Source organism: Tasmannia lanceolata, unplaced genomic scaffold (genome assembly GCF_043159265.1).
Source record: "Tasmannia lanceolata isolate RefF3 unplaced genomic scaffold, GAP_Taslan_0.1 ptg000002l, whole genome shotgun sequence".
NCBI classification, from domain to species: domain Eukaryota; kingdom Viridiplantae; phylum Streptophyta; class Magnoliopsida; order Canellales; family Winteraceae; genus Tasmannia; species Tasmannia lanceolata.
The window spans coordinates 29285604-29348912 of NW_027518679.1; the positions used below are offsets into that span (position 1 = coordinate 29285604).

Consider the following 63309-nt stretch of genomic DNA (forward strand, 5'->3'; position numbering starts at 1 on the left):
ATAAAATCGATGAATCCAAACGGCCCGTAGGTGTTGTTGGATTCTTGGTTAAGTTCTGAAATTTGTAGATTTGTTTAAATGCAATGAAGAGATCTGTATGTCAACAATGAAAATTTGATTCTTTCTTCTATGAAATTTAGAATGCTTATTTTATCATTAGGTTGATGAATTCAGACCCGGAGGGGGGGAGTATCCAGAGCGCGAAGGCCAACCTGTTTGTCAGGTACTATTTTGTTGGGACTTTATGACTAAGGGACAAGTATTGAATGCCAACTGGATGCTTTATTAATCGATCTTGGACAATTTAGACCCATGGTCCTCGACTTAATTTGTTTTCTTAGGTTCACCAAAAAAAATTATTTGGTTTTATTTCACCGACACTATGAATTCAGGACAGAGAAGTTTCAATTGATTGTAAGCTGAGTTTACAGGAACCAGTTTTGATTTCCCCCGCCTTTAATTTGCAGTATTTTTTGAAGACTGGGACTTGCAGATTCGGTGCTTCATGCAAGTACCACCATCCTAGACATGGAGGTGGATTAGTGGGCCCGTTGTCATTAAATCATTACGGATATCCATTACGGCCGGTTAGAATTCTTGTGTACCTGCCCATATCTTTATGTTTTCTTTTTCTAAATAAGCGTAAAATTCTTTTAGTAGTATGCAGTGGCACATACAACCAGTGGGCTTTGTTTTGAGTTTTCTAATGTTTTATAACAAGGCATAATGGTTCACTTGCCTTAAAATTTTAGGAAATAGTCCCGCCCTAAAATTTGGGGTGGGGATACCCTATGTCATAAAAAATAAAAAATAAAAATCACTTGCATCTTACTGGAGAAACTTTGATCAGCATATGATATCATTTAAAATGATGATTTTCTTGCACAGGGGGAGAAAGAGTGCTCCTATTATGTGAAAACGGGGCTGTGCAAGTTTGGTGTAAACTGTAAATTCCATCATCCAAACCCAGCTGGCATCTCGATGCCAGCACCTTCACCTGCTTTTTATCCGACGGTGCAGTCTCATTCAGTTTCATCTCATCAATACGGAGGAGTGGCCAGCTGGCAACTTGCACAGCCACCACCGCTAGTACCTAGTTCATATTTGCAAGGACCTTATGCTCCTGTGCTGATTTCTCCAGGGGGGATGGTTCCATTTCCGAGTTGGAGCCCTTATCCGGTTGGTGAACTCTTCACTGAAAAACTTTATTTGCTTTTGTAGTATGAATGTGTTCAGATCATATCATTTATTGTTCTCTTATTATTATTCCATGTGAAAACAGCCATCCGTAAGCCCCGTGGTTTCCCCTGGTGCACAAAATATTGTTGGAACGGCCCCCCCATATGGGCCCGCATACCCTGGACCTTCTTTGCCCTTTTCTTCTCCTGCTGGACTTTCAAGCAGTAGTCAGAGAGAGAATACGTTTCCAGAAAGACCCAACCAGCCTGAATGTCAATTCTATATGAAAACGGGGGATTGTAAATTCGGCTCCTCATGTAGATACCATCATCCGCCAGAATGGGTTGTGCAGAAAGAAAATTATGCCCTTAACTCCATGGGTCTTCCTTCGCGTCCGGTATGCATCTCACTTCTTATTTTGGCTTCTTCCATTCTCTGAAATAGCTGTTTACATTTTGCTCTTTGTTGATTGGTGAAAATCAAAGGAAACTAGAACTTTATATTTTACAACCATTATATTAGATTGATGGGCATTACCTTATTTTTTCTCTAGTTAATTGAGTTAAACTTGGGGATGATTACCCAAAACCTTCTTTTTTTTCTTACAAAGTTAACAAGAATTTATTTAAAAAGAAAAATAGAACAACTACAAGGGAACATCATTGGGCAACCTGGCCCAAAATACATAATGGATCTAGAGACTGCCGCTTTAGCCAATCTATCAGCCAGATCATTTTTCACCCAAGGAGTATCAGAAAGAAAATGCCCACGCTCTAAATCACAATTGAATCAATGAATCCCGCGAGTCTCCATGGTCCAGTGTCCTTTCCATGGGCCCAAGAGATTTCATTAGCCAAATCGCCTTCAATTTCTAGTGTTCCCTCAAAAGGCTAAAGAAGGCCACATCCCAAAATGAAGAGCTCTCAGCTCAGCCATAGAAGAATTCACATGCCCAATTGGACCCGAAAAGGAAAGCAAGATTTGCCCGTCGCTATCCTACAAGCACCACCTATCACCACCGGGCTGGGGTTTCCATGGGAGTGATCATAACATTCAATTTCATAAAAGTAGGCGGCAGAGGGTGCCATTTGGCTACTGTTTTTCTTTTAGTCCCTCTACCATTCAAGGTATCATGCCAATTCTCTAGGATTTAGCCAATTGAATATCACCAGCACTCTTTTTCTGAGATGCCCAATTGGCCATCAAGAGCTTTTTTTTTCCAGACAATTGATACCACAAAAGAAAAATTTTCATCAAAAGTCTGAGCAGTTCTTCTCCCCTAAATACTCCACATCACAACAAAAGGAATGGTCTCCCAAAGGATCACACTGAGAGAGCCATGCCTCCCGATGCTCTTATGCTCCAAAAGGCCTGTGACTGTACCCAAAGAAAACCCACCCAACCCCAAGCCAATCATATAAATGGGACTAAATCACAGCCACTTCTTTGTAATGAACAAACAGGTGATCCACCGACTCTTCATCATTAAGGAACATATACATTTAGCCATCTGAAACTTCCGTCTCTTCAACTTTTCCACTGTATTGATTATCTTGAGCATCTCTGTCCAACAAAAAGCTTGGATCTTAGTTAGAACTGAAGCCAACCAATCCTTCTTCCAAGGAAAATGAACGGCCCTTGAAGAGGATAGCAACTTGAAAAAGAGCCATCTGAAACTTCCACCTCTTCAACTTTTTCACCGTATTGATTATCTTGAGCATCATTGTCCAACAAAAAGCTTTGATCTTAGTTAGAACTGAAGCCAACCAAACCATCTTCCAAGGATAATGAACGGTGCCTGGAGTGGATAGCAACTTCAAAAAAGAGCCGGCGAAGAATATGGCCCTAGGATCCGAGGCCCAAACTCTGCGATCTTCCATTATCTGAGAAATGAGAAATAAAAGAGTCCTCAAGAATATAAAATAAGGCTAACCAAACAATCAAATTCAAGATCCTTAATGTTTCTATATAAAGCCCATGCTTAAATTGCCCTCTCCCACGCTCGTATTGCAATAAAAAATGCTCACATTCTAAACTCTCACGATCCTAAGGATTCTTGGACAATCTTGGGATAAAGGACTCTCCTCTTCACGAATCATGCCAATAACTTGCCATTTCCCCATTGCTTACCCTTAACCTAACCCATTTGTGGAACTATTAAAAGATAGGAGACACTGATCTCCAAGCTTTCAAGCCTCCACCTCTAACCTAACCTACCAATATCCCACCCATCCGTCCTTTCCATATATTTTCCTCTGATGATTCTCCTCCAAAAAGCCTCCCTCTCCTCCTCAAACTTCCATAACTATTTTTCCAAGAAGAGCCTTGTTTCTAACCACGAGATTATCTAGGCCCAAACCACCATTTTTCTTTGGTAAACAAGACACATCTCAATCCACAAGGTGCTTTCAGTTTTCCTTTTTAGCTTCCCAAAGAAAATTATACTACAACTTTTCTATTCTATCCAGATTGCTACTCCCACAAGAATTTTGAACAAGGACATTTTTTTTTGAGATGGTAACAAAAAATATTAAGAGGAAAAGACATTAGAAAGGAAGGGCAGATGTTGCCCTCACATAAAAACTCTCAATGTTCTAGGGTGGATCGATTTTTATTGCCATTAGGTTGGGCAGATCATGTCCCAAATCTTGCTCAAATTGTGCTTCCCTGGCTAATCTCGGAGCTATCGCCTATTTGGTTGGTTCAAAAAGCAAACTCATCCTTTCAGATTTGATAATGTATGGCTAAAGGTTCTTGGTCCGAAAGAGCTTTTAAAAAGCTGGTAGAAGGAACCAGAAGTACATGAGTGGAATGGTTTCGAGTTCTCGATGCACCTTAAATTTTTCAAAAGTAAAATTAGAAGATTGGAGGAAAGCATTTTTTGGGTTGCTGAATCTTTAAATAGAGGAAAGCAAAGGCGGGTTGAAGGCTTTGGATAAGGAGACGGCTGTGTTTACTCGCATATCGGGACAGTTTTTCATTGCTGTATGAAGTGTTGATGTTTGTTGGACCTTATTGGCAGACAACTAGGGTTTGGTTCTCCTATTTCCAGTTGTCTAGGTGTATAAAGTCAAACTGGAATTGTATAAGCACTCCATTGGGGTCCCTCTGAAATCATAATACTTGATATATGACAAGGTCATGCTTCCAAATTTTACTGTCCAATAGTTATGTATGTGATTAGGTTTGGAACTTTACACCAAATATTGCTCTTCGAAGAGTTGCTTCATTGCTAATAACTCTGCTACGTTTCACAATGTCTTTCTGTGTTGTCATTTGTTGTCCTGCTTGTCTTTTACATCCTAATACTTCACTCATGCCTTTTCTTCACTCTTCATTAAAAAAAAGACTTTTCAGCTAGGGTTTTGGGTAGATTTCTTATGCAGGTGCTGCTTGTCTTTTGCTACTCCTGTTGCAGATTATTCTGTTTCCTATGAACCGGTTTACTTTTCCACTGCCTTTTGTGTTTGGCTTCTGATCTTTTCCTTGTCTTTGTATGTTTTCCTTTACTTATTTTACTGCCCAATATCACATGAAATACAATGATAATAGCATTTTCTGACTCGCCTTATGTGCTCTTGTGCACCTTTGAAGTCAACATGTTTTCTTTGCATCTCAATCCTTTTTTATGACATGGGGTATCCCCACCCCAATTTTAGGGTGGGACTATTCCCTACGGATGTGCGCAATCACCCTCAAACTCGCATCAATGGGGAGCATACCCATAACTTTAAGCCAAAGAGCGACACCTGTATGGGTTGCATCTCCAATCTTATATCTAACTTATAAGGTCTATGATTCCTTTGGAAGATTCTTACATGTATATTTACCAATTGACCGAGGTTAGTTACTTCTATGGGGATCCATAAAATTTATTCAGGTTAGCAGGCAGGTTTATCTCCATTGAATGCTTTTGAATGGCTTTGAGGTTTACACTAACAGTGTTCAAACTGGACTTTCAAAGGGACTTTCAAAATGAAACAAAGTGAGTAGTACCATATCAAAGTATAGTAGTGTGGGTATCACTCCCCTTAATATCTTAATTTCATTTTTATATTAAGGATTTGCTAGTGTCCGTCGCAAAAGGCATTTCACGGATGGGCTGTTGCATGTGAGAGCAGCCACAGAGGCTCACTTTTCCAGCAGATTTTGTCTTCATTCACAAGGTGGCTGCTCTCACATGCAACAGCCCATTTGCGAAATGACTTCTGCGACGGACGCTAGCAAATCCCATGTGTGTGTGTGTGTGTGTGTCCGCGCCTCTCCTATAAACTCGTGTTAGTTTCAAGTTGTAACTGTTCACACAACTTGATTGAAGTAGTTTTCTGAAAATTGTTTTTTTTTATATATGGTGGTATGGTGGTTGTAACTTCATTTTTTTTTCACCATTGTCAACTCAAATCCAGATCTTTTTTTTTGCTCGATGCTTGTGTGAACATTTTGAATGCTTTGTTTGAAGTCCTTTTTGTATTTGATCTTATGGCATTATTAACAGGGTGCTCCACCTTGCACTTTTTACGCGCAACATGGTGTGTGCAAGTTCGGTCTGACATGCAAATTTGATCATCCGATGGGAACACTGAGTTACAGTCTGTCTGCGTCTTCTCTTGCTGACATGCCAATTGATCCCTACCCCGTTGGATCATCGCTCACTACCTTGGCCACATCCTCATCCTCGGAAATGCGTCATGACTTTGTTGCTGGGTCTCACAAGGATTCTTTCACAACCAGAGCACCATGATCCGAGACAAGAATACCATCAACTGAAAACACTTCTAGTATCTCAGTTGGTTCAATTTTTTCCAAGGGTTGTTGGCTGCCTTCTCAGTCTCATGTCCAACCCTCCAGTAATAGTTCTGCTCCTTCGAGTGTTAGCGGTAGTGCATGTCATGGCGGTGGAGAGTCCTAGTTCAAGCTGATCAAACTCACACCCCATTCTTCATATTTCATCTTTGAGGGAATGTAAATATTTTTGTGTTTTACATTCTCAGTAAGAACTTTATTCCCCTTCTTCCAGGTCCAGGTCTCTTCGACCCTGCATTCATATAAACTGTGTCCAACATTGCCATCTCAAATAAGCTAGCCGTCTTCAAAAGGTATAGCAAGCCTGTACTCATCCACCTCTCTTGCCTATTAACCGTCACAGAAAAGTCTTCCTTTAAGGCTCTGTTTCTTTTGACGTAAAATGGGTGTAAAACAATTTTTACGCTCATTTTTCTACTTAAAAATGAGCATAAAATTTTGCTTTGCGTCCATTTTACGTCAAAAGAAACAGAGCTTAAAGGTAAAAAAACTGCAGCTCTCTCTCCCTCTCTCCATCTTTGGTGTCTGTTTTTTTTTTTTTTTTTTTTAATGCCCTGATCGTTATGAAATGAAAGGATCAGGTATGTTCTAGGCAGTCCCACATTTTTCCTGTGTCTTTTCTGCTTTCTTTGCTAGGCTTCCAAGATTCATATTCTAAGCTTATTTCCTCTACTTAAGAAGTAGGGATTGGATGGTTTATTGTGATGAGACTTGAATTGCTTGATAGCCTCTATTTAAATAAAAGCAGCAGCACTCTGACTTGTATTAAATTTGCTCTTCTTCTTTTTTCCTCTGATCTCTACATCTAAACTTGCTTTTCTTTATATGCTTGATTGTTAAGATTCATGCACCTATTAGATTCAAATTGTCTTACTGTTACTCTTAAGTTGGTGATCAAATCCTATTGTAAAGTTATGTGCATTTGAATTTGTTAGCTTATTCGTCTTCCAAATATTGGGAGATGATAAATTTAGTACTGAGTTCTGTTAACCGATGATCTTGTTGAAGTATGGTGAGGCACACCCACTACAGCTTTGGGTCCCACCTTTGAATGATCTGAACCATCCATTTGATAGAACTTGTTTTGGATCTCCTATAGCCCAAAAATCATGTGCCTCACGTGCATTTTTTGTCGAATGTGAAATGTTGCCTAGATGTAGTTTTTGGCCGTCCATGTTTAATGAGGAAATGTACAGATTATTGGATGTTAGGAAGGGTGATTGGGGTGAGTCTTTTGCCATAGGAGATCCAAAGCAAGACATGGGGAATGGATGGTTCAGATCATTCAAGAGTGGGACCCATATTTCTCTCTCTCTCTCTCTCCCTCTCTCTCTCTCTCTCTCTCTCTCTCTCTCTCTCTCTCTCTCTCACACACACACACACACACACACAGTTGGGTCTCTATCTTCAGGAAAAACATCTCGTGTAAAATTTTTCCTAGGAATTTGTTTTTGCTTCTACAATTTACAGGGAAATAATATGGTTATGGCTTATTTAGAGGGTTATCATTATAAATTCAAGGTACCTCAAGTTACATTTTTATGTGTAATCAAACAGTGGAAAAGCAGGAAATTCTGAAAATATATATATATATATATATATATATATATATATATATTTTCCAAACTTTTTCAGAAAATTCCCACCATCCAAACAGGTGGATGTTTGGATCTAGGAAAATAAATCATGTGATTTTTTCCATGGCAAAAAATTAAGGTGGTAGTAGGTTTGCAATTTTCCTTGAGAAAATGTAAAATTTCAAATTAATAAAAAATTTCCATACATCTGAACAGGCCCTTATAGGGTTCTTTGGATGGACTTTAAGTAGACGGTAAAATGACATCATTTTTTCAAGTAAAAACAAAGTAGAAATTGTTAAGAGTGTGAGTTATTTTTGTCTTTTCACCTTATTAGGTTAGCTGTAAACATCCTAAGTTCCTAACTTATTTTTGTAAATTCTAATACAGAAATCTCTTTCTCCTTTCTCTCAATCAGAAACATCTCTGCCTCTCTCTTTTTCTCTAAGGCAACATGCTATTAGAGCCCTAGGGATCTTGATCCTGATCATGATCTTTTTCGTCTTCCCTTCTCTTTTGTGTATTTTCTTGAGATCCACAATACATATATACAGGGGAGAGGGAGATGCTCTTCTCTACACCGACGTTGGCCCTCCAACTGTTGTCATCCTACTGATTCTCGCTTTGGGCGATTGACGACATCTTTGGGCGCACATTGGCATTGTGGTGGTGTTTTCATCAAGGGTTTGAGTACTTGAAGCCATCTTTAATGTCTCATTCTCTAATTTATGTGATTTATTTTCGGTGAGATTCGATTCTTTCCTTTTCGTGCATATGGTACAATTTGATTGTGTTTATGTAGAAGTTATGACTATTGTGGTATGATAACTTTGTTTCTGTGTGGTTGGTGATGCATAAAGCCATCTATTGGGATCGACGACCATGTTTTGATTGTGTTAAGGGCCATTGTGGGGTGCCTTTTTGGAGTAATATTATACAAGGGATGATATATGACTGAATATATTGAGAATCAAGTGATCCAAATTGTGACTGTTAGTAACGATGGAGTGATATTATACAAGGGATGATATATGATTGAATCTATTGAGAATCAATTGATCCAAATCGTGACCGTTACTAACGATGGAGTTAGTCTATAGGGTACTTCAATTAAACTTATGAGAAAAATTACTAGTTGTAGAAACAAGCTATGAAAGTGTTTCTTGGTGCAAAAGGGAAGTTGAAATATATTTTAGCGGAACCTCCTCTTGAAACGGATCCGGACTATATTGCTTGGGCACACAAAAATTATGTGGGTATGCCGTTGTTGTGGAATAGTATGGAAGCACATATTAGTGCTAATTGATGTTTATGGAGACTGCAAAGGGTGTTTGGGAAAGAGTACAAAGTTGGTACTCTAATGATAAAAATACTTCTACTGCTGCATTTGTCGCCTCAGGTACCACTACCTTTCTTGTCTATCAGCAATCTAGTCCATGGGTCATTGACTCGAGCATCTAGGCATATGGCATGTCAGTTTTTGTTGTTTTCCTCACTTTATCCATCTAATTCTATGTCTTTTATTACTTTTGTTTATGGTAATACTCGTTCCATTGCCATGATACAGTATCTCCTTCATCATCTCTTACCCTTTCTTATGTTTATTATGTTCCTCAATTTCCTTTGAGTTTGTTGCCAGTTAGTCAATTACCTAAAACCTTGCAATGCTCATTCACTTTTTTTCTGCATTGTGTGTGTTTCAGGACCTCAAGACAAATGGGACGATGGGTGGGGGATACGAGCGTGGTAGAGTTTACTATCGGAAGTGTGATCCATATACGACTGTCATGCCTTGTCAATCCATCGTTTCTTCACTTCAGTGAGCACTGCTGTCTTAGACATCTTCCTCTGCCTATATTGGAGTCTCCGGTTCCTCTTCCCATTCTATTTCTAGTTTAGAGTGATGCTTGCAGTTAGACAAGCACTATCGTTACTCTTTTCCTTCTCGTTTGAATAATCGTGCATTACAGCCATTCGGTGTTATTCATTAGGGCTCGACAAGGGTTAAAAGTATCTTAGGTTTTATGTATTTTGTGACTTTTGTAGATGACCATTCCCGTTTGACTTGATCATATTTTCAATTATCTAATTCTTTTCGTCAGTTTGCCTTATCATTGTTTATTGCATCTGTTCCTAAGAGTTTGCAACAGGCACTTCATCTATTGAGTGCAAGAAGGCTATGGATGAAGAGATATTTGCTCTTCATCTAAATCATACTTGGAATTTATGTGATTTACCTCCTTAGAAACATGCTTTTGGTTGTCGCTAGGTGTATACCATCAAGTATCATTCTGATAGATCTATTGACAGCTTGAAGGCTAGTTTGGTGGCCAAAGGGTTTACTCAGGTTTTTGTGGGATGACTTTGAAAGCTTTTCGCTAGTTGCTCATCTTAATTCCATTCGAGTTATTCTCTCAGTTGCAGTTTCTGTATATTGGCCGTTCTCTCAGATTGATGTGTAGAATACATTTGTCCATGGAGATCTGCAAGAGGATGTCCATAGAGCTATCCTAGGTTTTGTTGCTCGAGGGGGAGTTGTACAATAAGGTACGTCAATTAAAGAAGGCAATCTATGGACTCAAACAGAGTATAGTTTGACAGATTTAATATGGTTGTAGCACTGTATGGGATGAAAAGGACATTGTTGAATTATTCTATATTTGTGAGGTGTCAGCTCAATGATATAATAGTATCAGTGGTGTATGTGGACGACGTTATTATTACTGGTAATAAAAGTTTGGGGATTTTTGAGCTAAAGCAGCATCTTAGTAGACACTTAAAGAGTTAAAGATCTCAATCCGTTGCGATATTTTCTGGGCATTAAAGTGGCAAGGTCAAAGTGATAATTGTATCTCTCAAAAGAAGTACGTGATAGACTTAGGTATGCGAAGTAGCTTTCCAATCAATAAAGCTGGCGCAGGAAGAAGTAGGACTGGACTTTTTGGAGTTAGGGAGAAGAAAAGGCAGGGCTAGAGAAAACGAGGATGCTAGGGACTAAACCAGTGGAGGTTCCTATAGATCTAACGTGAAACTTGATAAGGAGTAAGGTAAATTACTGGATGACCTAGGGAGATATAGAAGATTGTTAGGAAAGCCGATATACTTAACTATTACAATACCTGACTGTACATTTGTTGTTGGCATGGTTAGTCAGTTCACGCATGCTTCGAGACAACCTTATATGGATGTCATGTACCGGATACTCAGACACTTGAAGAGCTCGCCTATAAAAGGTGTTAAAGTATAAAATATTTAATAACACCTTCTCCAACAGCTTAAGCTTTTGGAGCAAATGGTCGTTTAACATGGTATCACAGCAAATGCCTGGGTTCAAACCTCCTTGATAGCAAAATCCACATGCAATGGCAAAACCCAAAAGAGGGGCCACATGTGCCTGTGTAGGCCAACCCTAAAAGGAGGAGCCACACTTGAGGGGGGGTGTTAAAGTATAAAAGATTTAATAACACCTTCTCCGGTAGCTTAAGCTTTTGGAGAAACTGGTTGTTTCACAAAAGGTATTATGTTTATACCTTCTAAGAATTTAAACACCGTAGGATACTCTGGTGTAGATTAGGCTAGAAACAAGTCAGATAGAAGATCAACCTCAGGTGTTCCTACTTTTTTTGGAGGTAATCAGTCACTTGGAGGAGCAAGAAACAAAATGTGCTGGCCAGATCGAGCGTTGAGGCTTGGTATAGAGCTATGGCTCACACTGCATGTGAATCTATTTCATGAGTACAAAATGAGTACAAAACACATTGAAGTTGACTGACACTTTGTGAGGGAGTTGGTTATGACCAAGAAGATTTTAATGCTACATGTGGGATCAGATGAACAATTGGGTGATGTATTCACTAAAGTTGTGAGCGTAGGCCTTTTTCAGTCTATATGTAACAAGTTGGGCAAGATTAATATCTATGCCCCAGCTTGAGGGGGGTGTTATAAGAGTAAGGGTTATTTTTGTCTTTCCAACCTATTAGGTTAGATGTAACAAGCTGGGCATGATTAATATCCATGCTCCAGCTTGAGGGTGAGTATTAAGAGTATGGGTCATTTTTGTCTTTTCACCTTATTAGGTTAGCTATGTATATATACTAACTTCTCTTTGTAAACTCTAATACAGAAAACTCTTTCTTCCTTCTCTTAATCGTACGCATCTCTCTTCCTGTTCACTTTTCATTTTTGAAGGCAACAGAAGTAAAATTCCTGTTCACTTTTCATTTTCTATTGATTTGGGAGGATACTCAGAAGGCTATTCTTTGGAAAATTCCTTGCAGACAAGCAAAGTAGAATGCACAGTGCATGGCAATAAACGGATGGTTGTTAGGAACATCCTTGACATCGATGTGTCTTCCTATGAGCTTTCTTGCAATATAGTTGATCTTGTTAACTTACCAACTTCTCCAAAAGCTTAAGCTGTTGGAGAAAGGCGTTATTTATCTTTTATACTTTAACACTCCCCCGCACGTGTGGCCCACTCGGCAAACACGTGGCACATGTGGTCCCACTTTGGGCCGACCATCACATGTGGATATTTGCTATCCGGGAGGTTTGAACTCGAGACCTTTGGCTCTGATACCATGTTAACTTACCAACTTCTCCAAAAGCTTGACTTTTGGAGAAGTTAGTAAGTCAAGCTTTTGGAGAAGTTGGTAAGTTAACAAATCTTACATACTTATTTGGTCTCAAATTTGCAGTCTAAATGTCGAATGCTTTTTTATGGGGGAAAAAAAACAAATGGTGTTCGCTCCCTCTTGTTCTTATGATTAGGGGTGTAACTCGGGTTGGGTTCAACATGAAAAAAGGTTCGGTCGGGTTCAGGTTGAGTTTTCCCAACCCGGGTTGAGTTCGGGTTCGGGTTGAGGGCTTGGGCAACCCGACTCGAGTGAAACCCGGCATTTTTTATCATTGTTTTTAGTAAGCTTAAAAATTTTGGTTGGATCAGGTTGACGAGTCAGGTTCGGGTTGGAAAAAAGGGTTCCTCAGGTTGGGTCGGGTTGGAACTCGGGTCGAGTTCCGGTTGAGTAAATGGTTCCTCAGGCCGGGTCGGATTCAACCCGACCCGAATTGCACCCCTAGTAGATTTCATAGAGAAAGAGAGGAGTGGAGAGTCTCTTCTTGTGTGTTTTCTCTTGGATTTATTCTTGATATTATTCTTGGGTTATCTCTCAGGTTACTCTCGTGTACAAACTTGGTTGAGAAGTAAGGAAAGGGTTGCATGTTTATAGGTTTTGGGTTAAATCCATTGTAATCTTTGTAATTTTATTTTCTCACAGTAGAAGATCATATTCTCGTCCGTTGATGTCGGCTTCTTGGCTGAACCACGTAAAATAGCAGTGTTCATCTTGTGGCTTATTTTTAATCTGTACTTTTTCGTTTATTTGTGTACGATTGGATCGGATTTTGCCGACAGATTTTCATTAGATAAGTTATATCTTTGGATCTTATTCATTTGTCCATCAAAGATCAAAGCAAACATTGGTCGGATAGCCATGGATATAAAAGATCAAAACATCTTATTCAACCAACCACATTTAAGTAAAGTCAATGGATATAAAAGTCTGGCGTCAGGGATTTTGTTTTCAAAAGGCTCCCACTCACCTCGTTCTCTCGTGTCTCTCCTCTCTCACAAGTCACACGAAGAACACTCGCTTGCACAGCCACGATTTAGATTATGATTCGGTTCTTCGTTGCTCACCCAAATAGGAAACAAAAAGTGAGATAAAAACAGCTATGACAGAATCTTTTTAGGCAATTTCAAGTAAATTTTGATGTGAAATACATCCCCACTTATCATATACTGCTCTACAAACATAAACGATAGAGACTGTACGAGAGAATGACAATTTTCAATTAACCATAAGCAACTATTAATGGAGAAATCTCATAACAGTTGTTTTGGTAGAAAATGAAAATTTTTCATTAGCAACTATTATGAGAGAAGAAGGCGAGCCTTGGCGCAACGGTAAGATTCTTCCGTTGTGAACTGGTGGTCACGGGTTCGAGTCACAAAAACAGCCTCTCTGCAAAGCAGGGGTAAGATTGCGTACATCTAGCCCTCCTGACACCCTGCAATGGCGGGAGCCTCGTGCATTGGGCTGCCCTCTTCTTTTTTTTATCTATTATGGGAGAAATATAAGTATGCACATTCTTCTAAATTCTATATTGTTCGTCAATGTTTCATCTCTCTCTCTCTCTCTCTCTCTCTCTCTCTCTCTCTCTCTAACTCGTGCTCTTTCGCAAACTCCGGTGGAGACCGCCATAGTCGAAGTTGACGCTACTCCATTCAGGCAATGAAGAAGAATGATCCTAGCCCTAAGACGAAGTGTGGACAAAGGTACTTTGAAATTTTGAAAAAATAAATAGTCGATGTTGCTCTTTATTGAGCAATTGAAATTATTTTAGTATATCTTTTGCTATGAATACAGCGAAATAATGATCTTATTTATTTAGTCTTTATGATTGTCTTTTTTGGGGATAAATGATTTAGTTTAAATGTTTTTTTTAATTTTATTTTAATTAAAGGCCATTTGAATTGAAATTTGTGTTTATTTTTTATTTTTTTTATTTTATAAAAAATTATTGAGTATCATATATTAACCATTCTTTGCCTCCCTCGGAGCAAATTCTTGGCTCCATCCATGTGTACGGCCAGCCCAAAAAAGAGGGGCCGCACGTCAGGGAGTGTTGAAGTATAAGTGATTAAATAACAAGAACTCTAATAGCTTAAGCTTTTGGAGTAATTGGTTGTTTCACAATCTGACTTGCCCTATTAAATCGAATACGACACACTATGTGGTGGGCCGGTGGGGGTATGTTATATATGGACAATTGAACGCCCATATCATAGGTTTTTCGGTATGTTTCTTTTCCATTTTGTCACGTCGTTTTCTTTCTCTTTTTCTTTCCTTTCCTTTCCTTTCCCCAGAAAATACCTTTCTCTTTCCACGGATGGTTTGACCCTTGCTCTGTCAAATTGAGCATACTACTTTATTGGTTAAGGCAGTGATATCCAACCCGTCTCCCCTTTGACAGAATCCTTAGGATATACAAAGGGGTGGAGGAGCCACCGTTAACTCCAAGAGGCTTAAAAGTTAACGATTTCTGTTAAAAGGGGGGGAAATATCCATTAGGTGGGGGGATATCACTGCCCTATTGGTTAACATTTACTAAGCTGGGCGGCTTGGCCTATGACTTTGCTAGTTGGCATTTACTTAGTTTATTTTAATGGGGGGAGGGGTATTTTTGTCTTTTTCACCATCATCCTTTCTACAACAACAGAGATCTATAGAGTTTCCTATATAAATAAAACTTAAGGAGTAATGCTAGGGAAACCGGTTTTACAACCGAGCACGGAACCGAACAAATCACTTACTACCACCACATCACAAATGACGTAATTGTGTTTAGGAAACTAAAAAAACAGTGAATTTTTGTACACATGGCGTACTTTGATTGTTGGTCTCTCCCACCAGTCTTACTCTTGGTTACCATATCATTTCCCAAAATTAAAAAGAATCTTACCTTGAGGATGATCATTGTTAGGAGAATTTATATGGTGCCCGACCGTCAAAAAACAAGGGTGGAGAGAGAACCCCTCCACCCTTGATTTTTGATCCAGCAAAAGCTCCCTTTTTTGACTTTTTTCTGGATCGGAAATCAAGGGTGGGGAGTTTTCTCTCTCTCCGCCCTTGTTTCTTAATGGCCGGGCATCATATAATTTCTCCATTGTTAGTATCCTACCTACTTAAATTGTGTCTCGCACATGTGTGTGTGTGTGTGTGTATATATATATATATATATATATATATATATATATATATATATAGAGAGAGAGAGAGAGAGAGAGAGAGAGAGGGGAAAATGATTGTGAGCTTGAAGCTCATATAGCTTATATGAGCTTGAGGGCCCAAACACATGGGTCCCACATTGTTTGTGGTGATCCAAACCATTTATTTGCAAAGCCCCATCATAGATAGGGTGTGTACCAAAAATCGGCTCCATTGGATCATCTTAACCCCTCCAAAAGTCGAGGGCAAAAATGGGCAGATTTGTGGCAAACGGTGTCTGTCCATTTTGCCCTCCACTTTTGGATGGGTTAGGATGATCCTATGGAGCCGATTTTTTGTACACACCCTATCTATGTAAGGGCCTTTCAAATGAATGGTTTGGATCATCCTAACAATGTGGGCCCACATGTGTTTGGGCCCTCAAGCTCATATAAGCTATATGAGCTTCAAGCTCACAATCATTTTCCTTATATATATATATATATATATATATGTGTGTGTGTGTGTGTGTGTGTGTGTGTGTGTGTGAGAGAGAGAGAGAGAGAGAGATATCCAAATGCTGGGATTTTTTTTTTTATACTACCTTACGAGCTAGTGAAATTTTCTCATTTTCACTTTGCAGGAATTTTCAGGAAAAGTTTGGAAAGGAAAAATATTTCTAAAATTTCCTACTTTTTTCCACGCCAAAAAAGATTACTTGAGCCTACATAATTTTCTACTATTTTAAGGTTCCCATCAATAGGAGCAAGCATACAAGTATACTACTATACAAGTGAGCAGAGCATCTCTTCAACAGCATATTCCAAATCTACTAACCAAATCTCTCAAAGATAAACCTTCCTTTTCTTGTCTGCCTTGTCTTGGACCCAACTCTTTTTCTTGTTTGATAAAGACAGGCCACAAAATAGAATGCAGATCAGACTAGATATGTTGTTAGGACAACACAATCAGCAAAAGAGCTAACCCACTTACAGGTCTCAACCTCACATCTTACTCACAATTTCTAATCAACCTAGCTTGAAATGAAAAGGAATTTTTTCCTTTTTCCCAAGAATGACCTAATGTAAGTCACAAACAGTGAGTTATGGTATATATGAAACTTAATAAGTGTCAATCTTGATTAGAAGGTTGTGAAATGTAGGGATCAAAATCTGCTATGATGGGTGGACCCCGCACTTGATCCGGCCCCCAAGTTTGACAACCTTTTCCAATTCCGAGCGGCTAATTTAAGACTAAACTAATCAAACTTAAGTCCGCAAATCGATCATACCTCCGGCCATGACGATCAGATGACGATGCGATATAATCTGTGCGATCCAACCCTTGAAGACTCCCCCCGATGAACACCGTGCGTCTATTACTGGAGAAATCTTCCAATCTAGCCAAGTTTGGATGCTCAGATCAATGGAATCTTAAGGTTGACCATGGTAGATGAGGGACAACCCAGAGAATACCCTATATAACTCTTTATTTTTCATGTGTTATGCTCCCATTAACCAAAACAACTTATTTATAATAATGAGGAGTCGGATTAAGTCTCCTCATACAATACGACTCTTTCTAACCTTGGATTCTAAGAGAGATTACCCTTTAATTGCCTAGATTGGCAATGTGGGTCACCCAAGAAAAACATTCCAACATCTAAAACCATCTGATTTCTCGGAATGAATCGAATCCGCTCCGCATGATTCAATTCCACCCATTTCTCCCTCTCCGGAAAGCGGGGAATGAGAAGTGTTGAAGAACATAACCTTAACATTTGTAGTAAAAAAAAATTAACAGTAATATCTGCTAATCAATACCATTAATGCATGCTAGTAAGGACTACTAGAGAGTATGTGCTTAAGACAAGAGGTGCATCCCTTATCGTTGAAAGTCCCCTTTAAAAAGTGCATGAAATGCCCTTTGAAGTTCAACACTACACACCCTTTTCTTTGACGTCAAGGCTCTAGTGTGTCATCCTGTCTACCAAATAACTAACATGCAAAGTTTTTAATGAATCTTCTAGTTTAGTAGTTTGATTAAAATGTATTTTAAATGTTTACTTATCTTATCAAAATTTTCCTATTTTTTGTCATCCATTATTAAAATTTTATTTTAATATGCTTCAGTAAATTTTGTATGTTATTATGTTAATGAGGAATTCTAGACTGAAGGGAGCCCTTGCAAAAAAAGAGGTGAAAGGGCTCTCCTATTGGCTGCACATCTCCTAAGGGCTCTCTCATGTGGTGATGTGCAGCCAATAGGAGAGCCCTTTCACCTCTTTTCTGCAAGGGCTCTCTTCAGTCTAGGCTTCCTCTATGTTAATACATATTATTTTTAATATTAACCGTCAATGCGGATATATAGTAAAATAAACTAATTTAAAGAGATACAATATCCTTTCTAATAAAATGTGGATAAAACCTTTTTGTGATTGACATGAATGTAACAAAACACAAGCACATGTATGTATCTTGCCATTTTATTAATGGTAAGGTGGGGAAGCCCATAAGCACCATTTTTTAAAGTTAGGGGACCCTGGCTTATTACGGACATGGCTGCGGGCTCGATTCGTAGTTTTGCATGAAGCTGCTTCCAAAATTAAGATTCTCAAACTCTCCTTGTCCATGAAGCAGAAGCCTGAAGTTAGGGCTTCCCTAAATAGCTGCACCAAACAAGGCCCAAGTGTTGGGTAAGGCCCTGTTTGTTTTAGATTTTGAGAACCAATTTTGAGTCCAAAACTGATTATTAGACTCTAATTTACGTCTAATTTGGAGTCCAATAATCATTTTTGGACTCGCAATTGGTTCTCAAAATCCAAAACAAATAGGGACTAAGAGATATGCTACCATGTGACAACCATTGCATGACCATTATTATTAGATCATGTGTCACAGTTATTTTAATGACCAATTGAGCTATAGTTCACCTAGTTGCTCATTAAAAAAGCAATCAGGACATGTGGCCGAGATACATTGGGTCCTAGGGATGGAGTCTCATTTTTGTGTCCCCTTATCATTTTCCTTTGAATTATTTTTTCCCTTTCTTGTTTGTCCTCACTTCTGAAGTCGCAAGAAAACCATAGGAGATTGAATAGTGATACTTCAATCTTATGGAAATTCATCATATGAACTCTATAAAATGACTACTAACACGTAGAAACATGACAAACATTCCTCTTGTTTTCATAAACGACTAAAGCAAATGTGTGTTGATGTTGTTGTGTGTGTTACTTGTGTATGTGTGTTGTGGGTAGGGGTGGCAATCCAACCGAAACCGAACCAAACCAATTCAAATTTTGGTTTGGTAACCAAACCGATTCAAATTTCAAACCAAACCAAAACCGTACCATTGCCCCGATTTCCCATGATTTATGAGTAAGGGGTGGCGAAATTGGCCGAATCGAACCGAAAATTCAAATTTCGGTTTGGTTTCGGTTCGGTAGAACCAAACTGATTCAAATTTCTGTTTGGGGGTCAAACTGAACCGAAACCGAACCGTTGCCACCCCAGTTGTGGGGATAGCAGTTAATTAGTTATACAGTGAGAAGTAATAAATACACTAAGGGGGTGGCTGGAGAAGAAAAGGGGGCGAACATATCACTTCCATCATTTTTATCAATAGCATGAGAGGGACCCACTAAACCTAATGAAAACGTGTTGTCTCTGCCCAAGTACTATGTCCCACAACTCCCTTTATTCACACAAAATAGTTCGTGGCATTTCTGTCCTCTACACCAGTGTGAAACATGATCACAAAAACTCGAGGGTATTCTCGTCCATTAAGGGCATTTCAGTCACTTTATACTTGAAAAGGTTTTCTTAATTGGGAAATGATAAAATCACCCTTTTATTTACTAGGGCCACCACCTCCATTCTCCAAGAGATATCACGAAAATACCAAAGAAGGATGACCACGGTGAAAACAGGGGTGTATTTATCAGTAGCATTTTTTAATTTTTTCAATGGAAATTAGGGGTATAAGGGGTCCACTTCAGACCAGTTCCACTTATATCTCGGTCACAATCCATTTAGACCCTTTATCGGCCCTATCCTTTTCAGGAGAATTTATATGATGGGTGGCCGTGAAAACACGTGAAGTCTAAAAAAGTAGGTACGGCTCACTTTTCTTGATGATCCAAACCGTTCATCTGTTTGGGCACAACGTTAATAGGTTGTGCCCCAAAACTCATTTCCAGAGGATGATCCTAACCCTCCGATCTGAACTGATCTGAAAATGGAGATTTTCAAAAATCATTTACGGAGGGTTAGGATCATCCTATGGAAATGATTTTTGGGGCACAACCTACTTACGTTGTGCCCATACAGATGAACGGTTTGGATCATAAAAAAAAGTGGGTCGTACCTAACTTTTTTTAGACTTCACGTGTTTTCACGGCCACCCATCGTATAAATTCTCCCTTTTCAGAGTGCCTTTTGGATTCTACCTTTTGAGTTTGGGTCACAATCCATTTTGAATCCGATAATCCAATAGAGTGTCCTGTGTCCTACTTACATTGCACGCAATTAAGACTTATGCCATGTTTGACAGTTATGAATTTTTTCCCCCATAGAATATTAATTTATCCAGTGGTAGGAGAGGTGGAAGGAGTCTGAGAGAGGAAGAATTGAGAGGGCATGAGATCATGAGTGATGGGAGGTTGAGAAGTGACTGATAAAATGGAAAAGAAAAACTATACTCAAAATAGAGATGCATTTTTCCTATTTTTCAGCCACTTAGCACATTCTCTTCACTCTCTGCCCTCTGAATTTTCTCACCCTCCCACTCTTTCTACTCATTTTTCTCACCACTTTGGAAAACTAATATTTTCTAAAATATATTTTCAGGATTGGAAGATGGAATAAACACCGTAAGGTTGCTACATTGTGAGGGCAAGCGTTGGCACAACAGTAAGGTTGCTCCATTGTGACCTGGTGGTCACAAGTCCGATTCACGAAAATAGCCTCTCTGCAAAGCAGGGATAAGGATGCGTATATCTAGTCCTCTCCAGACCCCGTAGGGCTGGCAATTTCAACCGAAAAGGAGGAGATCCGCCCCGCCCCGCCCCGTTTGGGGCGGGGATTCCCCGGTGCGGGGAGGGGAAGGGGATGTAGTTGTCCCCTCCCCGCCTCGCTCGCCCCGTTAATCAATGCCATTTTTTTGTATATTTTTAAGTGTTTTTTTTTTTAGGAAAACTACTAGAAACTCTGTGGATCGGCTACAAGATTCCCCCAAATATAAACTTAGCTTGTCTTTTCCTTTTAATTAGCTTCTGAGAGCATTTTGGGAACTATAATAACCTTTTGACAGATGTTGAAATAATAAAGACAAGCTGAGTGTATGCCATTATCAAAAAATTGTAGTGCCAACATCGGTGGCGAAAATAAAATAATAAATTGCATTTTTATTTTGGTTAGGGACTTAGGGTTTCCTTAATTCCTTCCCACGAAAGAAACATTGCTCAGGTTAGGGACACAGTTCACTTTTTGCATTTTGGTGATTTCCAAGCCTCTGAACATTGCTCACGCATCTATTTGGGTTTATAACGCGTGTTGGTGCGATTGCTGCGAGGGCACTCAAGAGTCAAGTCAGTATTTCAAGGGATTTTGCTATCTTCTGAAGAGTAAGAAATATATCTCCTTCGTCTACAAGTATGTTAGTTTATAACATTTTTATATATTGAAATTGCATCAAGTTGATTAGGGACACCCATCATCAGTGTATCAATGACTAAAGAGGGGGTGATGTTGGAGCGAGGCGGGGCGGGGATTTTGTCCTCGAAGGATGCTGGGAGGGGAAGGGAAGGGGAAGGAGATTAGACATTTCCCGCGGGGAGGGGAGGGGGATTCACCACCATCCCCGTAGAGGGGAGGGGAAGGGGAGGGGGGAAATTCCCCGCAAAGGGGAAGGGGTAGGGGACCCCAACATCCGGCCCCGACCCGCCCCGTTGCCAGCCCTAAGACCCCGCGATGGTGGGAGCCTCGTGCACTGGGCCGCCCTTTTTTTAAGATGGAAGAAACACAAGAGTAAGAGGAGAATCATCGTCGAAAGTAAAAACAAGAAAATGAAATGTGTTCGTCGTTTTGATTCGGGGGCAGTTCGGCAACCATTCTCCTCTCTCATTCTGCCATGAAAAATCCTGAAAATCTCTAAGCATTAAGTTCGGCAACTGGATCCGCTTCGTCTAATTGATGCAGAATAATGAGATTTTTCAAGCGAATCCATTCCGCAGCTAAGAAGAACCTAAGTTTTAAATGTTACAAAAATAAGCTCATGAATAGATATAAATGAATCCAAAATAATCCAGACCTTAGTATATAGATCAAATGGACAGAGGTCAGATTTAACATTTGAATCCATTGGACCCTTGGGGGGGGGGGGGGGGGGGGGTCCATTTAAACCCCTACTAGAAATGAGGCAATTTTATTAGAATAATGATAGAATTGAGCAAAATAAAAGGCCATCAATATCAGTAACAACACATCAAAAAATAATGTTTAAAAAAAATTAAAAAAATCAATACACTAAAGACAAAAAAAGGATGCAAACATGTTTTAAGTTTTTAACTTGTGCAACAAGGGGAGGGTTTTAACCTACTGGATTCTGCCATATGACACACAGGTACCCTACGCCTTGTTCTCTTTCTGACATGGCGTCAAGACCCATCAACAAAAGGTAGAGAAAAAAAAAAGGAGGAAAAAGAAAAAAAAAAAAAGGAAAATCGGGGGAAAATTTTCCTGGTTCAAACCCTTTTCCCCTTTTGTCTTCTGCTTAGATCGGTCTGTTATTTGCACACTTAAATCGTTTTCCCCAAACAGAAGAGAGATAAAAGGGGAAAAAAGCAAAAAAAGAAATAAAAAACTCTCTGTTCTACGAATCAATTCGAGGTTAGGAAGAGGGGTTGAGTTGATCTTAGGTTTGGGATTGTAAAATCGCTGCTTTGTTGGTTTTGAATGTCGTTTTGAGGGGTAATTTTTTATTTTTTTTATTTTTTGGCTTTAAGCTTTAGGGTTTGGTGGTTTTTATGAGGGTTTTGATTTGTGTCCGATCACGGCTGTTTTGGGGGAATTCCTTGATGGGTTTTTCTGAGTTTTGGATTTCTGTTTTGGGTTCAGGAGATTTTTTTGTTTTGAGTGATGCGCAGTTTTAGGAAAGGTGGTTTTGTGGAGGCAAATTGAGGGTTTTTTTTTTTAATTTTTTGTTTTGTTTTTGATGCTGTCTTGGGGGAGTAGAGATGGGAGAAAGGTGGTAGGGTTTGGTGTTGAAGAGGAGATGGAAGAGACCGAGCTTGAAGAGGGCGAGGCTTCGTATTATCAGGATGGGGATGCTAGTATTGACCCTGATGTGTCTCTCTCTTACCTTGTAAGGCTTTAGAATTCTATTTTTCATTCATTTCATTTTTAATGTCTTTTTTATTTGAGTGAAAAATTGGATTTTGGGTAGTGCTTTGTTTATAATTTACATGATTGAGGAGTTTTAATTGGTTTTTGATGCTTTTCCATTGATTTATGTTTAGGCTGTTTCAGTTTTTGTTCTGGAACTTTTGTCAGTCAGTCTCCTGGTTGTCTTGGATTGAGACCTTTGATTGTATTAGTTCAATGTGAATCAAAGATGAAATTGCTATGTTTGACCAATTCTTGAACCGGCGAAAGTGGTTTGAAAATGATTGGATATTTGGATTCTATAGTTAATACCTGTATTTGCTGAAATTGAAATGGTTATATGGGAGGGCTGTCTTGTTTTTGATGTCTATGTGTGTTTTTAGTTCATCAAGTGTCTGAATAACTTGAGTGGTAACTCAGATTTTTGAGATAATTGAATGCAACTTTCCCTTGTAAGAATGAACCTGGCCAACTCTAGGAAATGAGTTTCTAGTAAGAGGCACAGGAGTATCAGTACTGTTACTCAAGGTTTTAAATTTCGGTTTCGGTCGGCACAGAATCGGAAACATTTCGGTTTTGGTGGAAATCTTGTAAATCATGGAACATATGGAAACACATGCAAATGATGAAATTTTAAAATAAAACTTTGGGAAATGCTAGAATAAGCACAAATACATACTTAGAAACCATCACATAGCAAGAAAGCATCTATAATGGCTTAATCACATCGAACGCCTAGTGACATGCGTTGGTCCCATGCCGATCTAACATCCCATACATAAGATACGGTTACTTTTGCTATGTGGTTCAATGATGTTGCTTACCAAATATCATTTTCTATATTAATGAAATGAAATGCAAATCAGAACATCTTTCTATTTTTTGTCGTTACGACCATTTCGCTCGAATTTCAGGAATTTCAGTTAAACTTCGGGAATTTCGACAGAAATAATGTCGTGACAGGAATTCATTAAGATTTCGTTTTAGTGGGGATGAAAATGGAAACATCTCGGTCGTTTCGGTGAAATTTTGGGGAAATATTAAACCATGCTACTATGTTGGTGGTGTCCTACATAGAAATCCATTTCATTTTGGCATTTCTTCAAAGCCTGTCTTGTAGAACTCTGATGCGAACATTGTGTTGGAAATGAAATTTGTTTTGTATTGCGGATTGTGAAATTTTGTTTCTCCAATTAGTACTGCAAGTTGGAAACATAATTTTTTTTAAGTAACACGCACCAAAGTCATAAACTAGTAAAAGATGCAGGGATACCTTCACCTTAGTTCTTCTTGCTCGTTCAATATGATTTAGGGGATTCCCCATTTTGTTACGCTTGTTCTATACATGCCTCCTAGCAAAAATTATGGTCCATATATTTCGTAATCTTTACATGATGTTTGCTAGTGCTTTATTTTCGTTTCCTTTTAGGACGAAAAACTTCAAGACGTCTTGGGGCATTTTCAGAAAGATTTCGAAGGTGGAGTTTCGGCAGAAAATTTGGGTATGTTTGACCTTCTGTGCCATACAAACCTTCACAAATATACGGCAAAGGCCTGAAGATGATGGTGTATGGATTTGTCTTTAACAGGGGCAAAGTTTGGTGGGTATGGTTCCTTTTTGCCTGCTTATCAGCGCTCTCCTTCTATCTTGTCCCATCCGAGGACTCCACAGAAGGTGCAGTCTTACAGTGCACCTAAATCTCCTAACAAACTGCTATTAGAGGTATCATTTCTAAAATTTGTCAAATTACTTTTTTATTTTTGTATTGGAAAAAGGAATATGACCAACATTATACTGGATTTTTCTTGATTAGCTGAGCACCATGGATGATATATCTTTGCAGGGTGCACGTCCAAACCACGCTACTCAAGCAGGTGGATCCCACTCTGCTAGGTTTCTTCCAGCTTCTAATAGTTTGCAACCTGGTTCAAAAGTTCCAATTGTGGACAAGTCAGCCAAAAGAGATTTGGGCATGTCCACTGCACATGGTGCTTTGCATTTTACTCCCAAATATGATTCTGGTGATAAATATGTTAATGCAACCGATCTGAAGACTTTGAAGGTTCGCATTAAAGTGGGCCCAGACAATGTTTTTGCTAGAAAAAATGCTGCAATTTACAGCGGTCTGGGCCTTGATGATTCCCCATCTTCACTGGAGGATAGCCCTGACGGAAGTGGCGGGTTGTCTCCCGACGTTCTAGATGCACCCGACGAATCTCCCATGACTATACTTCAGGTAAGCCTTTTTTATCTATACTTTATATTAGGGGTGCAACTGGGGTCGGGTTTGATCGGGTTGAGACTTGTCAACTCTAACCCAACCCACCTCTAAGTCTCTCAATCCTAACCCAACCTAACCTCTTTTTTCCAAGTCGGGTCGGGTTGAGTTTGGGTTCACCTAGTGCCATACAGAAAGATACAAGAAAAAAACATAACCCAAAGAAAATCAAGATAAAATTAGAGGTCGGAGATCGGCTTCGGGTCAGGTCGGGTTGCCAAGGCCTCAACCCTAACCCAACCCAAAATTAAATTGGGTTGGCTTTTCCCAACCCTAACCCGAGGTTGAACCTGTCGGGTTCGGGTTGAGGCTGACCCAAGTTGCACCCCTACTTTATATCTCAATGTCTATTTCTATCCGAATTGAGCTAATGGATTCTTGGTTCTTGGTTTGTGACAAGAAGATTATGACAGCTTTTCCGGTTCCCAGTGGATTGCATTCGCCTCTTCTAGACAGTCTATTCGGCTTGACAGAAAAGAAAAAACCTTTTCCTGCAGACATCACAGCTTGGACTGTCCGCAAAGGTCTTCTGGAAATTCCAGCTAACACAGATGAACCTCCATCTGTAAAGGACATGCAAGTTTTTGGAGAAAAGAAAATGAAATCCAGTGAGAAAAATGGGAGGTCTATGGAAGTGAAGCTAGCAGATAATGCAGATGTGGAAGATGACAAGATTGCCCTTTTAAAGAAAGAAATAGACGTTGAGACCCTGATAGGAAAAGAACTTGTTTGTAATGCGTTGGAGATTCAACTGCCTTCACTCCCTAAAGTTACTAATGAAAAGGTGGAGAGACAAACCTGTGATGAAACATTAAAAGTTGCTAGTAGGGGATTTGATCTTTCTAGACAATTCATTATGGGTGTGGTTAAAGACAGAGTCTTGCCATCTGATACAGTGAAAGAGGAACCCTTGGAGTCAATTGCCACCCAGGACACTATCAGGATTGACAATGTGGGGAATGAGACTGTGACTTTGAAAGGGAAGCTGAATTCAAAGACAATTTCAGCAGAGAAGGTTTGGGATGAGAAAAGAGAAAGTAGTCACAAGGAGTTTTCATTCGATCCAACGAAAGATGGCAGAGGTGAAAAAAATTATGATACGTCTAAAGTTGGCCCTGATGGAGTTAAGGCAAGGAAAGATCATAGCAGTGGATCTGTAGAGCCCCTCAGACAAAAAGCTACTCAAAAATCCATGTCATATGATCAAGATGGGGTAAATATGCCGCTAGAAAAGCTTCATGGAAGCAAAAAGAAACTGAAGGGGAGCCAAAGTAATGGTACATCAGCTATGGAGTTTCCAAAGGAAAGCTTGGGGGCTAATTCTTCTGTGGCATCAAAAGATAAGAAGAATACCTTGAAACGGAGGGATCAATTTCCTGAAAATATGAGTGATTCTATGAAATATCAGAAGGAATTGGGTAAGCCTGTCAGCAGGGAATGCAATACAGATTCTTTGGGGGACATGAAAGCTGAACAGGTGGAGAGCAGAACAGATTCAGTGGAAACACATTTTAAGGATAAGCCGAGGGACTCAAAACTTGATGTTGAGAAGGAAACCCATGATGGAAAATCGAAGGAGAGGTTGGGTAGTAAGAAGGTTGAATATCCGTCAACATCTGAGGAATATGGTAAGGCACCGTCTGTTATTCCTTTCACAGGAAATGGACCAACTCTGGAAGCAGTTACTGCACCAGTAGCGTCTGTTGTTATAGAAGAAAATTGGGTCTGCTGTGACAGGTGTCAGAAGTGGCGTCTCTTACCATTCGGAACAAATCCTGACCACCTCCCAAAGAAATGGCTATGTAGCATGCTTAACTGGCTGTAAGTTCCTCTGAAACTGTTTATTCTAGCTAGATGAATCTGAAAGGAATTCAAGGGTAGTTTTCATGTTTTTGACTTCTGACAGAACATATATAATGTACAGCGCTAAGAATCACAATAAACAATTAAGCCTTCTTTTTGAATGATACACAATCAAGTAAGCTTACACAATTAAGGGCCTGTTTGCTTTAGATTATGACAATCGATTGTGGAGTCCCGAACCGATTATTGGACTCAAATTTAGTGCAATTTTAGGTCCAATAATCGGTTGGGGAGTCCACCAATCGGTTGTAATGGTAATAATCTAAAACAAACAGGGCCTAAGCTACCTGTTGCATATAAGATTATTTTGTTGAAACTCAAGCTTAATAATAGTATTTTAATCAGAATGTTTTTATGTTATTGTTATATTTCTAATCGCTTCTCTATCTGCAACTGGTATCTAGGCCTGGTATGAACAAGTGTACTATCAGTGAAGAGGAGACGACAAAAGCTCTAAATGCATTGTACCAAATCCCTGTCCCTGTCTCTGATGGTCAAAATAGTCTGCATAGTCAGCATGATGGAGCTACATCAGGCATAGCTTTGACTGATTTACGACATCTTGACCATAATCATGAACTAAGTTCTCATTCCATGCTTAGTGGTGGAAAGAAAAAACATGGATCCAATGGCGGAAAGAAAAAACATGGATCCAAGGATATATCAAATGCACTTATTCATGTGAGTCTGACTCACCTTCCTAACTCTTCAAAAAATAGCCAACTAGGCTCCATCAAGAGCAGAAGTTTAAATGATGTAAACCACTACCCGTTGGAATCAAACCCAACAAACAAAGTCGCTTTCCAGCATACAAGTAAGTCGAATGATTTTCACAAACATAAACAGAAAGAAAAGCACAAACTTGCGGACCGCCATTCACATGGAGGTATTGTTTGTCATTTTTGCCTTTATTTATTTTTAATATCTAACATTCATCAGAAAATTTGTTTTTCTTCTTCAGTCTGATACTGTCTTGTATGGAAGAAAGTATTATGTCTTATTATATTATAACTGCAGGTGATTATATTGAACAAAGTGGCAAACGTTCTAAAACTAAGAGCAAGAGAGAGGCTGATAAAGATGGCTTTAGAACTTCAAAGAAAATCAAGACAGAAGGCTCACATTATACTGTTGAAGATTTGCATTCTGACCATGATGTAACAGGAAATGCTATTCCCAACTTGAGTAATGGTTTCCCGACAAAGTTAACTGGAAATAACCCACAGAAACATAATGACTACTCTTCTTCCAAGGACTCAAAGGGCGAGACAAGGGACAATTTACTAGTTTCAAGGAATAATCTAAAAGCCCAAGTTCAAGTTTCTTTGAATGGTGAATACAATACTCAATTTGGGGCCACTGATATGGTGAAATCTGATAAAATTCAATTTGCTGCAAAGAAGAGGAAAGTGAAGGAGTGGCAGGAGAGTCAGGGTTACTTGGAAACCCTTCCGAATAGTGAACACCTCCCTGAAAATGGGGTTTCTGTGAAAGAGGAAATCAGCGAAAGCGGGCTTAGGAAGGAAAAAAAGGTAAGAGTGTCAACATCCGAGGGAAAGGATTCCAGTTCAAGTAAGGCGGAAGGTAGAACAGATGGAAAGGGTAGGGTAACCAAAATCCTATTATCTGGCAGTAGAGACTCCCTAGCCGATGGAACAGAAAAGGAAAGCAGACGTGGTAATGAGAAGCAGCACCAAGTGGGGCAGTATCGAGGAAATTCCGTGTCTCAATGTACCCCAGATGGTGTGGATTTGTTAAAAAGGGATTTGGGTTATGCACGGCCTTCTATGGCAGCTACATCCAGTTCTTCGAAGGTTTCAAGCTCCCGTAAAAGTAAAGCCAACTTTCAGGAAGTGAAAGGCTCTCCGGTAGAGTCCGTTTCTTCATCTCCTTTGAGGATTTCCAATACAGAAAAGCAAACCACTGAGAGTCGCAAGGCTGCAGAAACTTTGACATTTGATTCTATGAGGGACCCATATGATTGTAATGATAGGGGTGCTAGTCAAATCTCTGGCAGCAAACACAAAGATGGAGTGCTTTCAAAGGCATATGTTGGTATACAAGGTGATCCCTCTCCTTCTGAATTTGAAATTAACAATGTGGTGAATGGTGTCAGTGATAACAAGGAAAAGTTGAACAGTCACTACCGTGTTAATGGGCCTTATCAGCAGAAGTCGGGGAAAGGTTCCTCTTCACGATCCAGAGATAAACACCGAAGTGGGAAATCTGATTTTGACAAAGGCAAGATTAAGCTTTCCAATTCTTTTAGTGAGCAGGACGGCCATTCATCTTATAATGAAGATTTGAAGGATGGGAATTACACATTTCAGAAAAAGTGCAGCACAAAGTCTGAGAAGGATGAGAAAAATTACATAGGCAAGAAAGACTTCATCACAAATGGGTCAACTGAAAAGTTTGGAATGCATGAAAGTTCTGATGTGTTGGCTTCTTCCCTGCCAAATAAGCAGCAAAACCTGCCTCAGGAGGCACCTCGTGAAGGTGAGATGTTGTCAAACCGGGTTTTTACAGATAGAACTGATCGAACAGAAATGGTGTCGGGGAAAGGAAAATTGTTACCATCCCCAGATAAACATGAAACACAAAGTAGTTGTCCCCAAGAAATTCCTGTACAGCTTAAGGGGAGCAGGTCAGATATAATGCATGTTGGTGCTTCCAATGGTGATGTCTCAAAACAATTAAGAAAGCCTGATAACCAGAATGGAACACATCATAGTAATTTGAGAGAGCCCACAGCTAATGGGATTGTGGGCAAGGATCTCGATGCCCCGAGTCCAGTTAGAAAAGATTCTCGTCAAGTTGCTGCCGCGAATGCCTTGAAAGAAGCTAAGGATATTAAACACTCGGCCGATCGTTTAAAGGTTGATATGTTGTCCTGTGTTCCATTATATTTGTTTTTTTTTCTTCTGAAGCTTGATTTAGCGTTATGCTTGTTCTCACATGATCATCTGTTTTACAATTTGATTGTATTTTGCAGAATGGAGGACTAGAGCTTGAAGGTAATGTCCTATATTTTCAGGCGGCCTTGAAGTTTCTTCACGGGGCTTCACTTTTAGAACTTTGCAATGTTGAAAGTGCCAAGCATGGGGAAATGACTCAGTCGATGCAAGTTTATACTGACACTGCAAAGCTTTGCGAGTAAGTTCCGTCAAATTGTTGAGTTACTGGAATATGTAATATTTGCACTCTTATTCATGTTCTCGAAAAAAAAACGAAAGAAATTTGCATTCTTATGATTGCAGAAATTCTCACTTGTATTGCTCGATAATTTTGATATATTAGTTGTTCAATGGAGTGCTTTGTCTAATTGAATTATTGTGTCTCAGGTTCGAAATAATAATGATGTAGTTGCTTGCTCTCTAATTGTATGATATTGCATTGTGCTTTGGAAGTCAATCTTTCTTTCATGGCTTCTTTGCTTATTACTTATCCTTTTTTTCTTGTCTGAGTGTACGGACCTTTTTTGTTGCTTAATATCTATAATGTCTTAGAAATCCCTTGAATAACATCTTTAATATTTTTTTTTCATGCGTCAACTAGTATGTACAGGGAGCCATCTTTGAGCCTCCATATTTTGGATTTCTAGGGACAGTTCAATACACTTTGGGTTGCTGATCAAGTCATGTCCAATGTTTAAATCTCCTGTCATTTTCTTCTGAAGTTAGGTATCTCAAACTCTTGTGGTGAAGCAATACTAGGTTGGCAGCAAAAACCTACACAACCTTACTTTCCAAACATCAGCTGCTAAAAATATGGTAACTGGAGTTTTGACATTCTATCGCAAACCTGGAAGGGTCGGAATGACATTTTGTTTTACTGAAAAAATTCAACACCTGTTGATTTTTGGTCTTTAGTTCCATTGAGTGGGAGGGGGAAGCTATTATTTTCAGAACAGTCGAGAAACAAGAGCACCTAAAAGCCTTTGTGTAAGGTTCTTGGTTTGGGTGATTTCTCAATGGCTCTCTATTAAGGAATTTTGGAAACACTGGTGGATGAACTGAAGGCCGTTGGATGGATTTTTTCTTACGACCAAGTTTCCGTTACTTCTGTGATCATTTTAGTCGTAAAGGTTGGGATGGGAATGTAGCAAATGTAGATGAGTACCCCTTCAGTATCTTAAAGTGTATAAAATTGTTTCCAAAGCTTTGGCTTCTAGAATTAGAAGTATAGTAAATTTTCTCATTTTCCTTCCCAATCTGGCTTGTATTTGGGCATTATAGATGATTTTGTTATGTCCCGTTGGGGGATTGATTCTTCTAGTGCCTTAGGATTGCCTTGCGCTACGAAGTGTACTGCCTTTGAAGAATTTCCCACATTATAGATTAATTACTTCCTAGATTTGAGTAGATGAATTGATGCTTTCTTTCTGCATATCTTGAGAGAAGCCAATGGGATGGGTGGTATCTAGGTACAGAGGATGTTCCAGTATTGGCAATTGGGAAATCACTGTGCCTTTTCTAATTGCTTTTCCTCCCCGAAAAATCCTTATTACCAATTTAAAACAGAAACTGATACTGGTGCCTCAGCTGGTTTGAAACATTTTTCTGAAGCATGATCTCAAAGAAGCTTGCAACAAGGTTGAAGAAATTCTCTCTGGTTTGAGTTTTCTGGTATATGGGATTTGAGATAAGTGGTTGAAGTGGATTGGGTGGTGTCGTAATTGTTCCTCTCCCCCCCTCCCTCTTTGTACTCTTATCGTATAATAAAATTTTAGGTGCTGGCGCAGGTGCCTAGATAAATTCCTGGTTATAAAAAAAGTTATCAAAGAAGAAAGGATTTGACATCAACCTTTTTAAGTTATCAAAGAGGAAAGGATTTGACATCAACCTTTTTTTTCTTGAAAAGTGCATGGGTTCATCGACGTTTTGAATTGTTTACTTTCTGATCTTCCATTCTGTTGCTATCTGGGCATGTCTGGATAAGATTAGGGGCTTCTTTTTGGGGATTGAGGCCTTATGGTTAGAAGGGATTAGGTTTCTTAAATGTGAGAGAGGAGGCTTCTCTCGAATCTGCCAGTTATCAAAGAAGAAAGGATTTGACATCAACCTTTTTTAAGTTATCAAAGAGGAAAGGATTTGGCATCAACCTTTTTTTTCGTCAAAAGTGCATGGGTTCATCAAAGTTTTGAATTGTTTACTTTCTGATCTTCCATTCTGTTGCTATCTGGACATGTCTGGATAAGATTAGGGGCTTCTTTTTTGGGATTGAGGCCTTATGGTTAGAAGGGATTAGGTTTCCTAAATGTGAGAGAGGGGGCTTCTCTCGAATCTGCCAGCAGTCACTAGAATGCTGACGGGAGATAGTTTTTACTGTTTTGCTTCTTCTTTGGTTTTATCTATTATGGGTTTATTATGCTAAGGTAAATGGCCATTGATTGGGTCATATGGCAGCTTACAAGCCGTAGAGGCAACTTGAATGTTGAATGTGATTTCCCTGGTGTAGAAATTCCCTGACAACAATGGGCTTGGCTTTCCTTGGAGGTTGCAGTTTGAATTTAAAGAAATTGTATCTGTAGCCCAAAGGCTATAACTAAAAGAGGATTCACACATAATCATTGATAGGCGAATTTTGTGTCTAAATGTGTGCACTTTGCTGCCTACAAAAATTGCTACAAAGATTCCATTCAAGTCATTTGGAATGAGATGAAGAGCTGATGGGCAATGTAAATTTTTAACAGTTTCTGCATTTTCTTGTTTGTACTCTGTATTTTTTTAAGCCCGCCATTTTTTTAAAATGTTTTATGTTATTTTATGGTTCTAAACATCTTAATAAAAAATTAAAAATAAAATAAATAAATAAATAAAATAAAATATTATGCTTCAATTTGTTTGGGTTTTGAATTTAGTCTCCATTCATGTTTCAGAAATTCAGTCAGGCCACTCTTATTATGTTTGATTATTGCTTATTACTTCTCTGTTATACTTGGTTAGTTCATCTGGTTTTTTGTTCTTGAAAAATTCGTTGAGCTTATATGCAAGGTTTGGAATTTCGGTTTCGGTTTCAGCCTCAGCTGCCGAAGTTTCTGTTTTGGTGGAAATTTCAATGTAAATCTTAAAATTTCGGATTCTTTAAATTTCGGTATAAATTTCGGTCTCTGTCCATCAGATTTCGGCCGAAATTTAAAACCATGCTTATATGGCCTGTTCTGATCTCAAGAATGAAGAAATGAACTGGAGCTGAGTGAAAGTGTTTGTTTAGCACAAAATCCAATGTCATTATCCTGTGCTTTGTATGAAGCTAACATTATGTTATTTTTTACAAAAAAAAAAAAACAGACATTGTGCCCATCAGTTTGAGAGATCCAAAGAAATGGCTGCTGCGGCTTTAGCATACAAATGCATGGAAGTGGCATATATGAGGGTTATTTATTCGAAAAATTCTAGTGCAAGTAAAGATCGACACGAGCTTCAAGCAGCCCTACAGGTGGTTCCACCAGGTAATTAGAATGAGTGCCATGTTTTTAAATAAATCACGTAGCTTTTTTAAGAAGGCTTTTCGAATTGCGACGACTACCTTTCGTCGGAGACGCTGACTACCCATTAAGTGCATGCCATTGAGGCTTTGTGACGTTATTACCTTTGTTGTAAGCTTATACAGCTTTTCTTATTCCTCTTGGAATTCCTTACATAAAACAATTTCATTTCTATCTTTTTTTCTTTTTCAATTGGTACTTATTTATCTATTCTCTGATTAATGTGAAGTACATCTGTTAATTAATTTGAAGTATGTCTGTTCCCATTTTTTTCTATTTTACTGTAAATTAATCTCCCTTAAAATTGCATTGATACATTGTTGCTAGTTTTTTTTAATATGTAAGCTGAGATTGTACCCCTGACCTCTAGGTCAAAGAACAAAGGCTTGACCATTGAGCTAGAGGCTCAAACCCACCATTGTTCATACCATTGTTGCTAGTGCAGGAAGCGAAGGCTCTTGGGAGGGCGGGAAGCATGAAGGGTCGGGGAAGTATGAAGGGAAGCGTGAAATAATTGAAAAAATAACAGAAGTTAAAAAAGAAGAAAATTCCAGTTTCCAACCAACACAAACAAAATTCCAGTTTCCAACCAACACAAGCAATTTGAATCCACACATCATAAATTACATGCAACATGTACTTAAAAGAAAATCATTGTCACCTGAAATGCCTATGTTAACCGGTGCCTTACTAGATGAAATTTTTTTTAGAGACCAAATTATGAGATTTTGTTTCCGAACATTTGGGATTTAATAATGTTTAGACATGATAGAATTTATGAATTTTTATGAATTCATAAAAAAAGAATCGACAAACTAAAAGTGAAGAGCAAGATGAAGAAGAATTCAGACCGGTATAAGAGCAATAGAGTTGGCAAATCTACTCCCCGAGAAGACATAAAGAGGTCTTTATGTGGAAAAGATAGACAGAAAAGAGGAGATATTGTTCCAGGGACAGACACGCCAATAAAAGACATTGATCTTGCCACTGGACCCCGTTAAGAGCCACACCAACCCTATCGTTACTCGCCGGCTCCGTCCTAGCTTAGGAAAAAGATGTTTGGCTGAACCACTATCTCATGATTGATCTGATCAGACGCTTGCTTTTTCCGTTGCTTGTTCTCTTGATATTCTTTCTTATGAATTTTTGGAATTAGCAAAATACCCCATCGTTTGGAAGTTAAGATTTTGACTCGGCCCGAAACCGAAAATGTCGGATTTTGTACTTGAACTGGAAATTTAACTTTTTATCCTTTTAGATTTGGGTTTTGATTATTTTTTAATAAATCCAAATGGGGATATTTCCCTATTTACATGTAAATCTTAAGTAAATGGACTTTGCATGTAAATACCCTGTTCCTTGTATTTCCTCCTTGCTTGTAATTTTGTTTCCCTGTTTCCATGTAATTCTATAACTGAGACAAAGCAAATATTGGGGATATGTGCTGTGAAACACGCTTCCCGCCTTTCGGGGGCATTTTTGGTAACATCGGTTCATACCACTTTCTTGATAGATGAGTTCATTCCAACTATGATTACTATTGGAAAAATTTTCTGTTGGACCTAAAGAACTTGTGATCAATTCCATGCATATTAATGATAGTAAACATAATAAGAAGAATGCCATTTAAAAAATAATAATCAGAAAAATGATATGAAAACACTAGTGCGATTCCAAAAAGAAGGCGGTAGTGAAAAATGACCAAAATATCTGAATCTCATTGGTTAACTTTCAAAACAATACCACTCAACATAGCCATCTTCAGCAGATGAACAGCTCCAATGTCGACCAGATTCTTGCTGCCCGGCCAGTAAGGTTTTGATTGATTGTTCTAGCACTCGGCAGACATCCTTCCGCCGGCTGGACTCTCATCTGGAACCGTAATGGCCGGGAGGCAAGACTTCACTCTACGTTGGTGTTATCCGGCCGCTGGAAGTAGTTTTTCCCCTCCTGGGCTCATGGCGTACGTGTCTATTAGGCCATGGTTTAATGTAAACCCGTTTGTATTTTCCTAGCACACCTCTAATAATGGTTTTGGCTATTTGGAATCAAGTGGTTTAGGTTAGTTGTCTTTGCCCTTGTGAGGCTCTGTTTTCTTCACAAAGTTGTTGAGAGACCCATGGTTAATTAAAAGCTCAAACGAGTATCTTTTGGTTGATGAATATGCCATACGAAATAATGGTAACAGTTCTAAGAATCATTAAGATGCTCCTTTATTAATTTTTTAAAGTGAATATCCATAAATCTTTTCATAGACAGTTTTGATAAGTTCTCAAATACTTGCAAGGTTCCATTCTCATTACTGGAAACTAAGGTGTGCAAAAGATCAACTGATCAAGTAGAAATTTGAACTACCATTGCTTGTTCGGGCTTCTAGATAAAGCTAATATGATCATTGGGAGTGAATTTTGAGACAAACTGTGCCATACTGCATCTCTCGGCTTAACCTGTCACTTTACTGCTTTTACTTTTCAGTTATTCCTTCATTTTGTTAGAGCATTCGTATTATTTTTTGCATCATATTATTAAGACTCTCGGAGCAAATGTTTTTTATTTAAATATGCAATTAGTTTATATTCATGAAGAAATGTGTGCTCCTACTTCTGGTGCAACAACATTGGAAAAACAGGATTTGTGAATCCCTTTTTTGCAGTAATGGAGAAGCTTAAAATATTTGGATAGGAAATGTAAGCTAGAAATATATGTTTCGACCAGATAATGGAAGAATGATAACCTACTGCTGGACATACCCTATCTGTTCAAATGACAATCTTAAACAATATCAAATTGGTTGCTTTGGCTGCAATTAGCATTTTTGTGATACCTTTGATGCACTGATTTTTTCATTTACTATTTTTGCTTTACTGTTCTGTTGCTTACTAATACCAGCTGTGCTTGCAAAATCAGTTATTGCTAATGGTAGTAATGGATCCCGTTTTACTCGCTGTAATAAACTGTATGGTGTGTTTTACCATGGACTTGACCTATTCCTATTATTTTTTTAGGTGAGTCGCCATCCTCATCTTCTTCAGACATTGATAACTTAAACAATCAGGCAGCGTTGGATAAAGTTGCTTTGGCCAAGTGTGTTAATTCTCCTCAAGTTACTGGCAGCCATATTGTTGTTGCTCGCAATCGTCCCAACTTTGTGCGGCTGCTCGATTTTGTAAGTTTAACAAAATAGTATCTGCTTCTGAACTTTCGTAAAAACCTGACGAGAAAGAAGCTTCCGTCATATAACAAATGAGGAATGCTAAACTCACGTGCAACGTTTCAAATTTCGGTTTCGGAAAGTGTTTCGGTCCTCACCAAAACCGAAATTTCGAAATTTCAGGTGAAATCTACGAAATCAAATAAAATATTATTTTATTTCATAGAAAATTTCAGCTGAAATTTTGGGATATTATTAAATAACGGGGAAAATCCATTTTTTGGATGAAATTCCTTAAATTTCGACCGAAATTTCGGGGGAAACAAAATTTCAGTTGAAATTTTATACCGTTTTGGGTATACCATATTTCGCTTTCGGTCTCGACTGAAACCTGAAATTTCAGTCGAAATTTAAAACTTTGCTCACAGGAGCCCTTGAGAAACAAGACGCAAGGGCTTCTCCATTGGATCCATGTCACCTGCTTTTACGTTATTAGTGCCATTATAAATGCACTAGGGATGACGTGGATCCAATGGAGAAGCCCTTGTGTCCGGTTTCTCCAAGGGCTCCTGTGAGTTTAGAATTCCTCATAGCAAATTTGTACAATCGCTTGTCGTATATCAAATGTTTATGTTTTACTTTATTCACGCATTATATATAGATATCACAACTTTTCGATTATATCTGAATACAACCTGAATAAACTACTCAACAAAGCATGTGTGCATGCTCTCAGAATGGTGAAATTTATCTTTAATCACACAACTTTTTTTTTTTGAAATGGATAATCAAACAACAAATAGGTTCTCAATATCCGAAGATATGGAGGTTGAGATTGCTATCTAATGTGAACAGCATATTTTTGGCAATACATAGTTGGGTTTACCTCTCATCTATGAATAGCTAGTGCTCATTGGCCATTGAATGCTTGTCGGTTTGGGAGATGTTTCTCTGAAACTTCCAAAATTTCCACCTCTTAAAATTACCCTGATTCATGAAACATTAAAAACTATCCTCTTTTTTTCTTGGTGAAACCTATGTTTAGAAAGTTAGACTAGGACATACTTGCCTAGTGGCTGTGATAGTCAACTTAGAAGTCTATTATGACTTGTCTAAGTCAAACAAGATTTTCTTTAACTGCGCAGAATCATTTAAGTGTTTGAGTTTCTATTTGAAAATTTTAGCCACAGCAAAATTTGAGAAATGGGCTATATTTAGCATTCCGCCATGCACATTTTGGTTTTGTATATAGAAGCAACAACTTTTTATGCTTATTTGTAACTTCCAAGCACCCCTCCTAGGTGTGTTACTTGCTCTAATTGTGCATGAAATGTGCTTGTATGCAGACACACGCTATAAATTCTGCAATGGAAGCATTGAGAAAATCACATAATGCATTTGCAGCTGCTAATGTAAGCTTGGTAGAGGCACACTATGGGCATGAGGGCATCTCCTTTGTGAAAAGAGTCATTGATTTCAATTTCCATGATGTGGAGGGACTACTACGCCTTGTAAGGCTTGCAATGGAGGCTATCAGTTGTTAGATTCCCAGTGAGGAGATAATGTAATCCCTGTGAATAGACTCATGTTTATCTGCTCTGTTTCCTCTGTTGAGAAGGCCATGAGGAAAAAGATGTTGAGCTGGGTCTCACCATGCCTTGATTACATAATTCTTCTTTCAAAATAGATGGGTTATGACGGGCACAAGCTGAGGCTCAGGCTTAGGCTCAGGTTCAGTTCCATTCTGTACGATGTGTACAAAAGACATTGGCTTGCAGTCTATGCACAGTATTCTTTATGAGCCTTCAAGTGCTTCTTCAGCAAAAATAATTGCATTCCCTAACTCCAAATAACATGGGAAGTGTACAGTCAAGGCTTGCCTCTGCTAAAAGGTGGGAGACCATATGACAAATGGATCTCATATTGCTCTATTAGGATAGGAGCCGAATAAGGTAAAAATAAAAAAAGCAATTTGGTAACAGATTTGATGAAGACTGGTTTACTTCTGTGGCTGCCATTATTGTGGCTTTTTTTGAGAAGTTTTCATACAATAGAAAAATGGAAATACAAGATAAGAGTTATCAACACATAGTTATGAAATCATATGATGGGAACCTCAGTTTGATTCACAGTGCTGAATATTTCCTATTTGAACATGGGGCGGTTCCCGAGGGCGGTTCCCGAGGCAACTGAAGTGGGTAGGCATTGGGTACGTATTGTTCATTTCACTTGTATCTTCAAGGCAGCCTTTACGTGTATTCTGTATAAATTTGTAATATTCAGAAACTGTTTTGATCTTTCTTTTCACGATGCTAAATTTGTTTATTTTTGTGTTTAGGTTGTTTATATGGTGGACAGACTTTCAAGCTCTGTTCTTTGGTTAGCGAAAAGTACATTTTAAAAAAACATAAAGAAATTGTGGTATTTCAAACATACTTCGTTAATAGGAGATCTGACTTTTGAGCGCTCAAGTTATTATCCTCCTCTAAAAGGTCTGCTAAATTGTCTACAACAATTCGTTGCGGCGTTGCCTCCTTAGCTTTTATTTTATGTGTTACTCATAACCATTCTTGCATGTCTGTTCTGATGGCAGGGCTCTTTGTTATCATTATATCAAAACTCACTAAAAACCTTGAGACTAGTACTTTTGATTGGGGTTTATGCTACAACACCATCTGGCAGACAGAGAGATCTTGCAGGCACCATCTGGAAGGCTTAGAGATCTTGCAGGTAAATGTCTGCTTTAGTTGGTTTCCTAAATCAAAATTCCCCATTTAATCTTGCTAATACACTTTAACCAAAGTCACATCATGGTTCAAGAGTAGGGGCAATAAAACCCGGTAATCAATATTGTGGTTCACCGGGCACACAGTAGGTATTATCTAACAAACACCATATATGGGGTATTAACTAACAAATCCTACAAGGGGCTGCAATGTTAGCCACCATTTATGGGGTATTATATTTCTAAATGTATTTGATAATAATTTCCCTTAATCAGATCCTTTTTAGATGGAGTTACTCGGGGTACTCCCCACGGTGCGTAATGCCAATTTCTAAAGTGCATGGGCTGCTCCCATTCATTGAGTGATAATGAAAAGACTAGATAAACCGCTTGTGCCCGCTGATTAAAACCCCATGAAAATCTTTGTTTCAACATGGTATCTCTTGCCGTGGATTACATACATGTGAATTGGCCAAACCACCAATGGGCTTTTTACTTTTTAGGAGAGTTTGATTAATGTGGGTGCCCACCTTTTTTAATAATAGCATTGCATGTAAAAGTATGTTTCTCCTTTTTCTGTTACTTTCTGCATTGATACATTTCTTTCCTTCTCTTTTTTTTTGTCTGAAGATAAAAAGCGTGGGGTAACTGGGTCTTGGTTTCAGGCAGGTGCATGGTTATTGACAGATGATAATGTGGCAGGAACGGCTGTTTGATGCTAGCATGAGTAAACGGCCTCTTATTGTATGAATTGTGAACATGCTTAAGATAGTTTCTTCAGATTCCTCCATGTATTATCGTAACATTTATTCGTAATCAAATAATATTTGGTCATATCTTGTGGAAATATGTTAAATTTTGGCTATTACCTTCCTTGTTTCTACATCTGTTCCTGTAAACCATGCCTCTTATAACTGCATCCTTATGCATGGTGTATGATATCTGTGTTCATTGTTACAATCTGAATGAAAATTACAGTTGCAGGGGTTACATTTTAAGGGGGTTCTAAACAATGGCACATGTTGGAGGATCATTGTCGAAGCTTCAAGGATCAACATGATTAACCCAATCTATATGTATGCTTTTCTAACTTCAAAACTGAGGTGGGGTTTCAATTATATTTTGCTTAGCAGGTGACAGGTGGTTTTTCAGAAATCGTCCAACTGGGAAGGATCTCTAAATATTCTAACACACACACACACACACACACACACAGAGCTTCATGTCTATGGACAACCACCAAAAATGTCAATATTAATCAAGCTAACTTAACAAACCGAACTAATTCACCCTAACCACACGTCCAAATATTCTTTTCTGTCCAAATCCTCCAACAATAATCTCTTCTTTATATTGAAAGTACACACAACAATATTAGGCCACCACAATCTAAGCGCTAAACTCGGCCAAAGTAGACTTGATCTCACTCGAATTAGCATTACATGTAAAAGTAATAAAAGTAGTAAGAGATCCGTGCCAATTTCTAATAGCAAGTGCATCTTAATAATTCTACACCCATAATGTGAGTCATGTGACCCACCAACATGGTTTTAAATTTCCACTGAAACCGAGACAAAACGGTCGAAATGCTTCCATTTTCAATCACACTGAAACTGAAATGCATTGAGCGGCCTAGTGCACTCCTGCCATTGCGGGGTCTGGGTAGGGCTAGATGTACGCAGCCTTACCCCTGCTTTGCAAAGAGGCTGTTTCCGTGACTCGAACCCGTGACCACCAGGGGTCACAATGGAGCAAGCTTACCGTTGCGCCAAGGCTCGCCCTTTGCAAAGCGAAAATTGTAGTTGTAACTGAAACTGAAATGCATACTGAAACCAAAATTGTAAGTGTGATAGTGATATACTATATGTATGATATGGAGGGGGCGTGGTTTCTGAGCTCAAGCTCAAATAGCTATCTGAGCTAAGCCACTATAAATACGCCATCTCCCATGTTGTTTCACTCATCCTACCCATTCATTCCATAGATCCTGACATAGATAGGGTGTTCCTAAGAAACCATCTCCATACGATTATCCTAACCATTCGATCTGTAGACGCCCAAAACGGACCCAATTTCTAGCTGTCAATTTTAAACCTTCACAAATCAACGCTTAGAATGATCCTATGGAGATGATTTCTTAGGGACACCCTATCTATGTTAGGTCCTATAAAATCAATATCTAACATAACCAAAACAACATAGGCACCCACGCTATTTCTGAGCTCTAGCTCAGATAAGCTATTTGAGCTTGAGCTCAAAAACCATTTCCTATTATATGGATTAATATTTATATAAATTACATGCGAAATTTGGTATATGCTGAATTATCGAACATACGTGATAGTGCATGTCATTAGGTGTTTGATGTTGTTAAACCATTATATGTGATTGTCTTGCTTATGTGATGGTTTATAAGTGTGTATTTGCGTTTATTCTAGCATTTCCTGAAGTTCCATCTTTAAATTCTATCATTTGCAAAGTTTCTATGTTTTCGTGTTTTTGCATGATTTCCACAGAAATTTCCAACCGGAACTTTAATTTAAAACCTTGCCCACCACGACTGCAATACAACATATCGCCAACCAATAGTAGATGCATCATGATCACCAACACAAACTAAATCCTCCAACCCTCGCTATAGTTTTGTAAGCAACGTTGAATGATTGTCCCTAACATAAAAGGCGTCAACTCCTCGATTACAAAATAAACAAATTGTTCAAACAACTTCACTCTACTAAATAAACATTGTCCACAAACTGTTCAAATAGCTTCCCATTACAAATAAGAACCTTCCCCTCACCCACACATTCTTGTATCTTAAATTCATAAAATTTCCTCACAGACACCACCACCTTTTTTAAAAAAAATTGACAAATTTCATTAATATTAAGATAGCAGTCGGGACCAGTACTCCCATCCTGCATTACAAAATATTAAGGTGGATTGGACTGACAGGCCGCCACCAGTCCAAGATAAACTAAGCAGCCTCCTGAAATCTATACAGTGACGATGTCTGTCTTCCCAACTTTCACTTCTACCCAACCAAAATTCAACTAAACAACAACCAATAGGGAGAGTATAAATTCATGGTCTTGTATTTTATTGATCGGTGTCTTACCAATCCATCTTCCCTTGTCAATAATCTGTACATATGCCAACTTCAATCTAAAGCTCCCACACAAATATGGAGTCAACAATCTTTAACAACAACAAAAGTAAGTCCTACCAATCCAAAGGCCGAATTTTCCTGCTCCAGCCGCCTTTTTCCAAAAACTAAACCATCATTCTGCGGCTAAAAAATGCGAGGCTAAATAGAAGATTTATTTAGCTCCAGAAAAAGATTCACGATCTTAGAGGCATATACCTCTTCATCGAGAAACAATAGCGGAATCTCCTCATCAGAAGGGGTCTTATCCTCTAATGCTCTCTTTCTGGAGATCATAGCCTCTAGATTTTGAATCGTAGCCATCCTTTGCTCCTCCCAGCGAAGGCGCCTTAATTTACTTAAAGAGATTGATGAATAGAGGATGTTTATGCAGCGGGGAATGAGATTTCTTAATACTCCGAAAACCGGAGAGCCTAAAAAGTTTTTCTGGTGATCTGCTCGCATCCTCCTTAAAGGACTTCCAAACCCTCTTTGAAGAATCCCTTTCGACTTCCTTTTGGGTGGGCGAAAATCTGGATGCATGTTCCTCCAAATAGGCCAGGTTTCTCAGAGACCTTAAAGGCCGTCTCCATCTCAAATAGGTCCACCCGAGGGGGGAAACATAGAGGAGGCCGATTCATGATGAGCTTCCATAATAGACCAAGAACCAAATCCAGCGAAGGAAAGAGAATGGACCGCTTTGAATGATCTTTCAAGAAACACCTTGAACTAGGTAAAAGGAAGGGACAGTTAACCACATTTTGAAGAGTTCCCGCTATTATGAGGCAGTAGTAAAGCACCGGAGTGATGGTTTCCAAAAAAAATTATTATTTAGAACCATGTTATCCCCACTGCAATTAAGGCTGTAATCATCATTACCCTTAGTGGGTTACTCAAGCAGAGTCTCCAAAAAAAAAAACAATCACTAAAATCTTTAAACTTCCCTCCCAAGGCAATAGAAACCAGCCCATCCACTTAATCAGGGGGAAGGCTTCATGGAAACCAGGCCAATTTTTTACTCATGAAAATCCTGACTTTGTCTGTACTCAACCCACTGATCAAAAGTATTCCTGCACCAATTGCCTCATGCAGATCCCTGCAGAGGCCGAACTAGACTGCAAGGTGTCTCATCCATAGGACATCCCAGCCCTACGAAGAATAGTAGTCCCACCCAAAGTGGCGACTTTCCTCGAGAAAATTTTTGGACTTTCTAATATAGGTTCCAGGGCAGGACCTACTCCTTCACTTGGTATGAGGAAAGACCCTCTCTGACAATCCTTGACCATCCTTCTGAACTTACTTGCAGGCCTAGAACTAGATACGCACCTTTCCTGGGCAGATTTGTAGGCTTCAGATCTACCAGATCCCCAGTATTTCTTCCCATTTAAAAATCTTCCCTTCCTAGACCAGGAACGAAAAGGGTTAGCACTGCCAGAACGGCGCTTGTGATGGGACCCCTTAAGGTATTGCCTTTTCTCCTTTCTCAAAGGAAGAGAAGCGTAGCCCTCATTGTTGTCAAGTCCTGACACCCATGTCAAGGGCAGCGATTTGAAATTCAAATTTAATGGGGTAGATCCCGAGGGTTCAACGGATACCCTCGCCAAGCATTCCAACTGGATAGATAGCAGTGGTTTCGGCACCGGCGCAATTTTTTCCGGGAAATAAGATAAAGATATCTTCAGGCACCTTTGAACTTCAACACCGATTGGGAAATATTGGCCAGAAATATGAATTTGAATATAGGGAGGCAGAGGTTTCGACCAAGGGGCAAGAATTTTAGCAGACACGAATGTCATACACTGATTATTATTCTCTTCCATTTGAACTTCTAATCCTCGACCAAGAAGCTTACCCAAGGCTTCAACCGTAGATATAGCCCAAACATGGAGAGGGATGCCATAGAACTTAACCCAAATTTTCTCTAAGTCCGGATGAAATCTCTATTCCAGGGAGAGGGAATGTAGATGATCCCCCCACACCTCCTGACCTTTGTCCAGAATAACTGTAACTTCCTCTTTTGATTCAAAGAAGAATAATACTTCATTTTCTGATAAGATACATGGGCATACCAATAGAGGAAGGTCACAAGTTCTTTTAGCCCAAAACCATAGGTCTTGAAGGGTCCCCGGAATTGTCCCTTTGTTTTCCCACTAAGCACCTTTCAAGAGATAGCAGCCTTGAAGCTACTTCCTTTCTTGAGATAGATAAGGCCGGGTTACCTTCTTCAGGAGAGACAGATATCGTCCCAGAATCAGGCCATGGATCCCCTTCCATATTCATCGATTCGGACTCCAGATTATGTATTTTTTCTCCCAGAGGCAAGGATCCGACTTTTATATTCAGAGGGCATCTCTGGCATCTGGCTCGCCAGCTAAAATTTGGATATTTACAAGAAGGGCAACTCCAATCACCTGCTCGCAAACCTCGATCTCCTAATCTCAGGCTTCGATTCCTAACACGTGTCTTTTCCACCCATCTCCAAGAGTTCCGAGGGTTAGATCCAGATACAGAGTCCTGGTTATGTTGCTTACCCAGCGACAAGATCGTCTCCATTTGAAGTTCCAATAAGCACAAATACAGACACCACCACTTCGTTCATCAGAATAACTATCACCCTTGCCTCAAAATGAAATATCAACCCACCAATCATCCTCCCCGTAAGAAAACAATGAAGGATACTAAAAATACACACATTAGTTCTCTGTAAATGGACATCCTTAGTACAACACATTCCTTTCACTGATGCTCCCGCTACATCCTCGATTTCAAGTCTTGTAATTATGATGATAGAATATATTTAAGCAATTTGTGATAAAATACTCGCTTTACTGGAGGCTTGATTCGCGACTCACTCTCTCTCTCTCTCTCTCTCTCTCTCTCTCTCATTAATAGTATTGGGACTCATTAATGTCATAGCTTGGGCAAGCGCTTCAGTTCCGGGTCCTTTGGAAACTATCCAGCATAATTGCAGAAATCAGGGATTGTTGCAAGTCGATCTACCCTCAATTTTCTCATAAACACCGCTCTGTAAACGAGGATGCAAACAAGCTTGCTAGAGGGGCTGGACAAAGCGGTGATGGTGGTTCTGGTCACTCTGTAATGAGCTGAGGGTTTGAGGATTGTATGCACTGGGTTTGTCATATTGTGAACTGTTAGGCGACAACTTGTCACCTTCACCAATTTTGGAATCCGTGGTTTATCTAATAAATTTGCCTTATTGGAAATTTTTTTTACAAGACATGAAAACTATAACGTCAAAACTTCGCGTACGAAATAATAATACAAAAATATATTTAAAAATAAATAATAAATACATCACCGGATAAAGATTTAACTCCGACATCATCACTGGTATTGTAAGGCTTTGATAACGCGATCATGTGACATACCACCAAACACTTTCATCTTCTCCAAATCCAAGAATCACTTCATCCCCCATTATCCATAGGCCTAGATCTATTTACAAGCCGACGAAGGACAATACTATCACCAAATGCCCAAACAACATGCACAATTTTTAACCCCAAACGATATTCTCACGCTCTAGTCTGTCAAAACAACCAATCTTATGAACCCAAGATCAGAATAACTATTAACAATTTTTTTTTTAAAGTGACATTTATTCATTATAGAAAACCTGTTACAAGGCGTTGTCCTTCCCACCAATAAAACTCAGCCTTTACACCCAACTCTTTAAAACAGATTACATCAACCTGATTCACTCTCCCCAAGCAACTTACATCTGCAACCATCCCCCAGTCCTCCCTTCTTTAATTGAGCAAATTCACATATCAACTCTCCTTACTTTTGGAGACCTTATATAGACCTGCCTGCTACCTATCCCGGTACCCGCTGCAGATATCACTGCCCACAGCATGCCTTTTCAGTATTGGAGGATAAAAACAAACTGAATTTTAGAGATATGCTCCTCTCCCTTTTGCCCAATAACTTGGAACGTTGAAAGCTACAAATTTTTTATAACCATCACTTTGCAAGTCATCGAGTGGGCAATGTTTTCATTGACTTGTACAACTTTCTAGTATTGTCATCTCCATAATAGGCTAATAGCTTAACAAGTGAAGGGTTTAAATCGCTCTAATGCCTTTTGGCATTATAGTCATATCTTTTTGCATCTACGAGAGTCTTCTTTAATTGAGTCATTTCAAGTTTGTTCCATTAGAAGGTATATGGTAAGGATCTTACTCTCTGTATCTAACTAACACTTCCAAAACGGGATTTCATTTGGAAAATAAAGAAGAAAACGGAATTGACTGGTGATTTGGTAGGAATACAAGCTCACTTGTCTTTTGCGCATGTGTCACAACATGAGATTTTGTCTTTATCTTCCAAACAAAATCCCGTTTTGCTAGCAGCCCTCTATAAATTTGCAAATAGACTTGAAAGGACTCAATGTATGGTATTTGGGTTTTTTTTTTCTTTCCCCATTTTGCTGTTTTTCAAATAATTTTAGCCCATAATTTTATGCTAAGTAATAACATTACTAGAGTGTGCCACGCTCGGTGAATTTTCTTAAGTTATATATAAATGGATAAGGGAAATGATATTTACACCCCCTTGGCTTTTCCTCTCCTTTTATCACTCTTTTACCTGAAATGAAGAAAAAGAGAAACAAAAGAGGTAGAAATGCTACCATCTTAGGAAATGACAGACAAGAGGGGATGGAAATGCTTGAAAAGGAGTGGAAATAGACAAAAAGATAAGCAGCATAGTTAACAATACACTAGGGTTTGAGTATCACAACTAGTAAGAAAAGGTATTTAAAGAGTCTCTCTCTCTCTCTCTCTCTCTCTCTCAACCATGAATTATTAATTTAAGTGGTGAGAGAGGGCTAGGGACTTGGAAGGGTGGGAGATAAAGAGACCTGAGATGGCATAATATATGAGGAGGGTAAGAAGTGGCTAAAAAGCAGGGAAAAAATATTTTGCATCTGAATAGAGTTTTGCTTTTCCTTGTTTGTCAGCATTTTCTCACCCTGTCCCCTCACTCGTGACCCTCTACAGTTTCTCCTCTCACCCTTCCTAGTCCTCTCACACCACTTGATAAACTAGAAAAAAATTCATGGCAACCAAACATGGCCAGTTTTTGGTACATCTATCCAACTGTAAGCTCAATTCATTATAAATTTTGGGCAACGAAAATCCAAATCTATGAGGTGATTGGACTGCACCAATATGAAGGCAGAGATGGTATACACCAAGTTTCAGTGCATATTTACACATTGCCTGGAGACTCCAACCCATTTTCGCTCATATCATCAACTAGCATAACAGATACCCACCTGAGCTTAAAAACCATAGCTGAGAAACTGCCCTTCTGGCTGCCGGAAAAACAATTCCGACACATTTGGTGTGGGTAAAGTGCTTGGCTAATCAAAATTGCAGTCAAAAGCACAGTAAACAATCATACCTAAAAGTGCATCAGCTGAGCTTTAGGGGCTCAATGGCCCATGGAATAGATGACCCAATTGGCTTCAGAATTACCACAAACCCAAGATTGATAAACCTCACATGTAGAAAAAGAAATCGCATTTGTTAAGAAAAGAACAATAAGATTATTGTTTCAAGTTGAGTGCTTGAGTGATAACTTTCTCAAACTACAAAATATGACAATAGAACCCAAACAAAGTACTGAAAACTCATCATAGCAAGGAAAGAAAGCAATGGAAACCAGGAAACAAGCAGAAGGTCAGGGTCACAATACAGCAACAATGCAACAGCCATAAAAACACATTTGAACCTGTTACATTGTTGGGGGCTTCTCAGATGAAGAAGGGCGTTGAGGGTAGTATCCCAAGCTTTGACTCTCAGATAGATGTACAAAGAATCATCCGGGGTCTTCAGTATTACGATCCACTTTGAACATCAATCATCAAAAGCACTAGGATCGCGTCGCCCAAAATCTCCGGGGTATTCCCTCTGCATCTGCACAATTAGCACCAGCTCCCCATGCGACACAAAATGCCCTATATAGTACACGCCTTCCATAAACAAACGACAGATTGAATCAGGCCAAGTACCGGAACATGTTCGGATTATCCTTGTCCCTCTCAAGATAATCCCTGGTGATCAGATCTTCAATCCGCTTCTTTATTGCCTTAAAGTCAGGCTGCACATCAAGACCATTTCAAGCTTAATCATAATAAACTATATGACTTCGCAAAAATGTTGTATTTTTTGGCCATCTAAAGAGTCTAAAACATTAGTCTATCAGAATCAATCTCATATTGCCCAGCCACATGATAAAATTTCATTTTAGATGAGCCATATGTTCGAAAAGTGAAGGGATTTGTTGTTTTCAAATGTGAAATCCTGGGATTTATAATGGAAAACCCATTAATTATTTTCTAACCCAATACCATTCACAACAGCTCAATCTGAACACGAACAAGCACCACAAATTTGGAGGAAAATAACCATGATAAATACCTTGAACATGCGGCCAAGCTGCTCAACACATTCCATCACCAATTGCTGATGACCTAAAACCTTTCGACTCTTCATGATTCGCACAATTGACGCATCAATGGCATATCGTCTATCCTTATCAACATCCTCGATGACTTTCTTCTTCTCATCCACGGGTGGGAGAGGAATCTACAATTTTCAAATAACCAATTTCATCTCTAGAGTCAAGTAAGAAAAATAGGAACAACACAAATAAAGGTAAGATAAGAAAGTCCACATTATTTGAAACAAACTTAGACCTTGATTCTCCTCATTTTGTCGGTGAACTTGGTATTGAACTCAAAATGATCATTTGGGGAGATTGTTTTCGTATTTGGCTCCTTATTAAGAATTTTGTATTTCGCACATGACAGTGAATGGAGCAATCTAACTACGTCGTCATCAGTCAAGTTTAACTGTGTCATGATCTCTGAATAACTCAATCTATCTGATGCATTGAATAATAGCAGGGCAGAAGCCTGTACGCAACAACAGAAAAGCTCAATAAAAAAACTAAAAGCATTGAATCCGACAAACACCTCATATATATATGATAGGGACATTGTTTGAAATTTCGGACCGAAATTTCAGATTTCGGCAGGGACCGACACCGAAAGTACCTTGATTCGGTGTCGGTCCCAAATTTCAGTCGAAATTCTGAAATTTCAGTAATTTCGTTTTTTTAATTTTTTTCCTTGAAATTTCAGCCAAAATTTTGACTAAAAAATCAGAAATTTCTGATTTTTTTTCCAAAATTTCAGTATTTCAGCTGAAATTTCATGTCTTGGATAGGGAACACGGCTTAGAGAAGTTACCTGATAGGTAGTCACTATCAGCTCCAAAGGTTTTGGATCGAACTTGCCATTGAGGTTACAAGTACCCAATGAATATATCCATGTGATCTTTCTGTGTTTGGTCTTTGTTTGATAGAATTCTTTGAAAACTTCGACGCATTTAACCTGCAATAAAACATGCAGATATTACTGGCATTAGGTATTCCCTTAATTTTATTTTTTTTGAGAATATATATTCCCTTAAATTTCTGGCATTGGAACAAATTAACTAGGAAAATGTTTACCATCTCTGCAGGAAGGTTGAGATCAAATGATTTATAACTTGGCCAGAATCCAGTCGTAAGGACAGTGACTGTCAAATCAATCCCTGGATTTGCGTGTGGATTACTGTTAAGGTACTCCTCAAAACTAGTTTGGTTTTCCCTCGCTAATGTCAAATCTGTGACCTGAAAGAAACAACATGAAAACCGCCAGCCAAATTAATGCCTAACAAGTGAAAAAGAGTGTATTTTTTTGAAACGCATTTAACATGCACTTACCATTCCCTCCATCTTGGACGTAAACTGTCCACCACACTGTTGCTTCAGCTTTGTTAAAATACTCCTCTCATGCTCATCATTAGCACTTTTGTCAAATAGGAGCCGGCGAGCAAGCTTTTTCCTGCATATTAATTGCACCATGATAGTTCCAAGATGAAGAAAGCAAAAGACAGATAACAACCAGACTGTATTTAGACCTGCGTCACAAATATCGTTCTCGGAATTTTCTCGGCAAGGAAAAATCTCGGGATATATTAATTTTTTTTTATTTTTTCGGTTTATATCGGGAAAAATGATAAAAAAAAAAAAAATTATTTAAAAATAAGTAAAAATATAAAACTAAAGAAAAATATCGTTAAAAGATCAGGATAATATCATGATATTATTGCGATATTTTCTAATAAAAATGAAAATATTGCTATATTTTTAAAATCTCGGGATTATTTCAGGATTTTGTCGTTTTATCAAAATGTCGCGATAAAAACGTGATACGTTGAAAATATCGGAGATATTTGTGACATAGTTTTAGACATAGGTTCAATGCAGAACCACAACACATGCAAACAAATGAAAACTTTACCTATAGAATTCAGCAAATAGGTCTTTATCACTAATGTACGCTAGCAATTTCACTACCTGCAAATGAATTAAAAAGTCATTTTTGAAAATAAAAGCTGATGCCAGAATACTGGACCATTAAAAGATGATAAACAAAAAGAAAAATGTATGTTACCTTTTCAAGGGTCTCCTCAATGGCTTCATCACTTAATTTTTCACTCCCGCCCTTCTTAAGAATATTATCACAAAATGTAGCCAGTAGCTCTGCACTAGTGCTTCCTGCAACACCCTTGTTGCAAAATGCCTCAAAAGCCTCTTTGAGAGCCTGCAATAAGTCAATAACAAGAAAAAAAAATTTAGACAAAATGTATGGGATGTGACCAGAACAACCATGGATTTAAATTTCGGTTTCGGTTTCAGTCCCTAACGAAACCGAATTTTGTTTTTTCAAATTTCGGTCATTTCAGCCGAAATTGTAAAATGTCGGTCAAAGTGACCAAATTTTGGCCGAAATCCAAACCAAAATCCGAAATTTTCAGATTTCGGACCCGGATGAAATTTAAAACAATGTGAACAACTAGAACAACAATCTCCAACTCTAACCTTATGGAACTGCGGGTGATTCATAAAGCAGTCGTTCACATACGCCAAGTATTTGTCATGCAGCTCAATAACTTTTCTAACAAAAACCTGAAAATCAGGCAACAATTTTAGCTTCCATGTCTTAACTACTCTATCAGATTAATCATGTGGTAAACATTACAGGACTTACCTGTTCTTGCAAGCCAACTACATCTCTTTTCTCTGCCTGTGGAAAAAAAATTGTTAGCAGGACTTCTTGCAGTTGGAAAAGAAATAATCATAGATAAAAGTGGGGAAAGACGACTGAAAGGTCATCCAATCCAAAAAATACATGATTATATATATATATATATATATATATATATATATATATATATATATATATATATATATGAGCTATAAGATTGTGCGCTCAAGCGCACCAAAAAAATGGTGCGCTTGAGGCGTTATAACACCTCCCATTGGTTCTGCTCTGTGGGACCCAAACATTTAAACCAATGGGAGGCATTATAACGCCTCAAGCGCACCAACACCTCTCTTTCTCTCTCTTTCTCTCTCTCTCTCTCTCTCTCTCTCTCTATATATATATATATATATATATATATATATGAATTACATGTGAAATGTGGTACATACTAAATTATCAAACACACAACAGCACATGGCACTAAGTGTTTATGGATGATCATCCTGCTTATAAGATGGTTTCTAAGTGTGTATTTGTGCTCATTCTAGGATTTCCTGAAGTTTTGTCTTAAAATGCTATGATTTGCATATGTTTCTATATAGATTTCCATCGAAATTTCTAGCCTAAACCAAAATGTAAACATTTCCATTTCCGTAGCGACTGAAACCAAAATGTAAACATTTCCATTTCCGTAGCGACTGAAACCAAAATGAAAAACCTTGATGAAAAGTAGGATACCATGTAAAGGATGGACATATCATGAAAAGTAGGATACCATGTAAAGGATAAACTCCCTTCATGGTTCTTTGGTTAGAGAACTTGGTATGAGAGGAATAGAAGGATCCCTAAGGATAAGTATTCTTCATTGGAGAAGTTACTTCGGAACATCCAAAAGGCTTATTGGTGAGGGGGCATAGTCACAATTTTTTTTTTTTGTGTGGGTATGTTAGGGGGGGAGGGGGGGGTTGATTCAATAACTTTCTAGGAAACGGGAGGATCTTTGTTCAACCCTAGATGGATAGGATATTCAATGGTAGTTCTTTGGGAAACAGGGTCCCATGAAGGTGGATGCTCTTCAGGAATGATGAAGGGGAAATTTTGGAAGTTTTCGCTCACCCATTAGGCATCAAGAGCTCTACTGAAAAAAGAAGTGCTCTTTAATGGAGTCTTCATATCTCTGCCCTTCTGTAATTTATTTTTATATGGTAAAGTCTTCCATTATTACTTTGAGGAAAAAAAGATTTTTAAGCATTAAATTTTACTTGAATTGCCTCCATTTGAAAATACATATAATCAACTAGAAGGGGATGCAGGAAAATAAAACACCCACCCACCCACAACTAGAAGGGGATGCAGGAAAATAAAACATATAGAATTGAAATTTTTATATTCAAGTCAAAGCCAAACCATAAAAGAGGAGAAAATTTGACTAATACACATGTAAAGTAGACCAATGGAAACACAAAATGATATCGATCATCCCCCAGATTAAAATCTATATATATATATATATATATATAATAAAAAATTGAAGAGTATAAGGGAAAACCAATTAGACTGACTCACCTTCTTGTTACTGGCTGCATCTTCTGCTTGTTTGACCAAAGCTGTGCCTTCACCAGTAACATGCTGAGCCACATAGAACACTCAGTAACCATAACATGCAGGACAAATATAATTAGACAGAAATTTCCTTTTACTTGTAAAACCAAAATACAAAATTTTGATCGAACATTTACCCACCTGTTTAAATATGTGAGAAACAGGATCTAGCCCTCGGGGTATTCTACAAAAGAGCCTATACATCCTTGAAAGATCCTCCACCTAAATACACAGTGGAAGGTAATGACAATATTTATGTTTACTAGATGGCATAACAATGGATAAGCTTGAGACAGAAAAAAGCAACATAACCTACAGGGAATAGCACACCCACTCAATTTATACCTTGTCATCTCTTAGCAAGGCATGGCATCCAGAGTGTTCCTTCTCGAGCAATTGGTTTGCATATACGAACAGTAATTCATGTTGCACTTTCTACCAAGAGAACATAAGGAACAACAAACAGCATTAGGAAGCTTTGGATTCAACACTTAGGCTATGTTTGGTTGGGGTGGCTCGGGGAGTTGTGGAATAAGAAGTCAAAAGGGAGGAAAGAATTACAGAAGATGTCTAGAATTACCACTCGGAGAATAGTGGAATAGTGGTAAGTAGTGTTTGGTTGAGTACTTAGGCTATGTTTGGTTGGGGTGGCTCGGGGAGTAGTGGAATAAGAAGTCAAAAGGGAGGAAAGAAGTATAGATGTCTAGAATTACCACTTGGAGAATAGTTGAATAGTGGTAAGTAGTGTTTGGTTGAGCGGCAGTCCTCTCGGAGAGTAGTGGAATAAGTAGGGGTATTATTACCAATATAGAGAGGGAAGAGAGAGAAAGAGAGAAAAGACAAAAGCTTTTACACTATTCATCTACCAAAATTTTATCATTTTGGTAGAATTTGGTTGGAAGATAAGTAGGGGGCATTAGTGCCACATGGGCACCACATGGGGAAAAAAGCAATAACGATGTCACAAACATGTTGGGGAGTCAAGTGGAATCTCATTGCAATTTTGGCAATCAAAAAAGGAATCGGCATTCATTGGCATTTGAAATTGCAGTTAATGCCGAGCGTTTGTGCAACCAAACATGCCATTAATAATTCAGATGTTACCACAAATTCTCCGTTTACAATCCTAACTACACAAACTCATCACCACAAAAAAATTAACAGACTGAAAAAGCAACAAACCTCTAATAACTTCTGTTCACTGCTAGAATGCAAATAATGAGAAACCCTGTCCTTTTCCCGTTTCAAACACTCCTCAGCCTGAGAAAAGGCACAAAAGTCATCAATTATCATTCTGGCAGGTGAAACAAATCCATTCTATTAGATAGCATGCAAATTATAGCAAAATTTACCTTTAACATGTAATCTGGGCAGGAATCTTCTAGAATCCAGTTAGAAGCCTTTCGAGAATAATACGCAGCAGTATCTTTGAGCATGGCTTCTTCAAAGTCATTTTCATAACAATCCATATTCCCCATTCCGATTTCAACAAAAACATCTAGGACATTCTTTAACAAGGCTCGATCAATTTGTTCTCCCTCACGCTCTTGATCGATCTGTTGCACTAAGTTTAGGTAATTAAACTTGAATGGAAAAGAAATTATATGACACGTTCGATACATTCTGTCAACATACCAAAGATATGACGGCATCTCTGACTTTACCATTGATCTCTTTGTAAACCTGAAATAGAAAAAAAAAACAAATATATCTAAAATAATCGGAAAAATAAAGAAGCCTGCCGCACTCAAAGGCAGGAAAAGGCATATAGGTAAAAAGGAGTTAGGATAAGAGATGGAGAAACTTTGAACCGACACCACGCAAAAGAGTGTATTCAGAGGCTTTTTTTTTTTTTTTTGAAGAGTATGCAAAGTTATTATTAAATACAAAATAAATGTAGGAAACTTAATAAAATTATAAAAAGCTCTGTACCAGTTCACGGAAGCAAGTTAGACCAACTTCATTGAGTGGGGGAAGTGATCTCCGGGCAATAAAGTAGCGATCAAGGTAGTGAAAGAAGCGTGAGAGCCACCTGACCATAACTTTATGATTTGACCACCTTTTCACGAGTTCTCTCAACATAAATTCATCATGCTTCTCTCTTAATGATGGCAATACCTGAAAAGGAATTCATCAAGGTTTGCAGCATAAGGTACTAAGCAAAGATGGGTGGCTCCCCACATATTCTTTACTGATAAGATCAAGAATTAAAAATAAGCCTCTTAAGAAGAAAAAATAATTGAGATTACAAATGAACAATAAATTTTCTGTACTGAGCAATCCAACAAGCAGATTTTCAAATATATCAAGAGCAATTAACAACTCGCCAAAAGATCAAAGATGATGGGAAACTTGAAATATATAACAGAAAGCATGTTATTAAGGATATCATACCATCCATACAAGAGTCTCATTTTCATGATGGCGACATTTATCAAGTGTGAAAAATGCATGCCTACTAAAAAGATACAAGCAATTATTAGTTTCACACATCAAATTGCGGCTTAATTGATTAAGCAAGCAATACACCATGGGCCACTACTATTATTCTGCATTCCTTTCCTCTCTCTTTTTCTTTTTTTCCCCCTTTTTTAGTGATGGCTTTAGGTTTTCTTAGAAAAAAAAATTACGGCATGAGGAAAGATAGACCAAATAAGTTCCTTTATGGACTTTATTTCTGAAAAGAAAAATATACAAGAGAGAATAAAATATAAAGAGTGCCACCCAGGAATAATTACAAAGCAGGCCGGAATTTTGAAGCAAGAGAGATCTATAGCCGTCTTATTTTCCACCCTATAAACATGGTGCAAAAAAATTGTGAAGCAAAGGCATATGTCATTGATCTCTTCTTCGAAGAAGCTTGCTTGGTATCCTAATGAGCTTGGTTCCTTATCAATTTTTTGAATAGTGGCATAGCATACATCCAAAAAGAGAATACACCTAGAGCTCAGAACTAGATCGATGCAATGTTTTATATCGTGCAAAGAAGGGAATCCATCGGGAAGCTCCTATAGGATTAGGTCTATGAACTCCTCCAATAATGGTTGTATCCTAGGAGGGATGGAAGAGCTCTCGAACGCTTCCTTTCCAACATGGACTAAAATAGTTTTTGTCTCTTGCAAGTGTTCTCAAACTTAGACTAACTCAATAATACTGCCAACTGTTTTCTTTTGAGCTTGGTACCCTCATTCGTTGTAACTTGAGGTGTTGGCACATCCTTTGACAACCTAGGGTAGGTCATCTCTTACGCGGTTCAACTTTAGGGTGCCGTCTTTGACAAAGGCGCATGTGTTTTCTCCCCATGATAGGTGGCCTAACAATCATATTGCCATGGGCTGTTATGTGATCGACTCCATTTTTCAATCTTTAGTTTCTGCCTATCGACAATTAACTGTGAGACCAAGTTTCCAGTACTTACACTATCAATGATAATGGCACAAAGTTTTCCACATGCTGTGCAAGTGGTGTGGAAGATATTGCTTCTTAACTACTTGTCGTCTCTGGAACCTTAGGTGACATCATGACGTAATCATGGATCACGCAAACTATTCTATCACGATCCCTATCGAGGGTAGTCTCATCGTGCTCGCCCTCATGAGTTGACTCATCCGTCTCGTCATAAGGATAACTCTGATCGATTGGGTAGTTCTTCAATTTGAGGCCATTTTTATCCTCATTGTCTATTGATTCTGCTAAGTTGGTTTGAGGATTAAATGTCCGATGTGGACAATCAGACAATTTATGACCCGGTTCACAATTTGAAACATTTGGATATAGTAATTTCTGGTTTGGATCCTCAAAGTCTACGCTCCATATCAAGGTTGCCAGGGTGGGAAGCAAAAGCTGGAAGTGGGAAGCGAAGGCTCCCGGGATGGTGGGAAGGGGGGAGCGTGAAGGGTCATGGGAAGCACCTGGGGATGCACCGGGGAAGTGCGATGGGGAAGCATGTTTTCCATTTTTGTGATTCTCATAATATTAAAATGATGGGAAACGACGGGGAAGTGAGTTCCCATTTTGGGGAAGCGCGATTTCCACTTTTTGGAGAAACGTCACGATTCCCGAGAATCACGTGGGAATCGTGTTTCGGTACGCAATTCTCCAATTCATGGTGCAATTCCCACTTCCTTGCTCCATATTTGTCTCATAGCAGTGCTCTTAGGAGGAAGTGTGGAGTTCAGGAGACTGGTCATGGGGCCTCTGTTGGTTGAGCTAGATGGGCTTTTGTCAGTGTCCTTTCGCAGAGAACGGATGGTCATCTCATCGGATTTCAGTGCCAATCGAAAGACATCATTAACTGTGAGAAGAGTGTCAAAGAAGACTGACTCATGCAGTTGAAGACACAACTCATTAATGTATCGAGTAGTAGCTCGCTTTTCGTCTTCAGCTACAGCATTATGGGCGATTGGGAGATGAGTTTTTTCTGTGTATTCCCTCACGGATTCAGCTCCTTGTTTAAGGCCCAAAAGTGTCTGGTAGAGAGTTGCCCTAAAGTCGGATGGCAAGTACTTTTCATATTTTTCTCCATCTTGGCTCACTTATCAATCTTGGCCTTGCCACTTTGGGTTCTCTATGTTTGAATTTCTTTCAACTAAAAAGGGCATCACCCTTTAGTTTCATGGTAACAAATTTGACTTTCTTTCCCTCATGGAGCTCTTTCCACTCAAAGAAATGATCAAATTCATTGGGGTGGAAGTGACCCTAAAATCCGAACATCGACTAAACAATGTAGACTCCGGACCTCTCTAAGGCTCGAACTAGTCTATCCGGGCTGTCATAGAAAGGCCTCAATAGTTGAAATTCTATGGATGATTTCAGCTAACCAAGGAGATTCACGGAAGCAATTGAGTAGATTCACAATTTGACTAAGGATCATGATATTGAGACAAGATATGTTTGGTGATCCACTAGCAGTGAAATTGATAGAATCACTTATTCGGTGTTGTTTGAGATGCAGTCTCAGCTTTTGAGTTTCTTCCTCCCTGAGGATCTCTGGCCTTTTTTGTCGTTTTCTTCTGAGTTTGGCTCTTGTTTTGCCTTTCTTTTGTTCTGAGACCCCCTCAGCCTCCTTGTATGTCCCACCTTGCTTTTTTAAGTAATGCAATTACCATTTAAAAAAGAGTTAAAACATTGCAAGTCGTAACTTATAAACCAGTAAATCTGAAACGCAAACTTCTCTAATTCGATGAACACTCTCTTTTGATAAAAAAAAAAAGACACCATCACATCATGAACAATATCTAGCTCCCACTTATTCTTTTCATGTGCCTATGTCTTTTCAAATCACAAAAAACAGTTCAACCTCAGTACTAAGTCTATGCCTTGAATCAGTATGTAATCATTCACATGACCTTTGAAGCATGTTTCACAAGATTTTAGCACTAAAAGAAGTTCCCTTGGAAAAATCATGAGAATTCCCCATCTCAAAACTGCTTTCACATGTACAAAACATATCCTTTTGAAGCACACAGATGTATAGTTTTGCAAGAAACGGTCAATGCCAGTATCAAATGAGAAGGTACTCAGAGAAACCTCAATTTACAAATCCAGCTACAACAAAAACCTCAGAAAGCACCAACCTAAAATAGGAAGGAAAATAGATCAATAGCATTCGAGAATCCCATCCACATAAAACTTATACGAACTTACAATGTCTAAATGACATGCTAATTATTTTTCTTGTTATTCATGATATGTAAAACATAGAAAAACGAATCAACCAACAACGGACGTCTATCCTAGTGATAGTAGGTACATTGTTGGTCTCCTGGGTTCGTCCCCAATAACCCAATAAAAATTAGGAAAAACACAAAGTAACTAACAAGAAACAATGCAATCAGTAACAGAACAAGCTACTAACCAGCAGCAAAGTACTAACATTCATGAGGTTCAAATACGCATATAAATTTAAGTAGAATGGACGTCACTCACCGTAGAAGTAATGTACTCATCGAAAGACTCCTTATATTTGTCATAAAGATGCTGTGAGTAATCATGAGGAGGCTTCTGAGTGCACATATTATAGATAGTTCTGTTCTTGAAGTAAAGGAATAAAAACCCATAAAAAAAAACATCTTTTTTTCAACAAAATCAATACAAGTAAAACAATCAATAAACACAAAGGATACGTATAAAGCATCATATAATCCTCTGAACTAAATTGAGGTTCAGAAAGGCCTTCTAGAATGTTCTTCAGCTTTGTGATCCCCTTCTGCATAAACTCCCATCCCTGCTCCAAATCAATCGTTTTTCGCTCGTTCATAGCCATCTTTCCAAGCTCAAATTTCAAAACCCTAACCTAATTCTGCAGCAAAAGATCAGATAAAAAATCAAAATCAAAACCATTATCCAAGGCAAAAAAAAAATCCCCTTTTTGTAAGCGAAAACACGATATCGAATTTGAAACAGATAACCTAAAAATCCCTTTTTGTAAGCAAAAATACGATATCAAATTTGAAACAGATAACCTAAAAATCCCTTTTTGTAAGCGAAAACACGAAATCGAATTCGAAACAGATAACCTAAGAATCCCAATTTTAATATTTGGCTTCAAAACCATCCCCTGACCAAAAATCGGTCAAGATCAAGATAAATTCCGAATCCAAAAACCCGTACTGAGAAGAAATCTGAAAAAAAGGAAGAAAAAAGAGAAATCGCCGAGTTAAAACCCTAAATTAATTAAGTAGAGCAAAATCCAAAAATAACAGAAAAAAAAAAAGAGAATTGATTTTTATCGATGAAAAGAGGAGAAGAAGAAGAAAATAAATGAACGAGATAAAAGAGCTCAAATTACCGAACCAAACCCTTACCCTAGAAACCCTAAAATCGCTTATGGTTGAGGAAAAAAGAAGGGGAAGAGAGACGACCCTTATGAGGGACCCTTCTGAGTTCTGAAAGATGTTGATGGAGAAAAAACGTAAGGAGGTTGGCTTAAGTGCTCTAGGGAAATGATAAATTCGCACCCCCTGTAGGATAATTCACACCCCTTCAACTTGAATTGACATTAGAAAGAATTAAAGTCAGCCACATAAGCTTCCTTTACAGGAGTGCGAATTATCCTCTAGGGTCTGCGAATTTATCATCGCCCTTGCTCTATTTAATTCCAATTCTCTATTTCTCAAACATATCCGGCCTTTAGCTGGCATAGTATGTTTTCTATACTCCCCGGGCCAGCTCCCTCTAGTGCATTTATACTCCACTTTATACACTAAAGGGGGTAGCCTGGGAATAAAGGGGGAAGCTTTCAATGTAAAATTGGACGTAAAATTTGTTTTATGCTGTAAAAATGGAGATTTTATACGGGGGTAAGCCCTTATAGTCCCTTATTTATCAAGAAGTACTGTATGGACCTCACTATAGGATGATCCAAACCGTCCATGTGATGGGCCATAATGTAAATAGTTATGCCAAAAAAAATCATTTCTATAGGATGATCCCAGCCCTCCGATCTATAAAGCGACTGCATATTAAGGAACCCTTTATAGATTGGAGGGCTAGGATCATCCTATATAAATGATTCCTAGGGCAAAACCATAAGTTGTGGCCCATCACATGGACGGTTTGGATCATCCTATAGTGTGATCCGTACAGTCTTTTTTGAAATCTTACGCCATATAAAACCTCGTAAAAATGAACATAAAACAAATTGAGTTTTTATATGATGGCCGACCGTCAGATTGTAAAGGGCGGAAGGAGACAAAACCTTTTTCCTTGGTTTTTGAACCGAGGAAAAGTAAAAAACAGAGCTTTCCCTTAGATTAAAAATCAAGGGAGAGAGGTTTTGTCTCTATCCGCCCTTTATATTAACGACCGGGCACCATATAAGTTCTCAAACAAATTTTACGTCCATTTTTACATGGTAAAGAAACGGAGTGATTTTTTATCCAACTATATATGACCAATATTCTCCTTGATCCATTTATATTTTACTATTTACAAAACATCTTTCATTCTTTTAAACTTAAAGACTAAATATTAGGGGTATTTTTGATACATAGTAGCCACATATATTAAAACAAGCCGTTGCTCTGTATGGTTGCCGGGTTTTTTTTTGTTCCTGGGAGTTATGCTGGAGAAAAAAATATCCTGGGAGATAGGTGGGAAAAAAAAAGTCCTAGAAGTATCCTGGTAAAATAAAAATCCCATGTTTGGTTATGTGGGAGAAAAAAATACCCTGGGAGATATGGTGGAAAAAAAAAACCTTTGTTTGGTTGCTTGAACTGTTGGGTAGAAAAAAAATTCTTCTCAAGCTTATTTTCGGTTCCTGAGTTTATTTTTGTTCCTGGGGTTATCTTGGGATGGGATGAAAAGACAATCATTACAAAAGTGGGATTAAAAAATTCACCCCACAAGTAATATTACAAGAGTGGGTTAAAAAAAACCTAGTGCTAAAAGGCAACCAAACATGGGATGGGACCAAAATTTAACTTACTCTCCCACGTAACTCCCAGGAACAAAAAAAACCCGGCAACCAAACAGAGGGCTCTCGGTTGGATAAGTCATTAAGTGCAGTGGAATTTACTTTCTCAACGGATTTGAAAAGGTTACTCAAAATGAGGTGGGTCCAATCAATGTCCCTTTTTTGGCTCTTTATGCAGAGATTTTATATGGTGTAAGCCCTTATAGTACCATATTTTTCAAAAAGTACTGCACGGACCGTACTATAGGATGATCCAAACCGTCCATATGATGGGCCATAACGTAAATAGGTTGTACCCAAAAAAATATTTACATAGGACGATCCTAGCCCTTCGATCTATAGAGGTTTCCAATATATACAGATCGGAGGGTTGGGATCAATCTATGGAAATGATTTTTGGGGCTCAACCTATTTAGGTTATGGCCCATCATATGGACGGTTTGGATCATCCTATATTGCGGTCCGTACAGTACTTTTTGAAAAATATGGGACTATAAGGTTGGAGATTATTCAAGTATCAGTTGGAGCTATTCTTCGTCTACTCTGCATGCTAAGGTGGTCTTGATCACTTTTCTCATTTTTATTTACTACAGCACAAATAGGTATGTGCAGTCCCTCTATAGGTATCGAGGGTTAGGATCAACCTATTATGCTTTAACCCAACAAATGATCGGTTTGGATCATCCTATGAAGTGGGTCTTACAGTACTTTTTGAAAAAATACCGGACTATATGACCACACACCATATAAAACCATTAGTTTGCTAGTCTTTACTATGGCTAGGTTGTGCACAGAAGATCTTATGATCTCGAGGGCTAGGATTCAGTACTCTTTGAAAAATACTGGACTGTACGACCACACACAATATAAAACCATTAGTTTTCTAGTCTTTACTATAGCTAGGTTGTGCACAAAAGATCTTATGATCTCGAGGGTTAGGACCATCCTGTGGAAATGATTTTTGGGGTGCAACCTCTTGCTGTAACCCAACAAATGATCGGTTTGAATCATCCCATGAAGTGGGTGTTACACTACTCAACTCAACTAAGCCTTTGAGTTGGGGTCAGGACTCAGCTAATAAATCCTTTTGAAAATTTTGGTGAAGAAGGTGAAGTGGGTCGTACAGTACTATTTAAAAAATACTGGACTCTACGGCCACACACCATATAAAACCATTAGTTTGCTAGTCTTTACTCTAGCTAGGTTGTGCACAAAAGATGGCTCTTTACAATTTATGTAGAAATAATAGGCATCGATTTACAAATATGGATACTTGAGGTGGTTTTTTACAAATATGGCTAACTACGGGTGCCTATATACATAAAACCCTCATTATTATTTGTTCCATTTTTAAGCAGTTATTCATTTTTTTCTGTATTCAGCAGATGGTACTTTACAAATTATGCCGAGATAATAGGCATCTCTTTACAAATATGGATACTTGAGGTGGTTTTTTTTACAAATAGTGCAAACTATGGGTGACTATATACATAAAACCTTATTATCGTTTGTCGCATTTTTAAAGGCTACATTACCATTGATGATGCAGGAAACAGCCTATCCAACAGAGTATATACGCCTCCCCCAAGTAGCAGTGCACCACTGCAAAAACAATCAGAGCTAAGAGTGAGCTTGCAAAGACAGCACAAACTAAGAAATTCAAGAAACAAAGATAATTTAGCCATGTTAAAAGACTTGGGCCATGTTTGGCAACTATAAAAAACTTATTTCATGGAATATTTGTCTGCCTAACCCTTATCTCCAACCATCTCGGTCGCGGGATTTCTCCCTTTCCTTTTCA

The 63309-nt window shown here is 38.6% G+C and overlaps 4 protein-coding genes across 7 annotated transcripts in view; 2 read left to right on the top strand and 2 right to left on the bottom strand.

Annotated features, from left to right (window-relative positions):
- The window catches only part of LOC143857175 (zinc finger CCCH domain-containing protein 32-like), an 11468-nt gene extending 1808 nt beyond the window's left edge, over positions 1–9660 (top strand). Inside the window, exons 3-7 of one of the 2 annotated variants that reach the window (XM_077367596.1) lie at positions 161–223; positions 468–587; positions 889–1179; positions 1283–1576; positions 5675–6806. In XM_077367596.1, the coding sequence (XP_077223711.1) occupies positions 161–223; positions 468–587; positions 889–1179; positions 1283–1576; positions 5675–5920 (1014 nt within the window). In that variant the 3' untranslated portion in view covers positions 5921–6806. Of the gene's footprint in view, positions 1–160; positions 224–467; positions 588–888; positions 1180–1282; positions 1577–5674; positions 6807–9262 lie in introns of those variants that run through there. The other variant, XM_077367667.1, reaches the window with a different exon arrangement.
- A 12273-nt stretch (positions 9661–21933) lies between these two features.
- On the top strand, positions 21934–40057 carry LOC143857299 (cysteine-tryptophan domain-containing zinc finger protein 3-like). Of its 2 annotated transcripts, none has more exons than XM_077367746.1 (14): positions 21934–22693; positions 24143–24215; positions 24303–24436; positions 24558–24950; positions 25396–26813; positions 27260–27741; positions 27873–29734; positions 29851–30011; positions 33149–33309; positions 36351–36511; positions 37843–38705; positions 38835–38988; positions 39090–39226; positions 39852–40057. In XM_077367746.1, the coding sequence occupies exons 1-11, from the start codon at positions 22544–22546 to the stop codon at positions 38038–38040; spliced, it is 5193 nt and encodes a 1730-aa protein (XP_077223861.1). In that variant the 5' UTR covers positions 21934–22543; the 3' UTR covers positions 38041–38705; positions 38835–38988; positions 39090–39226; positions 39852–40057. The 2 variants fall into 2 exon arrangements, with proteins under 2 accessions (XP_077223861.1, XP_077223925.1); XM_077367810.1 differs by having other exon boundaries at positions 39887–40057.
- A 7840-nt stretch (positions 40058–47897) lies between these two features.
- Positions 47898–60052, bottom strand: LOC143857423 (cullin-1). The gene is made up of 20 exons (XM_077367873.1): positions 59899–60052; positions 59218–59393; positions 59021–59120; positions 55025–55210; positions 54728–54775; positions 54445–54648; positions 54275–54352; positions 53438–53527; positions 53234–53314; positions 53057–53119; positions 51494–51529; positions 51325–51411; positions 50897–51046; positions 50744–50799; positions 50164–50284; positions 49909–50070; positions 49646–49789; positions 49091–49309; positions 48813–48980; positions 47898–48492 (listed from the first exon to the last, which is right to left on the bottom strand). The coding sequence occupies exons 2-20, from the start codon at positions 59355–59357 to the stop codon at positions 48391–48393; spliced, it is 2235 nt and encodes a 744-aa protein (XP_077223988.1). The 5' UTR covers positions 59358–59393; positions 59899–60052; the 3' UTR covers positions 47898–48390.
- A 2773-nt stretch (positions 60053–62825) lies between these two features.
- Positions 62826–63309, bottom strand: part of CCDA (cytochrome c biogenesis protein family) — a 12647-nt gene continuing 12163 nt past the window's right edge. For both annotated transcript variants that reach the window (XM_077368035.1, XM_077367972.1), the window contains one exon: positions 62826–63110. In XM_077368035.1, the coding sequence (XP_077224150.1) occupies positions 63035–63110 (76 nt within the window). In that variant the 3' untranslated portion in view covers positions 62826–63034. The remainder of the gene's footprint in view (positions 63111–63309) is intronic.

Excerpts from the sequence above, each read along its gene's own strand:
- LOC143857299 (XM_077367746.1), top strand. The coding sequence starts at position 22,544 with ATGCTGTCTTGGGGGAGTAGAGATGGGAGAAAGGTGGTAGGGTTTGGT. Across the intron at positions 24,951-25,395 it reads CTCCCATGACTATACTTCAG|ATTATGACAGCTTTTCCGGT; the intron begins GTAAGCCTTTTT and ends TGTGACAAGAAG. Across the intron at positions 29,735-29,850 it reads ACTCGGCCGATCGTTTAAAG|AATGGAGGACTAGAGCTTGA; the intron begins GTTGATATGTTG and ends TGTATTTTGCAG.
- LOC143857423 (XM_077367873.1), bottom strand. The coding sequence starts at position 59,357 with ATGGCTATGAACGAGCGAAAAACGATTGATTTGGAGCAGGGATGGGAG. Across the intron at positions 59,121-59,217 it reads GATTATATGATGCTTTATAC|AACTATCTATAATATGTGCA; the intron begins GTATCCTTTGTG and ends CTTCAAGAACAG. Across the intron at positions 54,776-55,024 it reads TAACTTGCTTCCGTGAACTG|GTTTACAAAGAGATCAATGG; the intron begins GTACAGAGCTTT and ends TTTCTATTTCAG.